Source organism: Moschus berezovskii, chromosome X, assembly GCF_049115385.1.
Source record: "Moschus berezovskii isolate FMDL1 chromosome X, NW_MosBer_1.0, whole genome shotgun sequence".
NCBI lineage: Eukaryota > Metazoa > Chordata > Mammalia > Artiodactyla > Moschidae > Moschus > Moschus berezovskii.
This window is the reverse complement of record NC_142488.1, coordinates 81,593,561-81,665,649: the sequence shown is the minus strand read 5'-3', so window position 1 is coordinate 81,665,649 and position 72,089 is coordinate 81,593,561.

Here is a 72,089-nt window from a genome sequence, read left to right as displayed (position 1 = left end):
AATATTAGTCTAATGATGAAGTGGTTTTGTAAACAAAATGTCTGCAAGAATTAGTGAAAGTAACCACAAAACAGAGGCAAAAATGACTTTTAAAGAACTCTCAGTTATCTGCCACAATAATCGCTGGAGTGCAAAAATGATGTCACTGTAAGGTGTTTCATGCCTCCTGCAGCCTATACAAAAAGGTGAAATCATGGTTAGCATTATTTTGGTTCTGTACACTCCTTTACAATCCCATTTTCTGAAAGTTAAATCCATGAAAGTTATACATGATACCATCTTATTGTCTAAAATCATACCCAAATATTCTTGATGATAGAGCATTAACCACTCATCCACTTCTTATTTATGTCAGATTTGACTGTTAATTGAACTGATATTTTACAAAGGCAGCAAAAACAATCTCCTCATATACTGGGAAATGTTTATACTCTTATTAGTAATCCACTTTTTGAAAAATATGTATTTGGTTGAGTTGAGAATATGAAAGTGGTTAGTTCTTCCTCAATTAATTGTCTTCAAAGCCCTGAATTCAATTTTTTCTTTCATTCAGTGCTTTCCTTGGAGCATTTGATTATTTCTTTTAGCTAAAATCTACCGAATTTAAATTGACTCAAAAATCTAGTACATGAATCTGTGTTTATTATTTTTTAAATGTATATGGAAAATACAGGTCTGGAAGTCATAAGAGGAAAAGTGTAGGCTATTTTTAAATTTATAAACGTTTCCATCTCCAAGAAAGATGTTAGAATTGGGGACAGAACAATATATAATATACTCAGATTAGGCAGCATAAATGAGTTTAAGGCTAAGATGAATATATACTCAGAATCAATACAGTTGGATATACTTGCTGAATAGCAAGATGCACCTGCTGCAGGACAACTAGATTGATACTGGCTCTTTCCAACAATAAATTCCATGTTTCAGAGTAATATTTCACAGCTGGCAATTGAAACAGCGGTGGCACAGTTGGATTGATTGACACTGAATGCAAGGTTTTATTTGTCAACAAATGTGTTTCATGGTTCATCATGGACTCACTGACTGATTGGATACTGACTGCAAAGGAAAAAAATTTATAAGTCTATCACAGAAGGTCTTTGGAAATACATCTACAGCACTGATTCATCAGCACAGGCACGTTCTGAAAAATGCAAGTTTTCCTGTAGTCATTGCTGTTCAGGACAGAGGCAAGAACTTAAGAAATAAATTCACATGCAATAAATGCAGGGTACAATCATCTCACTGAGGGTACATCACTTTGTTCTTGAAATGAAACTCTTTTCCACCTTCCTTGTCCCTTAACTTATTCAACCACTGATGAATACCAGAAGGCCACAGCTAATCTTTGCACCACTCATCAGCCATTTCCTGACTCATTTGGGGAGGTAAATGATCATTTCCTCAAACAAGTAGGTTACTGCTCATAAAAATTGGACAAATAGCTTGACTTCTTGGTCCTTCATCTTTCTATTTAAAAGTCAGTTGAATGATACATCTGTCAACAACTCAGTAATAAGAAAGTTGGAAAACCTTCTGATTTTTTAGAGTGGTCTATAGAAACAGATCTTCTATGAATATGTGCAAAATGCATGTTTGTTTAAGGTGCTGTCGTTTGAAAATTTATACAAAACCAAATCAAACCTGAGAGGCTGGTTGCAGAATATAGAAAACATTTGCATGTGATTGAATTGCATAAACCCAGAACCAAGGAGCAGTAATAGCCCAATGTGATACACAACTGTTCACTCAAAATTGTGGCAGATAGGCATCTTCTGGAGAAGGAAATGGCAACCCACTCCAGTGTTCTTGCTTGGAGAATCACAGGGATGGGGTAACCTGGTGGGCTGCCGTCTATGGGGTCGCACAGAGTTGGACATGACTGAAGCGACTTAACAGCAGCAGCAGCAGGCATCTTCTGTCTTTGAATTAAGGTATGGGGATGATTTTAGTTCATTCTTCCAGCACCCATCTACTCCTACTGTAAGGTGGAGGAACAAATCTTTTATTCTTTCTTGGATAATGCCTTAGGATTGAAAATTCAGTGGAGAAAACAACAAAGGGAAAAAGCTTTTATTTTTGTTGAACAATTCATTCTATATTCACAAAAAATCAGCATGTATTACTAGACATCATTATTCCAATTTCCTTGACCACTTTTTTCATCACCCCTAGATCAGTCAGCCTCTTTTGAGTTCTCACAAAAGAATAGGGTTGCTCTGCTGAGCTCACCCTAAGCCAACTTTATTCTCTGTCTCCTAGTGAATGCCTCCTGGTTTTGACCTCTGACTGCTCCCCACCTCTCTGTTTATTTGCCCATATATTTTCTTGTTCCTGACATGATAATCAAGTCCTAGATCACAGCCTTGAGGTTGACTTGAAAAATTATGAGATTATCAAGAGATTTCAGATGAATACACACACACACACACACACACACACACACACGGAATTAAAAGTAAAACTTCTGTGTACTTTGTGTATGAATCATTCAAAAATTTAATAACAAGTAGGATTTCTGATGGAGCTTTCCTCATAGCTCAGTCAGTAAATCATCTGCCTGCAATGCAGGAGACTCAGATTCAATTCCTGGGTCAGGAAGATCCCCTGGAGAAGGAAATGGCAACCCACTCCAGTATTCTTGCCTGAAGAATCCCCATGGACAGAGAAGCCTGGTGGGTCACAGTCCATGTGGTCGCAAGAGTCAGAAATGACTCAGCGACTAAAACCGATCAACCAACTAAGGGTTTCTGATAGGTCTTTCCAGGTGGCACTTGTGGTAAAGAACCCACCTACCAATGCAGGAGGCATAAGAGACACAGGATCAATCCTTGAGTTGGGAAGATTCCATGGAGGAGGGCATGACAACCCACTCCAGTATTCTTGCCTGGAGAATCCCCATGGATGGAGGAGCTTGGCAGGCTACAGTCCATGGGGTCGCAAAGAGTTGGACACGACAGAATCAACTCAGTAGCAGCAGAAGTGGGGTTTCAGATAAATTATTGAGTTAATTATCTAAACTCTCCCAAGTGTTGCCAACTCTCTGCTGGCATCCGTACTGGATGGGTATCAAATTACAATCCCAGTGTAACTGAAACACATTATAATAATAGGTTTCTATCTATTTCCATGTGTTAAAAGAATACGGATTCTAAAAATCCTGCAAACATCAGTTTCCTTGTAATTTGTCACTGAGAATTGTCTAAGCCACAGATTTTTCTACTCAGGTGGGTCCATATATCAGAATTACCTAGGGAAGCTTCTCAAATTGCACACTGCACAACACAACACCCTTCATGTCTCAACCCAAATTCTAACCTCCCTCTTTTAGGATATGCTTCACTCTCTAGTTGAGAATCTCTCCTCAACCCACTGCTGCTGATGGGAACTTGGAATATCCTTCTGGGGTGTTAAGGTGAAAATATTGAGAATCATTGAATTTGGATTTCCATTTGTCCATTTAACCAACATTTTATTGAGCTTATCTTTTAAAGAAAAGATGAAAAAAAAAATATAGAGACTAAATGTCTGCTACTCTCATATGATATTAGTAGATTTTCTTTTGTGTCCCTAATCTCCTATGTACACTCCCAACAAGTGAAGTCAAATTTCATGAGCTCATGAAGGCCAGTACTTAGGTAATTCTTCAGGCCAGAATACTGGAGTGGGTAGCCTTTCCTTTCTCCAGGGGATCTTCCCAATCCCAGGAATTGACCTCAGTTCTCCTGCATTGCAGGTGGATTCTTTACCAACTGAGCTATCAGGGAAGCCCAATTATAATGGGGTTTAAAATAAAAATATACTTCAGAAATTGAAACATTATTCCTTTTATTTACCATTCATCTTATCATAATATCATTATTTATATGCACAATTTGTATTTTATATACTTTTTCTATACAAATACATGAGATCAGTTTATGTTAAGACAACAAATAAATGCTATATTTGTTATTTCACACTTCACATACTACTTCAGATACTTTAATTATCTTGCAAATTATTTTAAGAAACACATCAAGTATAGGATTCTTTAATCCCAGGACTCAAGTACCAAATAAATCTTTTAGTTTCTCTAAGAATTTTTGCCTTGCATACAAGACCCAAGTAGGGATTCATTAATCAGCAACAGGCTAAATCTGACCATGCAGACATCTATCACAAACCATATAGGAAGTCAACATATATTGAGGCCACATATCAGTGACAATATATGTAACTAAAAGGGTGAACAACATAATCACCAAATAAAAAGTCAATTTTACTATATACTTGACTGCTTAATGGTTTTTCTTTTAATTGGGGTACTGGCATTTTCTAACTATTTTGTTTCCTCTGTCTTCAGTTGAACATTCTTTCTCTCCTATTACATACAACATAGCTTCCAGTGATAACTGGTCTTTCAAAAACTCAATTTTAACTAAAAACTAAACAATGTCCTTTAAATCCCATAGAACAGATAACCTTGAAATACCCTACTCTGTTTCTTTCTAATTTACACAGCAAGGAAATATATGTTCCCATTTCCCTCAGAGGTCAGGATGGGAGAATATTTTCAAGGGTTACAATATGACAGATAAGAACCAAGTAAGGGTGAGAGTGGGATGATTTGGGAGAATGGCACTGAAACATGTATATTATCATATGTGGAATGAGTCCCGGTTCGATGCATGATACAGGATGTTCGGGGCTGGAGCACTGGGATGAACCAGAGGGATGGGATGGGGAGGGAGGTGGGAGGGGGGTTCAAGATGGGGAACACATGTACACCCGGGGCCGATTCATGTTAATGTATGGCAAAACCAATACAATATTGTAACGTAAAAAAAAAAAAAAAGAAAACAAAAAGAAATACATAAATAAAAGAGATCAATGAAGGAAAAAAAAAAAGTACAAAGGAAAAAAGGAAGTATACCAAAAAGAGAGGGGAGTTCTGTGCAATGACTTAATTTTCACATTATTGCCAAAGGCTAGCTCTGATTCTACTGTGTAAAATGCAGATATTGCTCCTTCACAAGGTGACCAAAAGCACAGGGCCTTTTCTTGATAGGCCAGAGGAGGTACGACAACCTCAGCTCCAAATGCTTGACTCTGAGATTATAATTTTGGATTATATTAAGACCAAGATGTGAAAAATTAAAAGTCCATATCCCTTTTGTTTGAATCCAACCCTTGGCCCTCAACTTATTCTCAAATAATTATTAAAAGACATAAATGACTGTGTATGACTAGGCTGAGAATGATACTTAGCTATTCTCTCTTGGGTTAGTGCCTATAGTCAAAGGGCAATACTGAATGTTTCCTAGATTATCCTGTAGACTGTGGTAGTCATATTAAAAGAGAAGAAGGTTTTGTAAAGGTATCCAGGATATAAAAAGCAGCTAGTTGGTAGTGTTGAGTGGTGAAATGACTAAATTGCAGCTTGGGAATCACAGAATCTTTTATTAGCTGCACCTGTAAAAATCATGCAATATTGTGTCAGACAGGATTTCTGGGAGTACAAAAGAACATGTATGTGATACATTTTCAAACTGTAAATTAATAGAACCTCTTAGGTTTTGTTTTTTTCTTTTTAATAAAAAATAACACTGTGTCATGTTTGCCAAGGTTTGATTATCTATGCTCTTGTTCTGACACACTCTCTCCCACACCTAAGTCAAGCTCCTTCCCTCGTCTTGGAAATCCTATCCATTCCTATGAATATGCACCCCGAATATTGATGGAAAACTCCACCTCACTCCTGGGTATTAGCTTTATTATGGACATTTCCCCTAAGATGTCCTGCCTGCACTATTGACTGGGCTCATCCTCTCCCCTTCCAAATCACTTTTTTCTTTTGATTTTCCTGTTTCTGTTAATGGTCAATCAGGTTTAAAATCTAGGAGACATTTTTGGTTTCAACTTCTCCATCACCCCTTTGGGCAGACACTTGACAAGTAATGATAGTTCTTGACCTCTGCCACATCTGGCAACCCTATCACTTCTCTTCTATTCCCACTGTCCCTGATTACCTCATGCTTGTGCTACTCTGATAGCTTCAGAACTGATTTATCCACTGTCTGCCTTTCTACCAGGTCTATTGTATTTTCTTCACTTAAGATTCCTAAAATGAAGTGGGACCTGGTTGTGTAGTCCACCAGCTTAAGTACCATCTATTTCATGACAGTTCTCTGGATCCTCCATTTCCATGTAAACTTCTTTGCCTTCAAAACCTTCCAGTACTAATTGCACTTATCTTATAGCACTTCTTATTACATATTGGTTTGTATCAGAAGTTCTTCTACTTGCAGCATTGTATCATCTGACTTTACTATTTTCTACCTCTAGAAACCCAAACTTCACATTATGAAACAAGAGAAACAGAGAAATTATCATGCCCACAGGCAACAGAGACTGTGGGAAGGACTGAAAATGCAGGAGACCAGGGTTCTAATTCTAGATTTTCCCCCAATTTAAATGGTAATCCTAAGCGAGTCACTTGAGCTATCTGGAGTGTAACTGAGCAGGACCCTATGGGGCCTTCCTGGGATAAAGCCCTCCTCCATAAGCCCTTTGCCTTAGCTCCTCTTTGAGGTACCTAAATAACTGTATCTGATGCACATTTCCTGACTTATTTTATCCATCCTAAACCTCCACCACGGAGAAGGCAATGGCACCCCACTCTGATACTCTTTCTTTGAAAATCCTATTTATGGAGGAGCCTGGTAGGCTGCAGTCCATGGGGTTGCTAAGAGTCGGGCACGACTGAGGGACTTCACTTTCACTTTTCACTTTCATGAATTGGAGAAGGAAATGGCAACCCACTCCAGTATTCTTGCCTGGAGAATCCCAGGGACGGAGGAGCCTGGTGGGCTGCCGTCTATGGGGTCGCGCAGACTCAGACATGACTGAAGCGACTTAACAGCAGCAAACCTCCACCAAATTGAGGATGTTAACTACTTGATGACTGGGAGCACTTAGCTCCAGACCTACTGGAGACTGAGTATTAATGACATTAACCCCTGTGACACAGCCATGTCACCTCTCCATCAACTAATTAAAGAACTGTGCAGTAGCTAATCACATACCCTGTGACCCACTCCCTCTCTCACCTGGTCATTAAAAATATTTTGCTGAAACTCATCAGGGAGTTCAGGTGTTTTGAACACTAGTTGCCCTGAACTATTTGTTTGGTGCTGTGCAATAAACACTGCACTTTCCTTTACCAAAACACACTGCATGTGGGCCAGTGGACCCACACTTGGTTTAGTAACAGGAGTACATCAGTTATATTATATATATATCAGGAGTACATCTCTGCTATATAAGTTATTTGTAAGTTACTAAGTGCTTCTAATAGTATAAAGCAATATTTGGCAACTCCTCCAATTGCTGTATGGCCTTGGTATAGTTACTTAGACTCTCAAGATCTCAATTTCCATATATGAAAATAACAGTTCTTATTTATATGACTGCTTTGAAGATTAAATGAATTAATATATTTAAACTTATCAGACTAATGTCTGGCACATTTAGGCCTCAATAAATGTTAATTGTTATCATTCTGTGAAGCCTGGGGCAATTTTTTGGTCTAATACATTACTGAATCGGGTCTTGAAGAGTACAGGTATTCTGTAAATTAACCACAGTCATTCAACATTGTGTTTATACTCAATAACCAGTGTAGAGTGAACCACTTCTACAGCTCCAATTGCAAAGGCCCAATTTATGTGTTATGAATGAATTGTAGGATCATCTTAGTCAATACCTCTTCATCACCTCTACCATCCCTCTAATAAATACATATACTCACACATACTTTCCCCTGTAGTGCATGAGATCATATAACGCAGCCAATCTTGTGTTAACCACTTCTCTTTCTTAGAAGACTTTCTATTAAAATGTAAATACTCCCCCAAATTAAAACATTTAGTGATTCACACTTTGATGTGACCAAACTTGTCAATTTTTATTCTCTCAAACAGAGAAATGTCCTGCTGAATGAGGCTCCTGGATAGCTAGATCACCTTTTAACAATAAACTCTGCTGCTTCACAGCTTTGCCAAGGGCTGACTGGCCCTAACACATCATCTGAAAAAAATACCCTGGCAAAAATGTTGTTTTCTAAGTTTGTTTTTTTTTTTTTTTTTTTTACAGATTCACAGAAGATGAAAAAATAGATTTGTAAATCCACACTTGGTGCTGTTGGAAAGTTTGAACAAAACTGATGGAAAACTGTGTTGGGAATAGTTCATCCTTATATGAAGATTAACCTTACTCCATTTTCAAAAAGTCGCCCACTTTATTTTCTGCAAAGAAAGTGCTCAGAGGTATTTTTAACTTGCATAGTACTTTCCAGCTTTAATTTTGAATTGACATTTGCTCTTTAATTGCAATAAATCTCTTCAAAAACCAATTTACTTTGAACATTTCCTGGTTATGCAACCTGTCATTCTTTAAGTAAGGTTGTTTTGCTCTTGCCTCAGCACAAACTCACTGAAACTGCAATAGCATTCTTCCATAGCACAAAAATTATCTTCTGAAAAGACATTATCAGGGATGGCCAAGGGGAAGAAGAAGGTGAATGTATAAAGCCCTAGGACAAGAGCTACTTTGTGCCTCACCATCTCTCCTGATCCTGGCCAACAGTGTTAGAAAGATGAAGTCAGGTCACTCTGAATGTTAAGAACAACCTAAAGCAGATAGGAAGCCATTCCTGGGGGAAGAGAAGAAAGGAAAAAGAAAAGAAGAAATGGAGAAATGGGAGGAATCATAGCTTTTATACCTCTCATTGCATCCTCCTGGAAGGAGCAAAAACTTTGCTCTACTGAAGTCACTGCAGAAATTTAAGTTTATTCACTACTGCCATATCCAATTCAGACACTGGAGAGAAATGACTCCATTTCTGACACTTTGAGAACAGCTCTGGACAAAGTTATGCTACTCCCTTTTCTCTGTGTCCAGTATTTCAGGATCCACCTAAAGTGTAAACTGTTCCTTAATCTCTTTGTAAGTCAGCTTCATAACCTTGGGCAAGTCATTAACCATCTTTGCATTTATTCACTTATAAAATATGGCCTAATTTTCTCCATTATTTCCCGGACTTCAGTCATGTAAATACCATCCTTATAGTTTCTACTATATCTCTACACTACCTCATTACACTTTTACATATCATGCCATATCTCTTACATTATAGTATTATTTTCTTAATGCTTTTTCTTTAATAGGATTAACTTTTAAAAAAACATTTATTTATTTGCCTGCACCAGGTCTTAGTTGCAGCCTGCGGGATAGTTAGTTGAGGAATGTGAAGCCTTAGTTGTGGCTTGTGGGATTTAGGCCCCCTGCACTGGAGTCTTAGCCACTGAACCACCAGGGAAGTCCCAAGAAGACTAACTTTCAAAATTTCATACTTAGCCTCGTAGATGATATCAGCACAATATCAGGTGTGACATACTAGTGATGGACTAAAACAAATAGACAGCCAGCTATTACTTTAGTGAAAAATAGGTTTATTTGAGATCAGCAGAGAATTGCAATTGAGGGTCTGCAAATATGGTGAGCTTTGTGCAATTCCTTACAGGGCAAGGGAAGGAGAAAGCTTTTACAGAAGGGAAAAGGAAGTTGGGAGGGCTACAGTAAACAAAGAGTTCATGGATTTTCATTGGCTGAATCCTAGCCAAGAAAGGAGCCTTTCTTCTTCCTGCATATTGTTACAAGGCATGAGAACTCTCCCTTCAGGTCTCCCAACTGTATTTAATTGAGGTTTTTGTTTACCAACTTTACACTAGCTATATCTTCCCAACATATTTTAAAATAATTACGTAAATTTTACACATGAAAAGATGCTTAACATCACTCATAATCAGAGAAATGCAAATCAAAACCACAAGGAGGTATCATTTCACACCAGTTAGTATGGCTGCTATCCAAAAGTCTACAAGCAATAAATGCTGGAGAGGGTGTGGAGAAAAGGGAACCCTCTTACACTGTTGGTGGAAATGCAAACTAGTACAGCCACTATGGAGAACAGTGTGGAGATTCCTCAAAAAACTGGAAATAGAACTGCCGTATGATCCAGCAATCGCACTCCTGGGCACACACACCGAGGAAACCAGAATTGAAAGAGACACATGTACTCCAATGTTCATCGTAGCACTGTTTAAAATAGCGAGGACATGGAAGCAACCTAGATGTCCATCTGCAGACGAATGGATAAGAAAGCTTTGGTACATATACACAATGGAGTATTACTCAGCCATGAAAAAGAATACATTTGAATCTGTTTTAATGAGGTGGATGAAACTGGAGCCTATTATACAGAGTGAAGTCAGCCAGAAAGAAAAACACCAATACAGTATACTAATGCATATATATGGAATTTAGAAAGATGGTAACTATAACCCTATATACGAGACAGCAAAAGAGACACAAATGTATAGAAGTCTTTTGGACTCTGTGGGAGAGGAGGAGGGTGGGATGATTTGGGAGAATGGTATTGAAACATGTATATTATCATATGTGAAACAAATCGCCAGTCCCGGTTTGATGCATGGTACAGGATGTTCGGGGCTGGTGCACTGAGATGAACCAGAGGGATAGGATGGGGAGGGAGTTGGGAGGGCGGTTCAAGATGGGGAACACATGTACACCAGGGGCAGATTCATGTCAATATATGGAAAAACCAATACAATAATGTAAATTAATTATCCTCCAATTAAAATAAATAAATTAAAATAAACACACACACACATAAAAAAAATAAAGTAAAAAGTTTTCCATTGATTACCTAAACTCAGATATTGCAACCCTTTGTGAAACTCTCGTATGGTCAAAGCACTACCAAGATTTGAAATCAGGCACATCTTATTTAGAAAACTGGCTTGGTGTACTAATATGTGATCCTGGCAAGTCACCAATGCCTACCACATAAATTGTTAAGAGGATTAATTGATAAATTGTATATTTAGAGGCACTCAATTAATGTTTTTTTCTGTACCTCAGTTTTCATATCAGTGAAATACATTCTAGTAAAAATGGAAGGAACTGGGGCTTGGGAGTCTAGCTCACTGGATTAAATTTCCATGTATAGTTACTTAACCATTTTAAGCCTCAGTTACGTCTTTTGTAACTGGATATGACAATAGCTAAAGTGCAAAGTTGTTGTCAGGATCAAAGATAATACATGTAGAGTGCTTAAAACATGAAGCACTGTAAAAATGGCAACAATCAGTATTATCAATAATGTCACCCTTAATGCCTTATCTATATCACAGGTAAAATGGAAGTAGGTATTATTTAAAAGAGAAAACAGCTCTATTATTTTCTATATCATATTCTCCTTCTCTTCCTTTCCTGCCTCGTAATTTCCTTGTTTAAACAATCAAGGATCTAACATGGAAGCTATTGCTGGAACCAGAACGTGTCAATACCAGAATGAGAAGGAGATGCAAAATCAAGCAGTGTCCTTCAAATAAGGCATTAGAGTTAATATTTGTATAGTGCTGAGAGTAGAGCCTGGAAGGGTAAGCACTCTGTGTAAAGTAAACTAACTAAAAATAATACTAACTGTGGAATTACAAGGAAGGTAAAAAGAAAAGAGTATTGCAATTATTGAATGATCAGGACATCCATGACCTCAAATGAAAAGGTTTATGCAACACTAGGAGAGAAGTGGGGTCAATGGAGGGGAGGGAGTAGGGTCAGAAGGAAACAGGAGTCCTTGGTATTAGAGCTTAGAAGATAAACTCATATGGTCACACTGGCCTGGAGGGCTCTTTGGATGTTTTTTAATCAAAAACAAATAAAAATGAAGTGGGGCATCAAAAAGGACGAACTCTTCCCACTTACAGGCTGGAGTGCAGAAACTCAGAGGACTATAACAGATGTAGTAATAAGCAACATCATCCATTAATTGCTCAATCTTAATAGCAGACATTGATGGAAAAAATCATCCTATTTTTTCCCCTCAATCAGATATCTTCTTATTAAACATTCCTTTATTTTTGATCCAATGTAAGGTCAGTAGGCTCACTGTACAAAACTGATGAAAGCAAGTCTAGCAAACTAAAGAGGGATTTCAAATCAAATTCAAAAGTAGCAAAGTATTTTCCTGATTAATAAACTGATTCACTAAGTATAAAATATAAAACAGCTTGATATAAGCCTATTTTTAGGGAAAAATAAAAATTCCAAAATTCATAAAAATATCTGTTTTAAAGTAAAAAGTACTTAAAAGCCCTTTTGATTCAAGTGAACAAATGTAAATGTTACAAAGTCATTAGTAAAAAAAAAAAAATACTAACTAAAATGCAGTTCATGAAGAGAATGAATAAGTAGGTTGAAAATAGTTCACAGTAGTCTTCCAAAGCCCCAAATTAGATTGCATCTGAGAAACAACTTATATGAAATCAGTCATCACTAATCACCACACACAAGGGGATATTTTGTACTGAAAATGCACTGTTTAAGAAAAATCACTTCAAATATAACTTGGTAATAATGCCCTACCTAAATAGTGATGTTAAAATGTTTGGTTGATATTTTTTGTTTCATGTCTTCCTTTTCCTGTTATTTTTATTTTATTTTTTGCTCTTATTGACTTCTTACTGAGCCTCTTGTTAGCTTTCTTTTAATTTTCCTCATCTTTTAACCACCACATATGCTTGTTTATTGATTTATCACTGCACCTGCACTGCCTCTACTTGTGCTTATACTCCCTACTCCTTCATTTAATGCAAGAGCAGTACAAAAAAGAAGGTGGAAAATGAAGTTCAAAAGTCCAGTTAGTTCAATTTTCTATAATGTGCCCTGCAAGATAATCTTTATGCACAGAGCTTAATGACAAACCCTGGCAAACTGGTCAATATTTCAAAGTTCCAGTTTTCCCATGGTCACATCAATATACATTTAGCATATAAACTTCACAAGCTAGAGCTTGTGACATCAAATAACACAGGGATATTTTTTTTAAATTATTGTAGTAATACCAGACAGAAAGTCCATCACTAACTCCTCCTTTTGACTGAGATTCTTTCCAAAGTCACTCTACCTAAGATTACTTATTAAATTAATATTATTTGATGGCTTCAAACATTCACATTAAAAAGAGAACTAGCAAACAAAATTTTGTTCATTTGTCTCATTACCTTTTGTCTTTAATAAGGATGAAAATGAGTACTTTGTATGCATTATGTTATAAAACTTCATTAAGCACTGGTCCATCAATTTCTTTTGATAAGGTGAGAGAAAACTGTTAGTTAAGCATTATCAATAAAAATTCAACTTTTCTCCTAGAGGAAATAAAAGCCATGTAAAGACACACTAGAAATAAGTGTGATTTTCCTCTTCAATAGAGAAATTGAGAACAAGATATCTTGTTTCAATAACTTCAGTCATGAAATGTATATTTATCATTACAGTATCAATACAGAACCACACTTGTGAAATATACTGATAATACTTAGTGTTTATATGTTGTGTGAAACATTTTTGTACCAGTAAATTTTGACCGCCAAAATGTTTGGGTGTCAAATATTCAAATATCTGAAAGATTTCAAGGAATTTAAGGCACCATACCACTACATCTATGCTACATTTGAAGATGATTTATACTGAAGAAAACTAAGAAGAAAATAATGGGAAAATAATAATCTGTTACAATGGTAAAGTTATACCTTATTTCAATCTAAAATAAGATCTTCACAACTACATAGTCATTTGACTCCTTGAAGTTTTTTGAAATGCTGTAGGCTAACAGAAAATTGGCCAGTGATTCACTCTAAACCTATTTGACCATCTTAACTGCACCATGGGGCACGTGACTTTTGCTACAATGAAAACTCACTTGTTCCCCAAAGCAAAGTAAACACTCACTTTAAAAATCACTTTCTGAACACAAATAGTACAAATCTGAAGTTTGTATATTGAAGGAAAGTGACAGTTGCTCAGTCATGACTGACTCTTTGAGACCTCATGGACTGTGGTCCACTGAATTCTCCAGGCCAGAATACTGAAGTGGGTAGCCATTTCCATCTCCAGTGGGTTTTCCCACCCCAGGAATCAAACCAGGGTCTCCTGTATTGCAGGCAGATTCTTTACAGATGAGCACCCAGGGAAGCCCAAAGTTTGTATATATTATAACAAATGTTTTATATAGAAAATGTCTTTACTTGTTATACAACCCATACTTTTGTGCTTGAATATTTCATTCACCCTAAAAGAATATACTTTATAATATCTCTATTACCTAAACTAAATTGACTAGGATTTATAAGGACAAGTACTATACAAAATATATAGATAGATAGATAGATAGATAGATCCACTGTCTTTTACAAACATTAAGTATGCTTAGCGATCAAGAATTGTTGATGAAAACAACAATGATATAGCATTACACACTCATCAAACAGGGAAAATAAAGTCTGAAAATACCAAACGTTGATGAGAAAGTGAACAATGAAACTCATGTACACTTTGGGTGAATGGGAACCCTCATTCACTGAAATTGGGAGTGTAAATGGATGCAAACAGGGAAGCAGTTTGCAAGTTAAAGACATACACAGACCATCTCCTTATTCCCCTCTTATGTATATGTATTTGTGAATCAAAGGACAAAAGAAACATTCATAAGAACATCATTAATAATAACCCCCACCTGAAAACCAGCCCAATTTTCAATTGGCAATGAAATGGGTAAAAGAAAAATGTGTATATATTAATACAATGGAACACTGTACAGTAATAAAATAACAAACTATAGCCATTTGTGATGAATTTCACAAACACAAAAGAGGCAAATCAAGAAAAAGATGGAGGAGGAGGAGAAAAAAAAACGAATGCATATTAAATATTTTTCCATTTAGCTAATGTACGAAAATAAGTTATCTTGTTTAGAAATACATGGGTGGCAAAGCTTTAATGAGAAGCCACTTACCATAAGTGTCTGGAAGGGAGTGATGAATTATCATCTAGGAGGGGCAGACAGAGATTTCTGGGGGTGTCATGTATGTTCTTGACCTGGGCAGAGATTATGCATACCTAAGCTTTAAAATTCCTCTTTAAGCCAGAGATCAGCAAACTATGACTTACGGGCCAAATCTAGCCAACAGACTATTTTTATAAATAGTTGTGCAGTTACAAACACACATATACATACACACACAGTTATTTGTTCATAAGAAATGGAGGAACAAAAGAGATAAAAGCAAACATTTCTAGAGGACAGCACGGTTTAAAGAAGCCAGTGAGGTAGATACTGTTTTGAAATCTTTCATCTTATTTTCCAAGGATGAGGTTAAATAACTTGTCAAGATCACATAGATAGCCAGAAGCTGGACTTCAACTTATATGCATATTTTCTGGATTCTGTTTTGCTCTTGAAGATATACAAGATATACTTGTAAAGTTTTCCAAGACAGACTGTTTTAGTTAGGGTAAATTATATAGTACAGGATATACTGTACTTCAGGTCAGTTCTGTCGCTCAGTCATGTCCAACTTTTAGTGACCCCATGAACCGCAGAACACCAGGGCTCCCTGTCCATCACCAACTCCCGGAGTCCACCCAAAACCACGTCCATTGAGTCAGTGATGCCATCCAACCATTTCATCCTCTGTCATCCCCTTCTCCTCCTGCCCTCAATCTTTCCCAGCATAAGGGGTTTTTCAAATGAGTCAGCTCTTCGCATCAGGTAGCCAAAGTACTGGAGTTTCAGCTTCAACATCAGTCCTTCCAATTAATATTCAGGACTGGTCTCCTTTAGGATGGACTGCCTGGATCTCCTTGAAATCCAAGGGATTCTCAAGAGTCTTCTCCAACACCACAGTTCAAAAGCATCAATTCTTCAGTGATCAGCTTTCTTCACAGTCCAACTCTCACATCCATACATGATCACTGGAAAAACCATAGCTTTGACTAGACAGAACGTTTTTGACAAAGTAATGTCTCTGCTTTTTAATATGCTGTATGGATTGATCATAACTTTCCTTCCAAGGACTAAGCGTATTTTAATTTCATGGCTGCAATCACTATCTGTAGTGACTTTGGAGCCCCCAAAAATAAAGTCAGCCACTGTTTCCACTGTTTCGCCATCTATTTTCCTTGAAGTGATGGGACTGGAGGCCATGATCTTAGTTTTCTGAATGTTGAGCTTTAAGTCAACTTTTCCACTCTCCTCTTTCATTTTAATCAAGAGGATCTTTAGTTCTTCTTCACTTTCTGCCATAAGGGTGGTGTCATCTGCATATGTAAGGTCACTGATATTTCTCCCGGCAATCTTGATTCCAGCTTGTACTTCCTCCAGCCCAGCGTTTCTCGTGGTGTACTCTGCATATAAGTTAAATAAGAAAGGTGACAATATACAGCCTTGACGTACTCCTTTTCCTATTTGGTACCAGTCTGTTGTTCCATGTCCAGTTCTAACTTTTGCTTCCTGACCTCCATACATGTTCAGATTAAGCTAAAATTTATGGAACACCTAATCCATGAAAAACACAGTCTAAAAATTCTAAATTACTTCAGAATTTTTTTACTTCAGTAATTCCATTACTTCTCATGGACTTCACTAGCTCATTTAATCAGAGACAATGGGAAAGCCTTAATTAAGAAAACGGAACTTGAAATGGATCTGGAGGCTTTTCACAATTTGCGTGGGGATTTTTAATTTCCATTTAAATTCAGATACAGTGACAAAAATTGAAGAAAGAAAAAGAAACCCTGTGTCCCTGGATGGGAATACTCAATTTTATAAAAAGAAACTTCTTAGATATATGTATACATTTAATGCAACTTCATTCAAAATCCTAATTAGATATTTTTGGGAATTTACGCATGGCTTAAAATATATTTGGAAATGTAAACAGGCTATATTATCCAGGTAACTATTAGAAAGAATAGCACTAAAGGTACACTTGCTTTACAAGAAATAAAATAAAGTGTGTATAGGCAAAGAGCAGGGAGAGAAATTGAAGAGTAAAGAAAAATTAAGAAAAGACACATCTTTATTATTCAGTTCAGTCGCTCAGTCATGCCCGACTCTTTGCAACCCCATAGACTGCAGCATGCCAGGCTTCCATGTCAATCACCAACTCCCAGAGCTTACTCAAACTCATGTCCACTGAGTCGGTGATGCCATCCAACCATCTCATCCTCTGTCATCCCATTCTCCTCCTGGCTTCAATCTTTCCCAGCATCAGGGTCTTTTCATATGAGTCAACTCTTTGCATCAGGTGGTCAAAGTATTGGAGTTTCAGCTTCAACATCAGTGGCAACCCACTCCAGTATTCTTGCCTGGAGAATCCCATGGAGGGAGGAGCCTGGTAGGCTACAGTCCACGGGGTCACAAAGAGTCGGACATAACTGAGCTACTTCACTTCTTAGAGTCCTCCCAATGAATATTCAGGACTGATTTCCTGTAGGACGGACTTATTTGATCTCTTTGCAGTCCAAGATACCCTCAAGAGTCTTCTCCAACACCACAGTTAAAAAGCATCAATTCTTCAGTGCTCAGCTTTCTTTGTTATCCAACTCTCACATCCATACATGACTACTGGAAAAACTATAGCTTTGACTAGACAGAACGTTGTTGGCAAAGTAATGTCTCTGCTTTTTAATATTCTGTCTAGGTTGATCATAAGTTTTCTTCCAAGAAGCATGTGTCTTTTAATTTCATGCCTGCAGTCACCATCTGTAGTGATGTTGGAGCCCCCAAATAGGCTCTCACTGCTTCCATTGTTTCCCTAAATATTTGCCATGAAGTGATGGGACCAAATGCTATGATCTTAGTTTTCTGAATATTGAGCTTTAAGCCAACTTTTTCACTCTCCTCTTTCACTTTCATCAAGAGGCTCTTTCATTCTTCACTTTCTGAAATAAACATGCTTCCATTTGCATATCTGAGGTTATTGATATTTAACCTGGCAATCTTGATTTCAGCTTGTGTTTCATCCAGTCCAGCATTGCACATGATGTATTCTGCATATACATTAAATAAGCAGGGCGACAATATATAGCTTTGAGGTATTCCTTTCCTGATTTGGTACCAGTCTTTTGTTCCATGTCCAGTTCTAACTGTTGTTTCTTGACCTGCATACAGATTTCTCAGGAAGCAGATCAGGTGCTCTGGTATTCCCATCTCTTTAAGAATTTTCCAGAGATGAGAGAACAAGATGGCGGAGGAATAGGATGGAGAGACCACTTTCTCCCCCACAAATACATCAAAGGAACATTTGAACACTGAGTAAATTCCACAAAACAACTTCTGAATGCCGTCAGAAGACATCAGGCGCCCAGAAAAGCAGCCCATTGTCTTTGAAAGGAGGTAGGAAAAAACATAAAAGATAAATAGAAAGACAAAAGAGGTAGGGACGGAGCTCCATCCCAGGAAGGGAGGCTTAAAAATGAGAGAAGTCTCCAAACACCAGGAAACACTCTCACTGGTGAATTATGGCGAGCCTTTGGACCTCAGAGGGCCACATAACTGGGAGGAAAAAGAAATAAATAATTAAAACCCACAGATTACGGTGACTCCCAGCGGAGAAGCAGCTCAGACACCCTCATCCGCCATCAGCAAGTGGGAGCTGGGCAGGGAGGCACAGGCTACATTGCTTAGAGAGAGGACTGGGCCTGAATGCCCCGAGAGCAATCTGAGAGAGCTAACTGGAGATAGCAAAGCAGACTGTGGGATAGCTAACCCGTGAAAAGGCGAAAAGCCCTAACCTAAGACACTGCCAGAACCACTCATGGAACAAAGGACTGAGCACAGCTAGCCGGCTGCGGACAGCCCATACCCCATGGAGACAGGCAGGGGAGGGCAGCCAGAGCTGGAAGGGGGCAATCGTGGCCCCAGAAAGGCATTTGATACCAAACTGCAAACAGGCTTCGTTGCTAACCAAGATATCTTGGGTTTCTGGCAGTTCGACATCCGCCTGAGAAGTTGTGCCGGTTGTACACCCAGAACACCTAGCGGCAGGAGACAAGTCACAGTGACCGCCCTCGCCAAACACTTGGTCACCTGAGCTGCTCAGACAAGGGAAGGGCACAAAACGCAGGCCCAACCAAGTCTGTGCCTTTGTGGAGAAACTGAGTACCTGAACCTGAGTGGCTTAGACCTGGGATGTGCATGCAACCAAGCACCGGCCCCAGACAGATCCCAGCAGAGCAACCTAGAGCCTGTGCTGTGCAGACTGGGACAGCACATGCACTGTGAGCGGGGGCAAACCCAGTGTGGATGAGACACAGCGAACACTCCCCACAGACGCCAGAGATACTTGTCTGCAGCTCTCCTCCCTTCCCACAGCCCGAATGAACAAGTGAGCTTTAAAAAGTGTCCATCACCACCCCCTAGTGTCAGGGCGGAAATTAGACACTGAAGAGACCAGCAAACAGAAGACGCTAAAACAGAGGGAACCACCTTGGAAGTGACAGATGGAGAAGTCTTGAGGCTACTGCAAGAATAAAACTGAAAACCAGAGGCAGGAGACTTAAGTCCATATCCTGAGAACACCAGAGAACTCCTGACTCCAGGGAACATTAATCAATAGGAGCTCATCAAAAGTCTCCATACCTACACTGAAACCAAACACCACCAAAGGGCCAACAGATTCCAGAGCAAGACATACCAGGCAAATTGTCCAGCAACACAGGACAATAGCCGTGAGCTTCAATATACAGGCTGCCCAAAGTCACTCCAAACACATTGACATCTCATAATTCATTACTGGACACTTCATTGCACTCCAGAGAGAAGAAATCCAGCTCCACCCACCAGAACACTGACACAAACTTCCCTAACCAGGGAACCTTGAAGGAACAGGATAAATGCCCACCAATCCAAACACAAGAGGAAGAGATAGGGAACCCACCTGATAAAGAATTCCGAATAATGATAGTGAAAATGAGCCAAAATCTTGAAAACAAATTGGAGTTACAGAAAAATAACCTGGAGACAAGGATTGAAAAGATGGAAGAAAGGTTTAACAAGGATCTAGAAGAAATAAAAAAGAGTAATATGCAATGAATAATGCAATATATGAGATAAAAAACACTCTGGAGGGAACCAACAGTAGAATACGGAGGCAGAAGATAGAATAAGTGAGTTAGAAGATAAAATGTTAGAAATAAGTGAAACAGAGAGGAAAAAAGAAAAACGAATTAAAAGAAATGAGGACAAACTCAGAGACTTCTGGGACAATGATAAAGGCCCCAACATCCGAATCATAGGAGTCCCAGAAGAAGAAGACAAGAAGAAAGACCCTGAGAAAATACTTGAGGAGATAATAGCTGAAAATTTCCCTAAAATGGGGAAGGAAATAATCACCCAAGTCCAAGAATCCCAGAGAGTCCCAAACAGGATAAACCCAAAGCGAAATATCCTAAGACACATATCAATCAACTTAACAAAGATTAAACACAAAGAACAAATATTAAAAGCAGCAAGGGAAAAGCAACAAATAACACACAAGGGGATTCCCATAAGGATAATAGCTGATCTTTCAATAGAAACGCTTCAGGCCAGGAGGGAATGGCAGGGCATACTTAAAGTGTTGAAAGAAAATAACCTACAGCCCAGATTACTGTATGCAGCAAGGATCTCATTCAGATATGAAGGAGAAATCAAAAGCTTTACAGACAAGCAAAAGAAGAGAGAATTTAGCATCACTAAACTAGCTATCCAACAAATGTGAAAGGAGCTTCTCTAGACAGGAAACACAGAAAGGGTGTATAAACTCGAACCCAAAGCAGTAAAGTAAATGGCAACAGGATCATACTTACAAATAATTACCTTAAATGTAAATGGGTTGAATGCCCCAACCAAAAGACAAAGACTGGCTGAATGGATACAATAACAAGACCCCTATATTTGTTGTCTACAAGAGACCCACCTCGAAACGAGGGACACATACAGACTGAAATTGAAGGGCTGGAAAAAGATATTCCACGCAAATAGAGACCAAAAGAAAGCAGGAGTAGCAACACTCATATCAGATAAAACAGACTTTAAAACAAAGGCTGTAAAAAGAGACAAAGAAGGACACTACTTAATGATCAAAGGATCAATCCAAGAAGAAGATATAACAATTATAAATGTATATGCACCCAACATAGGAGCACCACAATATATAAGACAAATGCTAACAAATATGAAAGGGGAAATTAACAATAAGACAATAATAGAGGGAGACTTTAATACCCCATTCACACCTATGGATAGATCAACTAAACAGAAAATTAACAAGGAAACCAAACGTTAAATGATACAATAAACCAGTTAGACCTGATTGATGTCTATAGGACATTTCACCACAGAACAATGAATTGCACCTTTTTCTCAAGTGCACACGGAACCTTCTCCAGCATAGATCACATCCTGGGCCATAAATCTAGCCTTCCATTCCGTTCCGTTCCGTCACTCAGTCGTGTCCGACTCTTTGCGACCCTGTGGACTGGAGCCTACCAGGCTTCTATGTCCATGGGATTCTCCAGGCAAGAATACTGGAGTGGGTTACCGTTTCCTTCTCCAGGGGATCTTCCCGACCCAGGGATCGAACCCAGGTCTCCCGCATTGGAGGCAGATGCTTTAACCTCTGAGCCACCAGGGAAGAACTTAGTAAATTAAAAAAAAAAAAAAAAAACTGAAATAAGTCCAAGCATCTTTTCTGACCACAATGCTGTAAGACTAGATCTCAATTACAGGAGAAAAATTATTAAAAATTCCAACATATAGAGGCTGAACAACACGCTGCTGAATAACGAACAAATCCCAGAATAAATCAAAAAAGATATCTAAATATGCATAAAAACGAATGAAAATGAAAATACACCAACCCAAAACCTGTGGGACACTGTAAAACCAGTGCAAAGGGGAAGGTTCATAACAATAGAGGCATACCCCAAGAAAAAAGAAAAAAGTCAACCAAATAACCTAACTCTACACCTAAAGCAACTAGAAAAGGAAGAAATGGAGAACCCCAGAGTTAGTAGAATGCCTTAAAATTTAGGGCAGAAATAAATGCAAAAGAAACAAAAGAGACCATAGCAAAAATCAACAAAGCCATAAGCTGGTTCCTTGAGAGGGTAAATAAAATTGACAAACCACTAGCCAGACTCATCAAGAAACAAGGGGAGAAGAACCAAATCAACAAAATTAAAAATGAAAATGGAGAGATCATAGCAGAAACACAGAAATACAAAGGATTATAAGAGACTACTATCAGGAATTATACGCCAATAAAATGGACAACTTGGAAGAAATGGACAATCTCTGAGAAAAATACAACTAACCAAAACTGAACCAGGAAGAAGTAGAAAATCTTAACAGACCCATCACAAGCAGGGAAATTGAAACTGTAGTCAGAAATCTTCTAGCAAACAAAAGCCTAGGTCCAGATGACTTCTCAGCTGAATTCTACCAAAAATTTAGAGAAGAGCTAACACCTATCTGACTCAAACTCTTCCAGAAAATTGCAGAGGAAGGTCAACTTCCAAACTCATTCTGAGGCCACCATCACCCTAAAACCAAAACCTGACAAAGCTGTCACAAAAAAGAGAACTACAGGCCAATATCACTGATGAACACAGATGCAAAAATCCTTAACAAAATTCTAGCAATCAGAACCCAAAAACACATTAGAAAGATCATACATCATGACCAAGTGGGCTTTATCCCAGGGATGCAAGCATTCCTCAATATCCACAAATCAATCAATGTAATACATCACATTAAAAAATGAAAAATAAAGACAATATAATTATCTCAATAGATGCAGAGAAAGCCTTTCACAAAATTCAACATCAGTTTATGATTAAAAAAAAAAAAAACATCCTTCTGGCAGGAGTAGAAGGAACATTCCTCAACATAATAAAAGGTATATATGAGAAACCCACAGCAAACATTATCCTCAATGGTGAAAAATTGAAAGCTTTTCCCCTAAAGACAGGAGCAAGACAAGGGTACCCACTCTCACGACTACTATTCAACATAGTTTAGGAAATTTTTGCCACAGCAATCAGAGCAGAAAAAGACATAAAAAGAATCCAAATTGGAAAAGAAGAACTAAAACTCTCACTGTTTGCAGATGACATGATCCTCTACACAGAAAACCCTAAAGACTCCACCAGAAAATTACTAGCGCTAATCAATGAATATAGTAAATTTGCAGGAAATAAAATCAGCACACAGAAATCCCTTGCATTCCTATACACTAATAATGAGAAAATAGAGAAATTAAGGAAACAATTCCATTCACCGTTGCAACGAAAAAAATAAAATACTTAGGCAAATATCTGCCTAAAGAAACAAAATACCTATATATAGAAAACTATAAATCACTGGTGGAAGAAATCAGAGAAGACACTAATAGATGGAGAAATATACCATGTTTGTGGATTGGAGAATAAATATAGTGAAAATGAGTGTATTACCCAAAGTAATTTACAGGTTCAATGCAATCCCTATCAAGGTACCAACGGTATTTTTCACAGAGCTAGAACAAATATTCTCACAATTTGTATGGAAATACAAAAAAAAAACAAAACAACCTCGAATAGCCAAAGCAATCTTGAGAAAGAAGAATGGAACTGGGGGAATCATCCTGCCTGACTTCATGCACTACTACAAAGCCACAGTCATCAAGACAGTATGGTACTGGCATAAAGAAAGAAATATAGATCAATGGAACAAAATAGAAAGCCCAGAAATAAATCCACGCACCTATGGACACCTTATCTTTGACATAGGAGGCAAGAATATTCAATGGAGAAAAGACAATCTCTTTAAAAGTGGTGCTGAGAAAACTGGTCAACAACTTGTAAAAGAATGAAAAAGATCACTCCCTAACACCATACACATAAATAAATTCAAAATGGATTAAATATCTAAATGTAAGACCAGAAACTATAAAACTCCTAGAGGAGAACATAGGCAAAACACCCTCCGACATAAATCACAGCAGGATCCTCCATGAACCACCTCCTTAATATTGGAAATAAAAGCAAAAATAAACAAATGGGACCTAATTAAAAGTAAAAGCTTCTGTACATCAAAGGAAACTATAAGCAAGGTGAAAACACAGCCTTCAGAATGGGAGAAAATAATAGCAAATGAAGCAACTGACAAAGGATTAATCTCAAAAATATACAAGCAATTCCTGCAGTTCAATTCCAGAAAAATAAATGACCCAATCAAAAAATAGGCCAAAGAACTAAACAGACATTTATCCATAGAAGACATATAGATGGCTAACAAACACATGAAAAGATGCTCAATATCACTCATAATGAGAAAAATGCAAATCAAAACCACAAAGAGGTACCACTTCACTCCAGTCAGAATGGCTACTATCCAAAAGTCTACAAGCAATAAATGCTGGAGAGGGTGTGGAGAAAAGGGACCCCTCTTACACTGTTGGTGGGAATGCAAACTAGTACAGCTACTGTGGAGAACAGTGTGGAGATTCCTTTAAAAACTGGAAATAGAACTGCCATATGACTCAGCAATCGCACTCCTGGGCATACACACCGAGGAAACCAGAATTGAAAGAGACACATGTACTCCAATATTCATCACAGCACTGTTTATAATAGTCAGGACATGGAAGCAACCTAGATGTCCATCTGCAGACGAATGGATAAGAAAGTTGTGATACATATACACAATAGAGTATTACTCAGCAATTAAAAAGAATAAATTTGAATCAGTTCTAATGAGGTGAATGACACTGGAGCCCATTATACAGAGTGAAGTCAGCCAGAAAGAAAAACACCAATACAGTATACTAACACATATATATGGAATTTAGAAAGATGATAACGATAACCCTGTATATGAGACAGCAAAAGAGACACAGATGTATAGAACAGTCTTTTGGACTCTGTGGGAGAGGACGTGGGTGGGATGATTTGGGAGAATAGCATTGAAACATGTATATTATCATATGCGAAACGAATTGCCAGTCCAGGTTCAATTCATGATACAGGATGCTCGAGGCTGGTGTACTGGGATTAACCAGAGGGATGGAATGGGGAGGGATGTGGGAGGGGTGTTCAAGATTGGGAAAACATGTACACCTGGGGCAGATTCATGTCAATATGGCCAAACTAATACAATGATGTAAAGTAATTAGCTTCCAATTAAAATAAATAAATTTAAAAATATTGAAGTGAAATGGAGAGAAAGAAAAAGAATTTTCTACAATTTGTTGTGATCCACACAGTCAAAGGCTTTGCCATAGTCAACAAAGCAGTAGAAATATTTCAGGAATTCTCTTTTTTTTTTTTTTAATTTATCCAATGGATGTTGGCAATTTGATTTCTCTGTTTCCTCTGCCTTTTCTTAATCCAGCTTGAACATCTGGAATTTCATGGTTGAAGCTTGGCTTGGAAAATTTTGAGCATTACTTTGCCAGCATGTGAAATGAGTGCAATTGTGCGGTAGTTTGAACATTCTTTCCATTGCCTTTCTTTGGGATTGGAATGACATCTGACATTTTCCAATCCTGTGGCCACCAATGAGTTTTCCAAATTTGCTGGCATATTGAGTGCAGCACTTTAAGAGCATCATTTTCAGGATTTTAAATAGCTCAACTGAAATTTCGTCACCTCCAAAAGCTTTGTTCATAGTGATGCTTCCTAAGGCCCATTTGATTTCACATTCCTGGATGTATGGCTCTAGGTGAGTGATCACACCATCGAGCTTATCTCAGTCATAAATATCTTTTTTGTATCATTCTTCTGTGTATTCTTACCACCTCTTCTTAATAGTTTCTGCTTCACTTAGATCCATACCATTTCTGTCCTTCATTGTGCCCATTTTTTCATGAAATGTTCCCATGGTATCTCTAATTTTCTTGACGAGATCTCTAGTCTTTACCATTCTATTGGTTTCCTCTATTTCTTTGCACTGATCACTCCAGAATGCTTTCTTATCTCTCCTTGCTATTCTTTGGAACTCTGCATTCAGATGAGTGTATCTTTCCTTTTCATCTTTACTTTCGCTTCTTTTCTTTTGTCATCTATTTGTACGACATTCTCAGACAACCATTTTGCCTTTTTGCATTTCATTTTCTTGGGGATGGTGTTGATCCCTGCCTCCTGTACAATGTCACAAATCTCCGTCCATAGTTCTCCAGGCACTCTGTCTATCAGATCAAATCCCTTGAATCTATTTGTCACTTCCACTGTATAATTGCAGGGGATTTGGTTTAGGTCATACGTGAATGATCTAGTGGTTTTCCCTACTTTCTTCAATTTAAGTCTGAATTTGGCAATAAGGGTTCATGATGTTAGCCACAGTCAACTCCAATTCTTGTTTTTGCTGACTGTATAGAGCTTCTCCATCTTTGACTGCAAAGAATATAATCAATCTAATTTTGGTATTGACCATCTGCTGATGTCCATGTGTAGTCTTCTGCTATGTTGCTTGAAGAGGGTGTTTGCTATGACCAGTGTGTTTTCTTTGCAAAACTGTTAGCCTTTCACCTGCCTCATTTTGTACTCCAAGGCCCAATTTGGATGTTATTCCAGGTATCTCTTTATGTACTAATTTTGCATTCTAGTCCCCTCTAATATAAAGGACATTTTTTTTTAACGTTAATTCTAGAAGGTCATGTAGGTCTTCATAGAACCATTCACCTATAGCTTCTTCAGCATTACTTTTAGGGGCATAGACTTGGATTACCACGATATTGAATGATTTGCCTTGGAAAAGAACAGAGATCATTTTGTCATTTTAGAGATTGCATCCAAGTACTGCATTTAGGACTCCTTTGATGACTATGATGGCTACTCCATTTCTTCTAAGGGAGTTTTGCACACAGTAGTAAATATAATGGTCTTCTGAATTAAATTCACCCATTCTAGTCTACATTAATTCTCTGATTCCTAAAATGTCATTAACTCTTGCCATTTCCTGTTTGACCACTTCCAATTTACCTTGATTCATGTACCTAACATTTCAGGTTCCTATGCAATATTGCTTTTTACAGCATCGGACTTTACTTCCATCACCAGTCATATCACAATTGTGTGCTATTATCACAAATTCATATATAATAAAATTGGCATCTCAAATCTGTGAGACAAGAATCAATTATTCAATAAATAATATTAAGAAAACTAACTTTCCATTGGAAAATAAAACATGCAATTAACCTCTCTAATCATAAATATTAATGAGTTAAAATTTTATATGTTAAAAATTAAACTGTGAAATAAATATAAGGAAATATAAGAATATATATATGAATGCTAATATATTATATATATAAAGATATAAAATCTTGTAATAGAAAAGGCAGCCCTAAGCAGAGCATCAATGCAAATACATAAAGGAAATGCATTAGCTATGTTTACATCATTTTAAAATATTTCTACTTATGCCAAAGAATTATAAACCAAAATAAAAGGCAGTTACAAACCAAGAAAAAAACTGCAGCATATATGGCAACGTTTTAACAATTTAAATATATAAACAACTCCTACAAGTCAGTAACATGAAAAGTATAAAAAGAAAATGAAAGGTGATGCATTAAAAAAAAAAAATACACATGAAATAACAAGAACCAATGTCTATTTATGAGCATAATATTTGGTCTCTATACCAAATATTACGTTCAGAACTTTATAAGAATTGACCCATTTAGTCTTCACAACAATCTTATGAAAAATGAATTGTAATTATCTATATTTCTCGTATGAAGAATATGCTATAGTCGTATATATATGACATATGAATCAATGGAATCTCAGAAAGAGTAATTCATTTGCCTGGATCACAGATGCTGTTACTTGAGTCCAGGTCTCCTACTGCTGAACTGTAGCTTTTAATCATTATGGTATATTGTATTCCAACATGGATTTGATCCCTGAGTTAGGAATATCCCCTGGAGTAGTAAATGGCAATCTGCTCCAGTATTCTTGCCAGGAAAATCCCATGGACAAAGGAGCTTGAAGGGCTCCAGTCCATGGGGTCACAAAGAGTTGGACACGACTGAGTGACTAAACACACCCACAGGCGGCACTAGTGGTTAAGAACCCACCTGCCAATGCAGGAGACATAAGAAATGCCAGTTCGATCCCTGGGTCAGGAAGATCTCCTGGAAGAGAACATGGCACTCACTCCAGTATGCTTGCCTAGAGAATCCTATGGAAAGAGGAGCCTGGAGGGCTACAGTCCAGAGGGTCGCAAAGAGGCAGACAGGACTGAAGCAACTTAGCATGCACACACCTAGCCATATATATGGTATACTATTCAGCAAAAAAAAAAAAAAAAAAAGCAGGATGAGCTACGAATACATGCAACAGTATGGATAAAGCTCAAAAAACACTATGCTGAGTGAAAGAAGCTAGATGCCAGAGCACACACTCTATGATTCCCACTTGTATTGTGATCTCAAAGAGGCAAAATTAATGTAAAATGTTACAAGGTAAATATGTTGTTGCCTGGGGCAGGAGATGGGGGATTGACTACAAGGGATCTTGAGGGAAGGCTTAGAGGTGATGGAAATGTTCTCTATTAAGACTGGGATGGTATTGACATGGGAGAATACATTTGTCAAAATACACTAAGCTATAAAATATGTGCCATTTTATTGTATGTAAATTATACCTGATCAAAGTTGATAAAGTAATAGATATAAATAGCCGACATCTTTTCTTGGGATTATGAAATCTAATTATTGAATCTTGGGAGATGGGGTTATTATTCAGTTCCTTGTTTCTAGTGGAGAGTAATAGTCTCCTGGGAATCCACAACTATTATGCAGTAACAGTCATTAAAATTAGAAACAAAGGAAGAACTATTTTAGAGGGAAAAATGGTAGATTTTGTTACTGGCACAGTCCTTTGGTACAACAGCAAATAGGTCAAAAATCCTTGGCTGAAGCCGCTACCTCTGGAAAAGAGGAAACAAAGGAAGGAGCAATCTACTAACGAAAAGAGGTCTCTCCCCTGTTCTTTGCCAACTGAGATCCTGCACTGACATGGCTACATGCCCATTTATTAATCCTACAACTCAATAAGGAATCTGCAGTCCCAGCACCATGGGTACAAAGGGACATCTGAGTCATTTTCTGGCAGAAAGCACAAGACTGTTGATTTTTACATTTAGATTTTTCACATCAGATTCTATACACCTTATTTTGGTAAAATCTCATTATTTAAGACATTCTTGCATGATTTTCTCATTAAAACTGAATGAAAAACAATTTTCAACGTTGGAATTTGCCCATGGGCATCATTTGAAAAATCTGATCGATCATGTTAATCTCTATGGTACTTATATTAAAGATAAGATCCTGAAAAATTTTAGGTTGTGAACATTAAATTCGACCTGACTAGAAATAAGACTAAAATAAAGGAACTCAAGGGAAGGTCGACTTGGTTATTATTCCCATGCAAGTGTTGCATTGTTCAATAGCCTGGATCTGTTTCAAAAGGACTCTCTGCAGCTGACAATTCAAAGAAGCAACAACAGAAAAACTAACACCAACAAAAAGACTGAAACTAGTTACTAATGACGTTTGTTGGCCCTTGCACACCTCTAGTTTTAGTTATCAGATTTGATAAGCATATAACTACATTATAAGCTTTATCTAATTTCATTTCCTGAACATTCAATTTTATTTTTCATTTTCACAGAGTAGGCTAAACATACCACAATATTTTTTACACTGAAAACTTTTAAATAAACTGAAAGGAACAGAGAGTTACAATGAAATAAAAAGAATAAAATTTCAGTTACGGGGAAGGAGGGGTAAAGACTGCCTCACATTCATAAGGGTGAAAAAAAGAATCCTTATCTTTAGGATGTCAAATGGTGCAATGCAGGCTGTATCAAAATAAAAGCTCTCACAGCAATATTCATTATCTGATCCATTTATCCACCCAAAACCCAGCAAATAAAAACAAAAGGAAAAAAGACAATTGCTGAAACAGGAGCTATCATATTAATAAAATAGCTTACATGAAATCAATTTCAAATTTAAATCAAGAAAAAATATTTTCTTTCTTTGTTTTCCCCTTCCAGAAGAAAAAAATAATGAGTTAAAAAGTCAAAATCATGATTTCAGCTCATACTAAAAAATTAAGAGAAATCAAATGAATCATTTTGTTGGCTTGCCTGTTCCCCATCCTATCCTCTTCTAATCCCAGCAGGAAGGTTTATTTTTCTTCCAAAAACAACTCAGTCTTACTTGAGCTGCTAGTTCCAAAGATCTTTGACTCAGCTCCAGGTCACTCTGCTGACTTCGTCTATCCCTGGTGCTTGACTCTCAGTCCTTTGTGCCTCTGCCTTTCAAGGGCTGCATTTCTGTGCATCAGGACTGGATTTTTACCCTCTGAAGCTCAGCCTCTCAATGGTTGACCACAAATCTCAATGGACTCAAATTCTAATTGACCTTCAGGATTCTTGGGGTAATTTCTAACATTCCTTTTTTCTCCCTGGCAGCGTTAAATAATTTTGGAGCTCAATAAGATAAAATCTGCCACTGTTTCACTCCTCTATGCCATCTCACTATTCGCTTGGATCTTGCCTTACCACTGACTCTGTATCTTCTATATAAAACTTCTGGATTCAAACTTGGCATGCTGGCATAGTTGGATTTTGTCAATACGTAGTTACTGGAATAAAAGCATTAGATAAGATAGCATGAGGTGGGATGGCAGATCTTGCCAAAATGCAGATTTCGGGAAGGTCCCACAGTTCAGTTCAGTTCAGTTCAGTCACTCAGTCGTGTCCGACTCTCTGTGACCCCATGAATCACAGCATGCCAGGCCTCCCTGTCCATCACCAACTCCCGGAGTTCACTCAAACTCATGTCCATAGTGTCGGTGATGCCATCCAGCCATCTCATTCTCTGTCGTTCCCTTCTCCTCTCGCCTCCAACCTTTCCCAGCATCAGAGTCTTTTCCAGTGAGTCAACTCGTCGCATGAGGTGGCCAAAGTATTGCAGTTTCAGCTTTATCATCAGTCCTTCCAATGAACACCCAGGATTGATCTCCTTTATAATGGACTGGTTGGATCTCCTTGCAGTCCAAGGGACTCTCAAGAGTCTTCTCCAGCACCACAGTTCGAAAGCATCAATTCTTCGGTGGTCAGCTTTCTTCGCAGTCCAACTGTCAACATCCATACATGACCACGGGAAAAACCATAGCCTTGACTAGACGGACCTTGGTTGGCAAAGTAATGTCTCTGCTTTTTAATATACTATCAAGGTTGGTCATAACTTTCCTTCCAAGGAGTAAGCGTCTTTTAATTTCATGGCTGCAATCAGCATCTGCAGTGATTTTGGAGCCCCCCAAAATAAAGTCTGACACTGTTTTCACTGTTTTTCCATCTATTTCCCATGAAGTAATGGGACCAGATGCCATTTCCTTAGTTTTCTGAATGTTGAGCTTCAAGCCAACCTTTTCACTCTCCTCTTTCACCTTCATCAAGAGGCTTTTTAGTTCTCTAGTAAATCTCAGTCTCCAGATAAGGCTCAATAATTTTCACGTTAAACACCACAGATAACTATTATGCACATTATGTTGAAGGACTACTAGCTTAGTCTTTCATGGATTAGCAGAATGAGATCATATAGCAGAAAGACCTGAGAACCAGCCCCCTTCTGTTATAAGGTTAGTTGCTTTTCTATTTTCTTGGCTGAACAATTGATGATAATAATACCATGTAATTCACGAGACAGTTGATGGCCATTTTAATCTGGAATGTTTCAACAGATTCAGCCCATCCATTGAAACCCCAGTTTCAAAATTATAAATACTGAAATGCCCCTCTCTTATTACAAATACTGGTCACACCTCTTCCATTTTCAAGAACGAATTGGTTTCCAGACTCACAGTAACCTAGTAATTGACTCCTCCTACTTTCCCACAATCATTCCAATTCACAATCATATGATTTTGATGACATAGGTCACCTAAAATCAATTTTTACTTCTAATTATGCTGCCAACACTAGCAAGGTAATGCTTAAAATTCTTCAAGCTGGTCTTCAGCAGTATGTGGACTGAGAATTTCCAGATGTACAAGCTGGGTTTAGAAAAGGCAGAGGAACAAGAGATCAAATTGCCAACATCTACTGGATCATTAAAAAAGCAAGAGAGTTCCAGAAAAACATCTACTCTTCTTAATTGACTATGCTAAAGCCTTTGACTGTGTGGATCACAACAAATCGTGGAAAATTCTTAAAGAGATGGGAGTACCAGAACACCTTACCTGTTTCTCTTAAGAAACCTGCATGCAGGTCCAGAAGCAACAGTTAGAATCTTACATTAAACAACTGGTTCAAAACTTGGAAAGAATTATGACAAGGTTGTATGTTATCACCCTGTTTATCTAACTTACATGCAGAATACATCATGCAAAGTGCCAGGCTGGATGAATCTTAAGCTTGAATCTAGACTGCAGGGAGAAATATCAACGTCAGGTATGCAGATGATACCACTCTAATGGCAGAAAATGAAGAGGAACTAAAGAGTCTCCTGATGAAAAGTGAAAGAGAGTGAAAAAGCTGGCTTAAACTCAACATTGGAAAAACTAAGATCATGGCAGCTGGTTCCAACACTTCTTGGCAAATAGATGGGGAAAAAGTGGAAACAGTGACAGATTTTATTTTCTTGAGCTTCAAAATCATTGTCGACAGTGACTGCAGCCATGAAAATAAAAGATATTTGCTCCTTGGAAGAAAAGCTATGACCAACCTAGACAACATATTAAAAAGCAGAGACGTCACTTTGCTGACAAAGGTCTGTATGATCAAAGTTATGGTTTTTTCCATAGTTATGTATGGATATAAGAGTTGGACAATAAAGAAGGCTGAGCGCCAAAGAGTTCTTCGAATTCTGGTGCTGGAGAAGACTCGTTAGAGTCACTTGGACAGCAAGATCAAACCAATCCCAAAGGGAATCAACCCTGAATATTCATTGAAAAGACTGATGCTGAAGCTGAAGCTCCAATACTTTGGCCTCCTGATGTGAATAGGTGACTCATTAGAAAAGACCCTGATGTTGGGAAAGATTGAAGGCAGGAGGAGAAGGGGACAATGGAGGATGAGATGTTTAGATAGCAAAACCAACTCAGTGAACATGAATCTGGGCAAACTCAGTGAGAGAGTGAAGGACAGGGAAGACTGGCATACTGCAGTCCGTGGGAGTCACAAAAAGTTGGACACGACTTAGCAAGTTACTGACTGAACAACAACAATGCTGTTCCAGTCATCTACTGGATGGAAATTCCTTAAAGTGACTTATATGTAAAAAGGAAAAAAAAAATTTAAAGTCTTTGGCCAAAATCTTCATAAAACTTTTTCATTAAGAAATAAGCTAAAGTTTCTCTAGCTTCTCTTGATTTTTGTTTAATATTCCATATACCAAATCCTTGGCCACTTTTGTGTTTCTCTGTGGTTTCTATTCTGAAAGGGAACCAGGTTCCAACATTGCTGTGTTGGTTATAAAATAGACTTTTGAAGCCAATTGCAGCACTTCAAAAAGTCAGTATATCTTCATTTCTGGAAATGTACATTAGTCCAAAAAAGTCTCAGTGGATGAACTTACTTCTTGTATCAAAGTGTAAGATGGTGAGGTTTTTGCTCATCTTAATTAATATGTTATTAGACATATTATTTTAAAAGGTGAATCCTAAAGTCCTCTATGTAAAGTTAAGAAAAACATATACATGCTCTGACTGAACTTAACTGCCTTTTAACGCTCTTCCATTCAGTTCAGGCCTGATATGTCTTGTCTTAATACTTAAGTGTTTTGATAATCATCTTCTGGGATTCACAAAATGAAATGATTCAGATCTACCTACAGATTCTGTTATCCCCAAATCTATCTAGTCTACTCTGACTGTTTGATATCTGGGAAGAATGTATGACTAAGTAATAATTTCTGTGATTCACATATCACATGTTTTATAACTTTGTTTAAAAATGTTATTTCCACTTAAGTGTCAGGGCCTAAAGTGAAACTATGCTATATTCATTACTTTTTAATGTATAAGCCTGTCAGATTCATATCTGGCCTTATGGACAAATGTTCTAGGTACTGAAGATAACCCATTCAAGTACTAAACCCTATATTCATTTAAAAATCTTTTAGTAAGTATTTCTGTAGTTATCTATCCATATAACATTATAACATAATTGTTCATGTTCTTGCATTCTTATATAAAAGTTATTAAGCTATATACAACTTTTTTTAAGCCAACTCAGGGTTATCATAAATATTCAATATTTTATTCTACTATAGCACACAACCATATTCTGCATCTACTTGTTCATTATACTATTTCACTGTTGCTGCTGCTGCTGCTGCTAAGTCACTCCAGTTGTGTCCAACTCTATGCGACCCCATAGACAGCAGCCCACCAGGCTACCCCGTCCCTGGGATTCTTTAGGCAAGAACACTGGAGTGGGTTCCCACTTCCTTCTCCAGTGCATGAAAGTGAAAAGTGAAAGTGAACTCTCTCAGTCGTGTCCAATTCTTAGCGACCCCATGGACTGCAGCCCACCAGGATCCTCCATCAATGAAATTTGCCAGGCAAGAGTACTGGAGTGGGGTGCCATTGCCTTCTCTGATAATATTTCACTATGAGCTGTTAAATCTCACTGCTCTTATGTTGTTTGCCTCCAACATTCCTCTATAGATTCTAAATTGGTTACTTCTAATCTAGTGGGATGCTGATTGCAGCCATGAAATTAAAAGACGCTTACTCCTTGGGAGGAAAGTTATGACCAACCTAGATAACATATTAAAAAGCAGAGACATTACTTTGCCAACCAAGGTCCGTCTAGTCAAGACTATGGTTTTCCCAGTGGTCATGTATGGAAGTGAGAGTTGGACTGTGAATAAAGCTGATCGCCAAAGAATTGATGCTTCTGAACTGTGGTGTTAGAGAAGACTCTTGAGAGTCCCTTGGACTGCAAGGAAATCCAACCAGTCCATTCTAAAGGAGATCAGTCCTGGGTGTTCATTGGAAGGACTGATGCTAAAGATGCAACTCCAAAACTTTGGCCACCTCATGCGACGAGTTGACTCACTGGAAAAGACTCTGATGCTGGGAGGGATTGGGGGCAGGAGGGGAAGGGGATGACAGAGGATAAGATGGTTGGATAGCATCACCGACTCAATGGACATGAGTTTGACCAAGTTCTGGGAGATGGTGATGGACAGGGAAGCCTGTCATTCTGCAGTCAGTGGGGTCACAAAGAGTGTGATACAACTAAGCAACTGAGCTGAACTGAGTGTTAAGAGAGATTGAAAAATTGGCCTAAATTGTGACTTCAGCTTCGTTCACTTACATGTTAGACTCTAATGTAATAAATACTTTGAAATGAGACTTTGACATTCCTGATAATATATCATACATAGAAGAATTATTGAATTTTAGTAGAGCTGAAGATATGTTAGGATAAATTATATGAATTTCATTCTTAGTAATTGAAACGAACTATAAAGAGGTCAGATTCTTACAGAGTAAGGACATTTTCAAAGCTACTTTTGTTGAGAATTAGTGCAATGTATCTTTTGCTCTAATGAGAACTGTGAAGTTTGATTCTCCCATTTCAAGAGTGTGTATGTGATGAAGGCCACAGGCCTATGGAGACAAAAAAAAATGTTATTTACACTAAAATGTAGTGACTTGCAGGTGCTATATCACCAAGCCTCAGGCAGTTCTATGTTGATAAAATTTTACACCTATCAGAATAAGGAGAAAAGCAGCATACTCTCCATGACACATTTTAGTTTCAAACTGATAAACCCAGTAGAACCAAAGAATTGTCATAAAGCATTTTGATGACTTTTCTTCACAAAACATTTTAACCATTTGGGAATAAGGAGGTGGTTTTTGAGTAGGTGTAATAATTTATTTCTGAGAGAAGGCAGGATTATTTAAATGCCTCTATTTTTGGTATTCAGAGATGAACAGCTAAGCCAAAGAATAAAGATTGTCAAACAACCTCATTTTTTATAAAAGGGAATATATCTGAATGTGTTCTGAAATTCTAAATATTTCATGATTCCTGTGTGAAGACTTTGTAGTAATGTAACAGAACTTCCATGTTGTATAGAAAGTATAACAAGAAAATACTTATTTCAAAATATACACACACTGCTACAAATATATATTCATACCTCCATCAGTAGGAATGTTAGTGGTGGTGGTTTAGTCTTTAAGTCGTGTCTGACTCTTGCACCCCCATGGACTATAACCTGCCAAGCTCCACTGTCTATGGGATTATCCTGGCAAGAATATCGGAGTGGGTTGTCCTTTCTTCCTCCAAGGGAATATTACTGACTCAGGTATTGAACTCGTGGCTCCTGCAGCTCCTGCATTGGCAGGTAGATTCTTTACCACTGAGCCCCCTTAGAAGCCCCTTCAGTAAATGGTACTTGTTCTTATTCAGATTATATGTAGTTTTTATAATAGCTTTGTGTTTTATTTGTTCTTTAGTTTTTTTTTTTTTTGTAAACAGAATTAGCTATGTCTCTAGGTAGATACCCATTAAATCATTGCAATAAATAAGATGGAGCTTTAACTGAAATCAAATAATAAATTCATAGAATCTTTCCTTTGATTTTAACTTGTTCTAGAATCATTATCAACACATCCTTAACATAGTAAGTGTTAGAACATGTGGTAGAAGATAAGCTAAATGATCTAATATGGTTGAAAAACACGTGATATAGTGCCTCAACTTGTGTTCCCAAGGGAGATTCTAATTTAATCACCTCAACTAAAATCACTATTCAGAACTAGCTTAGTTGCCAGTTGTTCAAAGGAAATAAACTTTTTGAAACAAAAATGCAAACCTTTCAACATGCTGAAGAGGTTCAATTTAGTAGTTATTTCTAAGCTACAAATTGTGGACACCTAAGGATATAGCCGAGGGATGGTAAAGTACTTGCTACAAAAGAGAAATGTTAAGTTTGCAAATAAGTAGTCCAGCTCGTTTGTCTTTTCACAGGGAATAACTGCATCTTCACTGAAAACATTCTGAGTTATTAACTGTCAAATTCACATGTTACAATATCTGTTTCATTTGTAAAACTGTTCTTTTAAGTGTGTGTTGACATGGTAGACAGTCTCGACATTTGGAAGAGAGGATGAAAAGAGAAGTGTGAGCGTTAACTAGAGTTTAATTTTTTTCTAATATCTTGTTGAATGCTATGCTAGACATATTACATGCTTTGTTTCATTAAATCCTCATAGGAACCTTTGAAAGACTGGGTTCTGAGCCTCAGAGAGTTTAATTGAGTTTCAGGAAAATCATACAGCTAGCTATATGTAGAGTTGGGACAAGAAAACAAGTATACTCAGGGTGTCTAGTAAATAGTGGGTCTAGTATCAAACCCAGATCTGTTCCTTTTAAGAAACTCATCAAGTCCAAAAAGGGCTTCCCTCATAGCTCAGTCGGTTAAGAAACTGCCTGCAATGCACGAGACCCAGGTTCGATTCCTGGGTAGGGCATATCCCCTGGCACAACACACTCCAGTATTCTTGCCTGGAGAAACCCATGGACAGAGGAGCCTGGTGGGCTACAGTCCATGGGGTCGCAATAGTGAGACATGACTTAGCAACTCAACCACCACCACCAAGTCCAAAAGGCAGAGATTTTGGACACTTTTAGAGGAGGAATTTCCAAATAACTTGTTAATGGCAAAACCAATTTTAGAACCCTTAGATGTGTACTTGTTATCCTGCTGCTGCTGTTGTTAAGTCGCTTCAGTCGTGTCCGACTCTGTGCAACCCCATAGACGACAGCCGACCAGGCTCTGCCGTCCCTGGGATTCTCCAGGCAAGAACACTGGAGTGGGTTGCCATTTCCTTCTCCAATGTGTGAAAGTGAAAAATGAAAGTGAAGTCGCTCAGTCGTGTCCGATACTAGTAGCGACCCCATGGACTGCAGCCCACCAGGCTTCTCTGTCCATGTGATTTTCTAGGTAAGAGTACTGGAGTGGCTTGCCATTGCCTTCTCCGACTTGTTATCATAGATGGTAACAAATACAAATTTAGTTAAGGAAAATAAGAGATTCTAGATATAATGTAGGTATTCATCTTAAAGTTTACACCGGATGGTCAGTAACCTTGGCTTACAGCCTCAACTTGACTACTTACTAGCTCTCCTAACTTGAGAAAGTAACTTAATTGGTCCAAATTTCAGTACCATGTTTTTAAAAATGAAGATAGTAACTAATCAGTACACATTCTTAAACAAGTTGCTTAAAAGATCATCTTAGAAAAATGAAAACTGTTGGAAAACTATCAGCTCCAGTAAGATTTATCCATTAATTTTATTGGAGTATAATTGCTTTACAATGTTCCAATAGTTTATGCTGTATAGCAACGTGAATCAGCTATATGTATGCATATATCCTCTCTTTTTTGGATTTCCTTCCCATTTAGGTCACCACAGAAGAGTAAATAGAGTTCCCTGTGCTATACAGTAGGTTCTCATTAGTTATCTATTTTAGTTCCAGTAAAGTTTAACATAGATATCATATAACTCAGCAATTCTAGTCCTAGTGATACACCCAAAGGATGTGAAAACATAGGTTTACACAAAAGTGTGTACATGGATATTAATAGCAGCCTTATTAATAATAGCCAAAAAGTAAAAACAACACAAATGTCCATCAAATAATCAATGGATAAACTTTGGTTTATCCAAATAATGGAGTATTGATCAATAATAAAAAGGAATGAAGTATTGATACATGTGATAATACGAGTGAACTTTGAAAACATTATGTGAAGTGAAAGAAGCCAATCACAAAAGGTCACATAGTGTATGATTCCATTAATATAAAATGTCCAGAATAGGCAAATCCACAGAGACAGAAAGTAAAGTAGTATTTGCCAAACAATGGTGAGAATGAGGACTGGGAGGTATAGGCTTTGTTTTGAGGATCATGGAAATATTCTGGAAGTAGATAGTGGTGATAGTTGCACAACTCTGTGAATATAATTAAAAAATACTGAACTGTAAACTTTAAAAGTTTACAAAGAACGTTCAAACTACTGCACAATTGCACTCACCTCACACACTGGTAAAGTAATGCTCAAAATTCTCCAAGCCAGACTTCAACAATACGTGAACTGTGAACTTCCAGATGTTCAAGCTGGTTTTAGAAAAGTCAGAGGAACCAGAGATCAAATTGCCAACACCCACTGGATCATCGAAAATGCGAGAGAGTTCCAGAAAAATATATATTTCTGTTTTATTGACTATGATATAGCCTTTGACAGTGTGGATCACAACAAACTGGAAAATTCTAAAGAGACGGGAATACGAGGCCGCCTGACTTGTGTCCTGAGAAATCTGTATGCAGGTAAGGAAGCAACAGTTAGAACTGGACATGGAACAACAGATTGGTTTCAAATAGGAAAAGGAGTATGTTAAGGCTGTATATTGTCACCCTGTTTATTTACCTTGTATGCAGGGTACAAAATGAGAAATGCTGGGCTGGAGGAAGCACAAGCTGGAATCAAGATTGCTGGAAGAAATATCAATAACGTCAGATATGCAGATGACACCACCATTATGGCAGAAAGTGAAGAACAGAAGAAAATGAAAGACAACAGTGAAAAAGTTGGCTTAAAGCTCAACATTCAGAAAACTAATAACATGGCATCCAGTCCCATCAGTTCAGTTCAGTTCAGTCACTCAGAGGTGTCCAACTTTTTGCAACCCCACGAACCACAGTATGCCAGGCCCCTCTGTCCATCACCAACTGCCGGAGTACACCCAAACCCATGTCCATTGAGTAAATGATGCCTTCCAATCATCTCATTCTCCATCGTCCCCTTCTCCTCCTGACCCCAATCTTTCCCAGCATCAGGGTCTTTGCAAATGAGTCGGTTCTTCGCATCAGGGAGCCAAAGTATTGGAGTTTCAGCTTCAACATCAGTCCTACCAATGAACACTCAGAACTCATCTCCTTTAGGATGAACCGGTTGGATCTCCTTGCAGTCCAAGAGACTCTCAAGAGTCTTCTCCAACACCACAGTTCAAAACTCATCAATTCTTCGGTGCTCAGCTTTTATAGTCCAAATCTCACATCCATACATAACTAGTGGAAAAACCATAGCCTTGACTAGAAGGACGTTTGCTGGCAAAGTAATGTCTCTGCTTTTCAATATGCTGTCTAGGTTGGGCCTAACTTTCCTTCCAAGGAGTAAACATCATTTAATTTCATGGCTTCAATCTCCATCTGCAGTTATTTTGGAGCCCAGAAAAATAAAATCAGCCACTGTTTCCACTGTTTCCCCATCTATTTGCCATAAAGTGGTAGGACCAGATGCCATGATCTTAGTTTTCTGAATGTTGAGCTTTAAGCCAAATTTTTCACTCTCCTCTTTCACTTTCATCAAGAGGCTTTTTAGTTCTTCTTCACTTTCTGCCATAAGGGTGGTGTCATCTGCATATCTGACGTTATTGATATTTCTCCTGTCAATCTTGATTCCAGCTTGTGCTTCTTCCAGGCCGGCGTTTCTCATGATGTACTCTGCATATAAGTTAAATAAGCTAGGTGACAATACACATCCTTGATGTACTCCTTTTCCTATTTGGAACCCGTCTGTTGTTCCATGTCCAGTTCTAACTGTTGCTTCCAGACCTGCATACAAGTTTCTCCAGAGGCAAGTCAGGTGGTCCGGTAATCCCATCTCTTTCAGAATTTTCCACAGTTTATTGTGATCCACACAATCAAAGGCTTTGGCATAGTCAATAAAGCAGAAATTGATGTTTTTCTGGAACTCTCTTGTATCATCTCATGGCGAATAGATGGGGAAACAGTGGAAATAGTGGCAGACTTTATTTTGGGGGCTACCAAATCACTGCAGATGGTGACTGCAGCCATGAAATTAAAACATGTTTACTCCTTGGAAGGAAAGCTATGACCAACCTAGACAGCATATTAAAAAGCAGACACATTACTTTGCCAACAAACGTCCGTCTAGTCAAAGCTATGTTTTTTTGAGTAGTTATGTATGGATGCGAGAGTTGGAGTGGGGAAAGCTAAACACTGAAGAATTAGTGCTTTTTAACTGTGGTGTTGGAGAAGACTCTTGAGAGTCCCTTGGACTGCAAGGAGATCCAACCAGTCCATTTGAAAGGAGATCAGTCCTGGGTGTTCATTGGAAGGACTGATGTTGAAGCTGAAACTCCAATACTTTGGCCCCCTGATGCGAAGAACTGACTTGTTTGAAAAGACCCTGATGATGGGAAAGATTGAAGGTGGACAGAGAAGGGGACGACAAAAGATGAGATTTTTGGATGGGATCACCAACTCAATGGACATGAGTTTGGGTAAACTCCGGGAGTTGGTGATAGACAGGGAGGCCTAGCTGCAGTCCACAGGGTCACAAAAATTTGGACACGACTGAGCTACTGAACTGAACAGAAACTTTAAAAGGATATAGTATATTGTGTGTGAATTATATCTCAATAAGGTTTTAAAAAAAGAAAAGTAGAAAGATTCTATGGACTAGAAATACCTGTAAATTTCAACTATCATTATGACTATGAGTGCAATGATAGACAGGAAAGTAGATGTTTTATAACGTCAAACTATCTCTGCTCATCTAATGGCACCTGGGCTTTAACCTGCCTAATAAATGCACTGCTAAGGCTAGCAATGGAAACCTAGCCTCCCTAAATACATTTTGTTTGCTGAAGCTCATCCTGCACATCACTGCTCAGAACATATTTCTTATTTCCTTCTGCTCAGTAATGAAACATTGCAACAAAACACACGGATGACCTGTAGGCATTACTCCACTACTAAGAAGGCAAATGATTAGTAGTGAATCAAAGTGGTCATGTATCTAAGCAAAATCGACACATTTCAATAGATATTCAAGCACATCAATTCGATAAGATGAAAAGTTGAAAGTTATAATCAGCCTCTTCAAAATCAAGGGAAATCAGGTTGAGTTTAATTCTAGCAGTGTTTCCAGAATGTTGATTAGAGTTTGACCATTTGTGTGGAGAAGAAACTTTAAAGTCCATTCACTTAGCCAAGCCAAAATATTCAGGGTTAGGTGAGTTGTTTCTAGTGCTTTCAGTTCAAAGGACAAGAAACAGCTAGTTCACAGGTTGGGCTACAGCCTCTCAGGGCTAGCAAACCATACATGCATAATAGGACATTAACAGCAGTGCTAATCTGTTCCTCTGGGCTGAACATAATAAAGTTCATTTTTGTAAAGCAGTTAATCAAAAAGTATTAGAGAAATAATCAAGGGCTGGTATGCTTTTAATTGACCAGACAGTTTCTCAGCAGCAACATATTTCCTCTTTACCAAATTATAATTTTCTGAATCTTCATGTGGTCATTCTTTGCTGATTTTATTGATATTATTCCCTCATACCAAATTCACTAGCCCTTCTGCTCTCAATATAAAAAGATTTCATCTTGGAGATAAACATAAATGACCCCCAGTTGCAGTTGATCGTAACAGAGTCATAGTTTCTCTATTTAAGGAGGAAAAAAAAAAACACTTAATTGAATATGAATGTTAATATTCAGGTAGTAATTGAGGCAGTGTGTTCAGTTAACATAACCAAAATATATTATGCATTCAGGCCCTTTTATTTCCAAAGGCAGAGTAGAATTTAAAAGGGAAATTAACACCATGGTCTTCTAAAAGAATATCAAATAGCTGAAAAATTCAACTTTCTATGACAAATAGGGAAATACAAACTAAAAATGGTCAAAATAAATGCATTTTCTAAGGTCAGAGTGATGATAATAAGAAAGTGATACAGAAATATTTAGCTATTTCTAAGAGATGGGGTCACACAGAGTCGGACACGACTGAAGTGACTTTGCAGCAGCAGCAGCAGCAGCAAGCATCTCTGTGTTATATGAAGAGTTAAGAAACAAAGATCATAAATCCACAAAGCCCCTCAAAAAAAAAAAAAGAACTGTTACAAAGTTTGGTAGCCCAATCATATTGTTTCTTACACAAACTTAAAAAGACTATATTTTACTAAATTAAAATAACATTATAATAGTTACAAGGCTTACTACATGCCAAGCATTATTTTAAATATCTTAGATGAATTAATATAATCTTTATATTATAAAGATAAGGTAAACAGCAGTTTAAAAATGAGGAAATTGATGCACAGAGAGGTTAAGTAACATACCAAGGTCACACAACCAGAGCACCATAATTCAAATCTGGACAACCTGGCTCCAGAGTCTTTATACTTGACTATTATGTTATACTACCACTATATAGCTAGATAGCTATCTGACAGATGCTGTTTTCTATGTCTACTGCATTAGTGAGTTATGTCTGAAATTTAAAAATGTTCCAGCACTATATGGCAATTTTTGATTCTATATGGATATTAGTCAAGAATGGAGCCTGTACCATCAATGATTGCTGGTTAAGCTATAAATGCGATGTTTAGGTGACATATGAGACAATTCCCTAAGCCCAGCTTGCCATGATTTGGTTGACTTTATTTTCTTCTTCTTAATGGAATGTTACACCATTCATATTCCATTTATATGTCACATAGGTACAATAGGCTTCACTGGAAAATATAATGAGACTATGGGTCACACACCTATTGCCAACCAGGCTTTTCTTAGATTCAATAAATCATGTGCTATCTCAAAAATGCTAGAATAATTCTTTTTCTTTTCAATATGGCCATCAGTATGGATTTTAAAAAGCCATGCTCACTAGAATATCAGCACGTATAAGTTTATTATGCTGGCACTAAAATCAGAGTCCAGGCAAGTTTGTTATAATAGTGATTGAGTTGATTCTTATTTACTTTTTAACTCTATCTAAATTCTGGCTGATATCAATAATATAGTAGGGGCTCAGCAGATATTAATACTTGTTGGTGATATGATGCCGGGAGCCAGCGAGGGAAATCCTACCTGTGGCAAAGGTCAATAGGGGAAGAGGCCTGAAGGGCAAAGGCTAATCAGGACTCGAGGAACCCCCTGGACTTACCTGAGCATCTACCCCAAAGAAAACCGGAGTCTGACTGCTTTACTATCTTACGACTCTTACCAAGTCCTCTAATACTTATGGGGGCTTCCCCCCAACCACCTTTCTCTGAAAACATTAATTCAGAGCTGTAGTTAAAAAGTTCTCCTCGGCTTAATAGGAGTGTTCCAATCCAAGCCCCTCTGATAGATTTCTAACTTTCATGACAAGTTTGTCTGGGCTCTTACAACTATGAATGTGACTGTTTACAGCCTCCCAGCCATGCAAGGACAGAAAGCCTAATATTCTAAAATACAGGAATTTGTTGAAGAAGTTAAAATCATTAGAATAGTACTAAAAAAGATTTCATGGTTGAATCAATGCTTGTTGCAAAGTTTCCTCTATCTATTGTATCCTTGGAAATATATTAATCACATATATAGAAAATAAGTAGTAGCCTTTGATTCAACCACATCAGATCTTAAGTTAATAAATTCCTTTCTTGTAGCTCACTACACCCTTGCCTTATAGGAATGTAACTTTGTCATGTGTCTTTGGAGAATAGCACCTGACTTTAGGAAAATCACCTGAAAAGAATATAAGCCTTTTTCTAGCTAACTAACCTTTGTTAGGAGAGAGGGCCATAAACTGTTAGCAGGCCTCCTGGCCAGAAGATGATGTAAACCACCCAAAACTTTTGTATATCACGAGACATACAAAAATAAGCCCTGATCCTGATAAGGGTCAAGACTGCTGACCCTGCGTGATTTTGGCATGACTCTATACCTCCCTTTCTCTATTTTTGGTGTGCACAACTTAGGGTATAAATGCAGCACTGGAAAATAAAGTTTTGGGCCTTGCTCACTGAAGCTTGGTCTCCCCGTGTCGTTCTTTCTCTTTTTCCGTCCTTTTCTCTATTCTCCTTTTTCTGGTTGAGATCCTTGGAGCGCTGGGCCCTCTGCGTTTACTTATCTGCCTGGGCTTCTAAGACCCACTCAAGGGGGTGCCCTGGTGGGGTACCTCCAGTGATTCGAGAGGGCGCCTGCAGCCTATGTAAACATAGCAAACCCCGTGCTGGGGTTTTATTGGTTTCCTGCATAAACCAAGGAATCATCAGCCCCTGTCTCTCTCTTTCTCTCTCTCTTTCTCGCTGACGCTGACGCCGTTCATCCCAAGGATACCCTGGGCCATATCGAGGCTGGTCCCTGATAATATGAGATTTGAAATATTTTATTACAATACTTTACTCTGCATGGGCTTCTCAGGTGGTGCTAGTGGTGAAGAATCCACCAGTCAGTGCAGGAGACATGAAAAGCAGGGTTTGATTCTTCGGTCTGGAAGATTCCCTGGAGGAGGAAATGGCAACTTGTTCCAGTATTTTTGCTTGGGAAATCCCATGGACAGTAGAGCCTGCTGGGCTACAGTCTACAGGGCCGCAAAGAATCAGACAAGACTGACCAACTGAGCAGGCACACACACTCTGTATAGTTTGAAACAAATAATACTGAATTGGAAAGTACAGTTGGCTAATACAATCAAAAGCATTAGTATGTTTCTCAGACAACATATGAAAATCATTGAGGCCAGGTATATTCTATTATAATTCGATGTGTCTTCCCCTCTGCTTCATCATACATATAAACAACAGCATAGTGCACTGTATAAGGGCATAGCTTATGGTATCAGCCTATCCAACTTCATATTCTGACTCTGCTACTTAACACCTCTGTGAATTGAACAAGTCACTTTACCTATTTGTATCTCCATTTCTTAAAATCTAATGACATATTATATGTCTCATTCCTGTGGTCATTGTGAGCATTAAACAATATCTCAAAAATTAACAGTATCTGGCACATGGTAAGGGTTCAATTAATATTAGCTACTATTATTACTATGATGTGTGATCAAGGATGGTTTATAAGAACATGCACAAGAGTGACCTAAACTTCCTACCCATGTTAACCCATCAGGAAAAATATATCATTAAGGTCCTCAAAGATATGCCATACATGATACACTCAGGGAGATATACAGCACCAAATGTAGACATTGGTGATTAGAAATGAGGGAATACACGGAGATGCTGGTTGCTGCATTCTTGACCATCCCTAAAAAAGAGAGCATAATGCAGTGGAAAATAGCATGAGTAGACTGGTGTTAAAATCCAAGGTCTGAAACTCACAGAGCAGTATGATCAAATTGCAAATTAGTTAAGCCTCAGTTAGTGAAAAAATGCCAAGTACCATGCTCAGAATTCAGCAGCATTCATGAAATGTTTGATCACTTTCCGTCATTTCATGGATAGCTCTGGTCTGACTACAGAGATGTTTTTCTCCAGCTGGCTTTAGAAGCTAATCTTATTGATTTCATAAGAAGTATGCCTTCTCTTCTCACCTCCTTATCAACATATCCTATCCCCCTGAACTAAAATATCCTTGAAGTAGAAACTGGAAGCTCACTGAGTAATTTCCTTACCCATCTAAGAAGTGAGAAAAGCATAACTCTAGTACATCACTAGGGCTGCCCAACTGTAACTCCAGAGCTATTTATGAATTAAAGACGTTTCTTAATCTCCTGCTGCTATCAATTCCCAATCTTGGTATGCCTTCCACTCAGAGGCTAAGAAAACAGAAGGATAAAAAGAAAACCTTTTTTTTTTTTTTCCTTTTGACCAGCAAATAAAAGGGCAGCAGCCTAAAAGAAATAAATTGTTCTTTCACTCTATGAAAAAATGGACCAAAATGTCAAATAAGATGAAACCAAACTGTAGCGTTAAACCCAAAAGGAAACTTTTCTTCTAAATTACTGCATTTCCCTCTAGCTATCAGAGACTTTTTCCATGGCCATTGCTAATGATCTGAATCAAAAGAAAGCACTTTGAAAGCACATTGGAAAGAAGTATATGTGTGGGTGCATGTGTGTGTGTGTGTGTTTGAAATCCTGGTACATCTTAGGCATTAGGTTCTAGGGGGAGAAAAGGTTTCATGTAATACAAAGTAAATCTTTAAAAAATGTGGAAAGAGAAACGTTGCCTTTATGGTAGAGAAGGTTACCTTTTCATCTCAAGATAGTCAAAGAAAAATTTTTGTCCTTTTTAAGTGATATTTAGACACTTTCATCCTTTTGAAAAAAGAGCTTCCGAACTCCTGGAATTTAAAGTTAAAGTTAAGGTACAGGCTTAATGTAAACCGTTTGCGTGACATGGTTTGGAGTTGATATCACCATATCACGCTATGCAGGCAGCTGTGTCTGATAGCCTAGAAAAAAAGTGTTCACAGAGTTCTTTCATGAAGATTTATTTCTGGTGTTCTCCAAAATTATATGGAATCACTGACATTAAAATTTTAGAACCAAAGAATAATGTAGCTTTTAAACTACTTGTCCCTGGGTATACCCTCCCTTCCTCCAATTTTTTGGATTCTCTCTGCTTTCAGGAAATAATCGTAAAAATAAAAAACATTCACCATAGTGAGCTTAGATATCCTAGAAGACTACAGAAATAAACATCCCATTCACAGGGAATACTATACTAGGTTCACCAACATGGAAGGTGGTGAGGAAGTAGGTTCCTAGAAGAAAGTAGGTCAAGTTTCTAGTGGCACCACATCTACAGCCTAACTCCACAAGGATTTGGAAGGGCATTTTCACTGAAATACAACAGGTTGCTGAGGGCAAGTAGTTTCCATATAACAATTTCCTCCCCAATTATCCCTTCTTTAAAATCATGTGATGGCTTATTGCACTTGAAACCCATCCCTATGTGATCTTCCCACTGCCTCCTTTTCCAACCTTATATCATTTCATTCTCCCTCTTGCCCATTACACCCGAGTCACAATGATCTGTTTCATGAACACATAAAGCTGATTTATGCCTCAGAGCCTTTGTGCTTACTGCTCCATCTATCTAGAATCCTCTCCCTGCTTTTCATCATCCAGAACTCAGGTCAAATATCACCTTTCCCAAGAGACTGTCTAAAAGCTAATCTATCTAAAATATCCCCCAGGTCCTATCCCTACCCATAGCATTCTCTGCTGCATTACCTTATTTTGTTTCCTTCCTAACAGATTTTCAACAAATATTTGTGTAATAATAATTATTATAATAATTCTTCACTTTAAGTTAACTCATATAATAATTCTTCACTTCTAGGTAACTCTGCGGAGGTCTCAGACTAGTGTAGAATTGATACCAGGATAAGAAGATCCAAGAAAAGGCAGTAATTGTTATGTTCCCAAATATCAGTATATATAGTATCAAAAAGAAAAATATCCAGGTCACACGTTGAATGTTTCTTTGCTTTCATCCAATAGATATGGCAGCAAAAACTCTATCAGCATCCTTACCAAGAACTGTCTTCCTTTGCTAGTAAGGGAGGAAATGAAATCAAGCATCTTCCCTTGAGGAACACCTTACCTGTGAGATCTCGCATCTTGCTTGGCACTTACACATTGAATTACACAGAATGGACAGAGGTAATAGGTTCTGCCACTAAAGAGCTGGGTGAACTTGAAAAATCACTTTAATGTTTTTATCTGTTCCATGGGAGAGAGAGTTTCTGTCAAGTCTAACTAACAATCCTGTTATGAACTTCAGATTAAATAATGCTTATGAAAGCACTTTCTGTTGTCAAGTACCATGGAAATATAAAGTAAGGTTTTACAAAAGTTTTATATTTCCTCAAAATGAAAACCAGGATATTTTTGCAAAATAATCAAGTATTTCTGGAAAGGAATTAATTGGTTGGTTGGTTATTAATATTCAAACCTAGCTGAGATCCCACCTTCCCATATTTTTAATACCTTCTGTAGATCTATACAGACTTATAAAAGAATTATTCTGCAGTAGTAAGAACAAACAGGAACTGCTTTCCATGTGTACAGTAGACCATAAATCCCCCTGCTAAGATTGTGCTGGATTCACAAGCTCAAAGACAGGACTAGCAATGAAAGACTAAGTAGTTGAAAAGATCCATTCATAACAGGGTCTACATAATATTACTGAGGAAGCAATGCTTACCACTACCAGAAGATCACATTGCTTAAATTTCTACTATTAGAAAAAAAATTATTTTCATGAATCTGAATACATTTTAATTTGGTCAAGTCATTCATTATCTTCTTTGAATGGGACAACCCACCAGCTCATTAACACTGTAGCAGGGACTAATTTATCTGATTAATCCACTCCTATCCCCTGCCATTCATTGAAAAATTCAAATGGAGTCTATGAGGAAACCAGAAGTAGAGAATTAGGTAAGTTTTGCTTGGGAAAGTGCTGCCCTCAATATGCCAGCAAATTTGGAAAACAGCAGTGGCCACAGGACTGGAATAGGTCAGTCTTTATTCCAATCCCAAAGAAAGGCAATGCCAAAGAATGCTCAAACTACCGCACAATTGCACTCATCTCACATGCTAGTAAAGTCATGCTCAAAATTCTCCAAGCCAGGCTTCAGCAATATGTGAACCGCAAACTCCCAGATATTCAAGCAGGTTTTAGAAAAGGCAGAGGCACCAGAGATCAAATTGCCAACATCCGCTGGATCATGGAGAAAGCAAGAGAGTTCCAGAAAATACATCTATTTCTGCTTCATTGACTATGCCAAAGCCTTTGACTGTGTGGATCACAATAAACTGTGGAACATTCTGAAAGAGATGGGAATACCAGACCACCTGACCTGCCTCTTGAGAAACCTGTATACAGGTCAGGAAGCAGCAGTTAGAACTGGACATGGAACAACAGACTGGTTCTAATTAGGAAAAGGAGTACATCAAGGTTGTATCTTGTCACCCTGCTTATTTAACTTCTATGCAGAGTACATAATGAGGAACGCTGGGCTGGAAGAAGGACAAGCTGGAATCAAGATTGCTGGGAGAAATATCAATAACCTCAGATATGCAGATGACACTACCCTTATGCAAAAAGTGAAGAGGAACTAAAAACCCTCTTGATGAAAGTGAAAGAGGAGAGTGAAAAGCTTGGCTTGAAGCTCAACATTCAGAAAACAAAGATCATGGCATCTGGTCCCATCACTTCATGTTAAATAGATGGGGAAACAGTGGAAACAGTGTCAGACTTTATTTTTTTGGGCTCCAAAATCTCTGCAGATGCTGATTGCAGACAGGAAATTAAAAGACGCTTACTCCTTGGAAGGAAAGTTATGACCAACCTAGATGCTGCTGCTAAGTCACTTCAGTCGTGTCCGACTCTGTGCGACCCCATAGACGGCAGCCCATCAGGTTCCCCCATCCCTGGGATTCTTCAGGCAAGAACACTGGAGTGGGTTGCCATTACCTTCTCCTTGGAAGGAAAGTTATGACCAACCTAGGTAGCATATTCAAAAGCAGAGACATTACTTTGTCAACCAAGGTCCGTCTAGTCAAGGCTATGGTTTTTCCCGTGGTCATGTATGGATGTGAGAGTTGGACTGTGAAGAAAGCAGATCGCCGAAGAAATGATGCTTTTGAACTGTGGTGCTGGAGAAGACTCTTGAGAGTCCCTTGAAATGTAAGGAGATCCAACCAGTCCATTCTAAAGGAGATCAATCCTGGGTGTTCATTGGAAGGACTTATGTTAAAGCTGAAACTGCAATACTTCGGCCACCTCATGCGACGAGTTGACTCACTGGAAAAGACTGTGATGCTGGGAAAGGTTGGGGGCGGGAGGAGAAGGGGACGACGGAGAATGAGATGGCTGGATGGCATCACCGACTCTGTGGACATGAGTTTGAGTGTACTCCGGGAGTTGGTGATGGACAGGGTGGCCTGGCGTGCTGTGATTCATGGGGTTGCAAAGAGTTGGACACGACTGAGTGACTGAACTGAATTGAACTGAACTGAAAGAGACCAGAGGCATGCTGTTCTGATCTGAACATTTGAGGCTTTCAAATGGGCCCCAATCAGCCAAGAGACAAGAGGTAGGGTATCTGAATAAGACAGGAAAAGTCAATTAGTCTAAGCAACTGACAGAAATTCAAAAATTTCAGTCACTCATCCCAAATTACCATGTAGTTGGTATTCAATTCAACTAAATCGAAAAAGCTTCTTAATACTCTTCTGCTTTATCAAGTTTCAGTCCTATTTACACATGGACCTTTAAAAAAAAAAATCTTAACTTGATATTTACCAAACCAAACCAAAACTTTGTCCTCAATTTAGCTTGACAGTTACAAGTATATCTTTGTTTTCTTCTAAAAAGATATTTTTGATAATGTTTACTTCATTGAATTATGGATAATTACAATTTAATAAAGAAGAAAAGTTACAGTATAAGTTCAATTAATTCAAATACCTCTTAAGCCATTAAAAAAATGAGCCAAATATGACTCCTTCATAAAAAAAAAATCTGACTCTAATTTCATCCCAGTTACTGTTTTATCAAAAAAAAAAAATCTTATTGACCATTTTTTGTCTGTGTTTTAAAAGAAAAATTTTTTCACATAAACTAACTTCTAGATGGCCTACTTATTACTAAAAAATAAATCTTCAGGGTCTAACGAGGCTATAATTCCCCCAAACTTTATGATCTTTTGGCAAGAATATTACAAAGGGCATAGGTCTTACTCGGCATCTAATATAAAAAACTGGTGCAACACTATGGAGCTTCCGTCGGTGACTATAATTTGCTTATTATTCATCAATATTTCAAATATTTTCTGCCATAAACCATCGCTACTGTTTCATTGTTGGCTTACTTGTTATAGTAATAAATATGGATGATATTTACGAATGAGCCAAGGTAGTCGTTGTGTGTGCTGTGCTCAGTTCCTCAGTCATGTCTGACTCTTTGTGACCCTATCGACTATAACCAATCAGGCTCCTGTGTCCATGGGATTTTCCAGGGAGTGGGGATTTTATAGTCCACGGGATCTCAAAGAGTTAGGCCCAACTGAGGGACTTTCACTAGTCATGGCTGATTCACATTGTTGTACTGCAGAAACCAACACAACATTGTAAAGCAGTTATCTTCCAAAAAAAAAAATAAATAAATAAGAAAAGGAAATGACCTTGATCCTTCTCATTATCTCACCCTAAGGCCCAAGTCTTCTATCCCTTTCCTCCCAAAGCTGACTAGGCCAACAAGCTTTGTGGCTCAACTTGAGGTTGTCTTAGGGTCCTTATCTTGGTTCTCCCACTGTTGGTTTTAAGGTCTGGGACCCATCTAGTGACACCCCTCACAATGGGAGATTATGGAAAAAAGTGATCTCACTTTGCAGAGTTCAACATCAACCCCACCTCACTGCATCTTGCAGAAACTGGGGGTGGAGTGTTGGGGTTCAGTGGGAGACATGGGGTGCAGTTTCTGCAGAAATGATGTTTTGCCTTTCAGGAAGTTTTTATAGGACTTAAGTGGACCCATGGGTGGAGTTGCTCTAAAAATGTGAGAAGTTTCCAGCTGTGGGCTCTTAGAGTCAATTATGGGAAAAAAGGAAGATACCCCTGTCATGACATATTATTAAAATAAAATGAAGCAGGTGCTATGCCAGGAACGCTTACAGAAGGAAGCAGGCAGGGCCACCTGTCCTTGGCAGGGATGGGAGTGGGATTGGGGCTGAGGTTGGGCTGGTACTTGAAGAAGGAAAGTTCTTGCTGGAGAGAGAGGTGGAGCTTCCCAATTGGGAAGGAATATTAGTGAGACTCTGGCCTGAAAGTCAGGGTCTGTTTAGGAAAGAGTTAGGAGTGCCTGCCTGTCTGGCCTGTGGGCTGGGGTTAGGGAGGGAGATGACTCTGGAATGTGGGTTGCAGTCAGCTTTGAAGGCATGAGTGCCTAGGTAAGAAGCATGGGCTTCTGTTGGCATAATGGGACGCTATGAGAGTCTTTAAGTACGAGAGTAACATCACAGGATGTGTTTAACTTTTTCATATATTGTCTCATTATGACCAAAACTGTTACAATGAGTTACGCACTTTTAAAGCTTCCATTTCTAACATGTTTTTAAAGTCATAGGGTGCTCATCAACATCACTGATCAAAAATTCTCAAGGGGCTTTATTTATGTAACCAAATAATTAAAAATAGATCCATTTATGGGTAGCTATTTCAACATATCAACACAGTTTATATTTTCTTGAATTATAAGCCTTATGAAATAATTGTGAAGTCTATCAAGTCTATAAAATAATGTTTGCTACTTTATTTTCATTTTCCCCTTTCCTTCTTTTCCATTTTCAGTTAAAACATCATCATGGAATTGTATACAAATGTATAATCATCATAGTAGTTATACACTCATATTACCAAAATTAATCAAATTATGCATTTAAAATTAGTGAACTATATAAGAACTTCATAAACCATAAAAGATAAAAACTCAGAAGTTAGAGGTAGCTTCCCAAATTCTTGCCCCTAGTGGAGGTGAAGGAAGCAAAGGTAATCAATGTTCTAGTCCTTTTTCCCCCCTAGCATCAAAATCTTCTGGTGAAGTTTTATGTTATTATTTGCCTAAAAGAGCTTCCCAGGTGGTACTAGTGGCAAAGAATCTGCCTGCCCGTTCAGGAGACTCAAGAGATGTGGTTCAATCCCTGGGTCAGGAAGATCACCTGGAGTAGGAAATGGCACCCCATTTTAGTATTCTTGCCTGGAAAATTCCATGGGCAGAGGAGTCTGGCAGTCTACAGTCCATGGTCCCGGAAAGAGTCTGACACCACACACACACACACACACAATTTTTTAAAAGGATAATTCTTCTAAATATATGACCTTCTCTGAGTTTGCAGCATATAGGCTTGTTTCACTAAATGGAAAAAAAAAAAAAAAAAACAGAAAGGAAAAACTTTTCAATTTGTGGAAAATTGAATAAGCCAACCTGGTGGTTCACTACAAAACTGGAGGAATTCCGAGGATATTTCAGCTAGCAGTAAGATTAACATTTTGGTTTATATGGCCTGACAGGGAAAATCAAAGTCACTTGATGTTAACTCTGTAAGAACAATCTCCTGACTATTGACAAAATATAAGGATGCAGATCAAAGGGGATTATTTCTAGATGTAGTCCATCAAAATAATCTTCACACATTTATGGAATGATATCAATGGCATATTTTATCATTGGAATTGTTCAAGATAGCTAAAATATCACAGAAAGAAACCAAAAACTGCATAAGCAAGTTCCTTAAAAAGCAGCAAGTTTGGATAATGAAAGATTCTTGGTAACTTAATGAGAGTATTCTCAGAGGTTACAAAAGAAATGCCTGGAACAATCTATTGTTTGAAAGTCACAGCATCAACACCAGTGAGGGCTATTAAAAATTCATATCTGCTTCAGATATGAACAAAGGTTGTTCAAAAGAGTGATGTATCATCAAATCTTAGTAGTAAGACAGAACCTCTCCTCCTGGAAAATACTGAAAAAGCAACAGAGAGAAACAGTAGGGTCTGAAATATACTGAAGAAAATACTTCAGGCCTTAGTAGTTCTCATTCTTTTCTGACAGCAGAACCAGAAAGGAAACTCTTTTCTGAAAATTCTAACCTAGGTATAACTGGTATTTCTAGCCAGATCGCCTCTGCTCACTCTTCCACAAATATGGTTAGGGTTTCACTTTCAGCCAGGTCCTTTACATGTTTATAAGGACTTCCCTGGTGGCTCAGACGGTAAAGCGTCTGTCTACAATGAGGGAGATCTGGGTTCAATCCCTGGGTCGGGAAAATACCCTGGAGAAGGAAATGGCAACCCACTCCAGTACTATTGCCTTTAAAATCACATGGACGGAGGAGCCTGATAGACTACAGTCCATGGGGTCGCAATGAGTTGGACACAACTGAGCGACTTCACTTTTACTTTCCATGTTTATAAACAAAACCACGCAAAAGTATAAAAGTGATTCACATAGAGTGGAATAAGCCAGGGGGACCCTTTCCACTCACCTACAGCAATAATTTCAAGACTAGCTTTGGAAATGTCAGCCTTATGGATGCTGTTTTAGTCTCTGTTTTCATTTTAGTCATGTTCTAATGATTTACCTAAGCAAGACATTCAGTGGAAGAAAATCCCACTCAATGCCCTTATCAGACTTTGGCACTCTTGTTTATTAAGAAGGGTGTCTGTAGCTCTAAAAGTAAGAAAGGTTTACTTCAGAAGCTTAAGTATATGGCTTCAATTGCTGCCAGAGATTTTCTAGTTATATGCAGAATAATGCTTAAGAATTTTAAAATTTTTATTATGGAAATTTTCAAATACACATAGAAATAGAGTCACAATTACAATGAATCAGTTCACATCCAACACCCAGATTCAACATTTATCAACTCCTGTCCAATCTTGTTACATTTATCCTTTCCTTTTCAGGGGAAATTATTTAAAGTCAATCCTAGACATTGCGTCATTTATAAATACCTTGATACTCATGAGTTTTTTCTTTTTTTCCAGTTTTTAGAACAACTTAAGACAAAAAAAATAAAATAAAATTTGAAAGGTTAAATCCATAAGTGGTAGAAAATTTATGAGATATTTCTGGTATCTGAGAATATTGATATCACTAATTTGGAATTTGAGGTTCAGTGCATGAGTTTGAGTGAGCTCCGGGAGTTGGTGATGGACAGGGAGGCCTGGCGTGCTGTGATTCATGGGGTCGTGGAGAGTCGGACACGACTGAGCGACTGAACTGAACTGAACAGAACTGAACTGAGTATATCATATGTAAAGCAAGTGGAGTGACCATTTCCTAAGTAGAACAATTTAATGAATTCTTCCCTAACATTCCCCATTGTTTCCTCAGTAAATGTAAAGTCTTCTGAATCTTTTCTTTTGGGCAAAGCAACTAGAATTTCCCTAAAAGAAATGGATTGATAAGTGCTTTACCATTCACTAATTTAACCGACTTTGAAGCGTTCTTACTCTTCATCTAAAAAGTTACAGCTTAAATGTTTCTCTCTCTCACTTCACAGAGATGGCCAGAAAGTCATAATTCCAAGATATTGTACCCTAACATTTCACTTCATTGAAAATATAAAGCTTCATTTCATCATTGGAAGTACACATACTTCAAGTTCTTAATCTCTGAAAGTCTCTCATACAGTGAATACTTTCACTATTGCCCTTGTACATGGTCAAGGAAATCTAACTTCAAATCCCAGAGTTGCATTACCTTATGGATTGATCCAAAGAGTAAGAATGAGTGTCCTTTAACCAGAGTCTATGTAAAATGTCAAACAGTACAGCAGCAGAAAAACTTTCAGAAAAGATTTTAATATGATCAATAGAGTCTGACAAATTCACATTAGAAAACTCACTATTGATGGAAATGAGCAAGTATGAACATGCAACAGCTGTTTTAGAGATGAGGGACCAGTCCCGCTGTTTGGGCTGCAATGACAATGATGAACCTGTTAGTGACCCAAATACAGGATTTGCAGAGGCTTATTTTCAAGTAATGCAACTTATGGAACTGAGGAACCCTAAGAAGTCACTAAGCTAAACAGACATTTCTCCAAAGAAGACATACTGATGGCTAGCAAACACATGAAAAGATGATCAATATCACTCCTAATCAGAGAAATACAAATCAAAACCACAATGAGGTACCATTTCACGCCAGTCAGAATGGCTGCTATCCAAAAGTCTACAAGCAATAAATGCTGGAGAGGGTGTGGAGAAAAGGAAACCCTCTTACACTGTTGGTGGGAATGCAAACTAGTACAACAGCTATGGAGAACAGTGTGGAGATTCCTTAAAAAACTGGAAATAGAACTTCCATATGACCCAGAAATCCCACTCCTGGGCATACACACCGAGGAAACCAGAATTGAAAGAGACACATGTACTCCAATGTTCATTGCAGCACTGTTTATAATAGCCAGGACATGGAAGCAACCTAGATGTCCATCTGCAGACGAATGGATAAGAAAGTTGTGATACATATACACAATGGAGTATTACTCATCAATTAAAAAGAATACATTTGAATCAGTTCTAATGAGATGGATGAAACTGGAACCTATTATACAGAGTGAAGTAAGCCAGAAAGAAAAATACCAATTCAGTATACTAACGCATATATATGGAACTTAGAAAGATGGTAATGATAGCCCTGTATACAGCAAAAGAGACCCAGATGTATAGAACAGTATTTTGGACTCTGTGGGAGAGGGTGAGGGTGGGATGATTTGGGAGAATTGCATTGAAACAAGTGTATTATCACATGTGAAACGAATTGCCAGTTCAGGTTCGATGCATGATACCGGATGCTCGGGGCTGATGCACTGGGATGACCCAGAGGGATGGTATGGGGAGGGAGGTGGGAGGGGGTTTCAAGATGGAGAACACATGTACACCCGGGGTGGATTCATGTCAATGTATGGCAAAACCAATGCAATATTGTAAAATAATTAGCCTCCAATTAAAATGCATGTTATAGGATGCTTGGGGCTGGCGTGCGGGGATGACCCAGAGGGAGGATGGGGGTAGGAGGGAGGTGAGAGGGGGGTTCGGGAGGGGGAACTTATGTAAACCCGGGGCAAATTCATGTCAATGTATGGCAAAACCAACCAATATAATATTGTAAAATAATTTGCCTCCAATAAAAAATAAATTAATTACAAAAAAAATAAATTAAAAAAAAGAGAGAGACATCACTAAGCCAGATCCTGACAGTATGTATGAGATAAAAATTTGGATAAGGATAAAGTAAAAAATGGCATCAGGGAGAAGTTGACTAGCACAGGAGATAAATTAGAACAAGAGTAATAAGGGTAAGCCCTTTAGGAATCACCTGGCTCAAAGCTCTCAGGAGTAAGAAAGAAGATGATGACCTTAAAATTGGTACAGAATATGCCTACAAGTATGTTCAAGAACTCTTTTCTGAGTGCTTTGGTTTCTGATTTGAGCTCTGGATATTCATCATTAGATATAGTACACAAAGTCTGCAACTGAGGAACAGAAATACAGTCCGAAACTCAATGCTTTCCTTATTCCTATTGGCTTCTTGATGCAGTCAGCCATTGGTTCTTCTTCAGGTCATTACACCAGTGATGCATATAACATTTAGACACAGACATGGTTCAGTTATAATGATCTAGAAATATCTAACATTTGAGAAGGCTCAGTGAAGAGTAATTGAGATTGGAGTGGTTACGACTTCTTGTACATTCACAGGGAGATATTTGATATACTACTGGAAATAAAATCATTCATCACTTACAAAGTAAGTGGATAGATCTAATCATTAAGCCTTGTGACAAACAAAATATTGAGCTTGTGTGCACCCTGAAATCTCTCTTATTCTCCCCCTCTCAAGACACACACACACACATATTTCTTCTACCTCAGGAAAACTTTATTGTCTACCTGATATAGGAATCATCATTAAATCAAGTCCAAGCAAAAAAATAAAACAACCCTTATTTGGGCTCACACCAAAAGCTTTCCTCCTATGTGACAAGAATGGTACATTCTATAGTTCTGGAATTCTGTGGGTGTATATAAGTGTAGATGTGGGTGTAGAGAGATACAAAGATAGATAGATACATATAAGAAGAAAAGAGAAACATTATTGAGTATATGTGTGTGCATGCTAAGTCACTTCAGTCGTGTCCAGCTCTTTGCAACCCTTTGGACTGTAGACTGTCAGGCTCTTCCTTTCATGGGATTATCCCGGCAAGAATACTGGAGTGGATTTCCATGCCCTCCTCCAGGGTATCTTGCTGACCCAGGGATCAAAGCCTTATCTCTTAAATCTCCTGCGTTGGCAGGCAGGTTCTTTGCCACTAGAGCCACCTGGGAAGCCCATTATTAAGTATAAAGGAAAGTGAAGTCGCTCAGTCGTGTCCGACTCTTTGCGACTCCATGTACTGTAACCCACTAAGCTCCTCAGTCCATGGAATTCTCCAGGCAAGAGTAATGGAGTGGGTTGCCATTTCCTTCTCCAGGGGATCTTCCCGACCCAGGTGTTGAACCTGTATCTCCTGCATTGCAGGCAGACGCTTTACTGTCTAAGCCACAGGGAAGCATTATTAAGTATATGCATGCACAAAGAGGAGCTTCCCAGGTGGTTCCAGGGGTAAAGAACCCACCAGCCAATGCAGAAGACACAGGAGAAGCAGATTCAACCCCGGAGTGGGGAAGATCCCCTGGAGAAGAGCGTGTCAACCCACTTCAGTATTCTTGCCTGGAGGATCACAAGAATCCAATGGACAGAGGAACCTGGCGGGCTACAGCCCATGGGGTCTCAGAGTCAGACACGACTGTAGTGACTTCACATGCACGAATGCACAAAGACTAAAAGCACTACAGTATGGAGAGTAAAATAAATAAAATAAGGGAAGAGTAAGATAAAGACTATTCAAAAGAGAATATTTTTTGGTCACTTAAGGAGTTTAAATTATTTTTCCATGAGTTTTTAAATCTTTCTTTTCTTTTCTTATTATATATAATGGAAATGAATGTGTATGGCTAGTTTTTGAGGATGAGACGTAACAAAGGAAAATACATATGTGCTGATAGGAAAGTATCTCCACAATGATGAATAATATTACTAATTATAAAAGTAAGGTACATAACAGTAGGTTTGCCGTTATCCCATTCTCGTGAATAATGTATGCAAGTATTTGGGTGTATATACTGATATACATATATAATATTTTAAAATATGCTTAAAATATTAATGGCTATGTCTGCAGAGCAAGCCTAGATTGACTTCTAATTTTCATTTTCTGTCTTACTATACTGATTGAATTTTTAATCATGGGCAAAAATGACTTCTATTTTTTAACTAAAAGACCAAAACCATTTCAGAACAATATGAACAGGATGTTGTTTTTGTAAAACAAAACACTTGATTGCATTTCCATGAGAAATGTATGCAAAAATGTTCTCCGATATGCAGGCAGTAGTCATCTTGTGGTAGAGACTTTTTGTTTAACTTAATATTTTATTATTGCTTTTTTATTTCCTATAATTTTACAATGAATATATTATTTACTTGTGTAAAATAATTAGTGTAAAATATAGTTATAATTTTATTGATACTAGGACTACTAGATTATGCTCAAAGAACTCTCATTTTGATTTAAAATCCTAACTGTAATTCTAAATTAATATTGCTTTTATCAGGATTGCCTAAATATCAGTGAACATAAGCTACCATCTAGTTTACAGACTATCCCTCATTGTCCATAAACTTTTACCCATAGTATATAATGAGAAGTATGATGGGAGGACTTTGGATCTATCTTCTAAAGATCAACTGTTTTACTTTAGCTTTTATTTTAAAGAAAAATTATTGCAATATAGTTGATTTACAATGTTGGGTTAATAAAGATTATTTTTTTTAATAGAACATAATACAGATGAGATGGATAACTGACTAATACAAAATTAGAACATGAAAAAGACATTAATGTTAATTAATGGTTTATGATTTATAACATGTGTTACTATTGAACATTAGTAATGTCTTGGTATTAAACAGTCACAACTGCTTTTTCACTTCCCAAAATATATCTGTAATGACACCAATAATCTTCCGAATGTAAGATGAGGCAAAAGGAGCAGAAACCCACATGGGGAAACCTCTTAATGTGTTATCACATTGGCTGCATGACTGGCTAATTATCAACAATTAAATGATGACCTCTTTTGTACAATAATAAGCGCTATTTTCTTGCTTCACTTGCATTTTGCCCTGTTCAGTTCAGTTCAGTTCAGTCGCTCAGTCGTGTCTGACTCTCCGCGACCCCATGAACCACAGCACGCCAGGCCTCCCTGTCCATCACCAACTCCCGGAGTACACTCAAACTCATGTCCACAGAGTCGGTGATGCCATCCAGCCATCTCATTCTCCGTCGTCCCCTTCTCCTCCCGCCCCCAACCTTTCCCAGCATCAGAGTCTTTTCCAGTGAGTCAACTCGTCGCATGAGGTGGCCAAAGTATTGCAGTTTCAGCTTTAGCATCAGTCCCTCCAATGAACATCCAGGATTGATCTCCTTTAGAATGGACTCGTTGGATCTCCTTGCAGTATAAGGGACTCTCAAGAGTCTTCTCCAACACCACAGTTCAAAAGCATCAATTCTTCGGCGATCAGCTTTCTTCACAGTCCAACTCTCACATCCATACATGACCACGGGAAAAACCATTGCCTTGACTAGACGGACCTTGGTTGGCAAAGTAACGTCTCTGCTTTTTAATATACTATCAAGGTTGGTCATAACTTTCCTTCCAAGGAGCAAGCGTCTTTTAATTTCATGGCTGCAATCAGCATCTGCAGTGATTTTGGAGCCCAAAAAAACAGAGTCTGACACTGTTTCCACTGTTTTTCCATCTATTTCCCATGAAGTGATTTTGCCCTGTAAACTACTCTAAAATGATGAGCCAAGGTGAAGAAAAGAAGTAAAATGAGATGTCAGTTTCTTTTTACTGCCTATGATAATTTTGCTGAATATATAAGTTGAAAGTAGTATTTAAAAATAAGAGTTTGAATAAGTGGTGCTGGGAAAACTGGTCAACCATTTGTAAAAGAATGAAACTAGATCACTTTCTAACACCATACACAAAAATAAACTCAAAATGGATTAAAGACCTAAACGTAAGACCAGAAAGTATAAAATTCCTAGAGGAAAACATAGGCAAAACACTCTCTGACATAAATCACAGCAGGATCCTCTATGACCCACCTCCCAGAGTAATGGAAATAAAAGCAAAAATAAACAAATGGGACCTAATTAAACTTAAAAGATTTTGCACAACTAAGGAAACTATAAGCAAAGTGAAAAGACAGCCTTCAGAATGGGAGAAAATAAAAACAAATGAAGCAAGTGATAAATAATTAATCTCAAAAATATACAAGCAACTCCTGCAGCTCAATTCCAGAAAAATAAATGACCCAATCAAAAAATGGGCTAAAGAACCAAACAGACATTTCTCCAAAGAACACATACAGATTGCTAACAAACATACGAAAAGATGCTCAACATCACTCATTATCAGAGAAATACAATTCAAAACCACTATGAGGTGCCATCTCAAGCCGATCAGAATGGCTGCTATCCAAAAATCTACAAATAATACATGCTGGACAGGGTGTGGAGAAAAGGGAACCCTCTTACACTGTTGGTGGAAATGTAAACTATTACAGCCACTATGGAGAACAGTGTGGAGATTCCTTAAAAAACTGGAAATAGAACTGACATACGACCCAGCAATACCACTTCTGGGCATACACGCCGAGAAAACCAGAATTGAAAGAGACACATGTACCCCAATGTTCACTGCAGCACTGTTTATAATAGCCAGGACATGGAAGCAACCTAGATGTCCATCTGTAGACGAATGGATAAGATAGCTGTGGTACATATACACAGTGGAATATCACTCAGTCATTAAAAATAATGCATTTGAATCAGCTCTAATGAGGTGGATGAAAGTGGAACCTATTATACAGAGTGAAGTAAGCCAGAAGAAAAACACTAATACAGTATTCCAACATATATATATGGAATTTATAAAGATGGTAACCATAACCCTATACGCAAGGTGGCAAAAGAGACACAGATGTACAAAGCAGTCTTTTGGACTCTGTGGGAGAAGGCGAGGGTGGGATGATCTGAGAGAATAGCACTGAAACAAGTATATTATCATACGTGAAACAGATCGCCAGTTCAGGTTCAATGCATGAGACAGGGTGCTTAGGGCTGGTGCACTGGGATGACCCTGAGCGATGGGATGGGGAGGGAGGTGGGAAGGGGGTTCAGGATGGGAAACACATGTAAACCCATGGCTGATTCATGTCAATGTATGGCAAAATCCACTACAATATTGTAAAGTAATTAGCCTCCAATTAAAATAAATAAATTTTAAAAATAAAAATAAAGAAAATAAGAATTTGAATTAACCATCCATGGATTTCACTCCTGCATGTTCTCTTTTTCCAAAATATTAAACTTTGAGAAATTAAATTAGAGTCTCAAAATGTTAATCTATTTTGTGCTTTGTATGTTTTTTGGAATTTTCTGAGAGCACTTATATTAGAAAACTGATCATGGAAGAAGTAATTAGGCGTCTCTTCTATGAAATGAAAACTAAATGGCCATTTAATCTCAGATTTGCCCATATTTGATATTAATTACAATTGTTCTCAGTGTTGCAGAGCAACCAACATGAAAGATTTACTTTGTCTTTTCGTGTGAATGAGTGATTGTGAGTGTGGTGAGGGCAGTGGGAAGAAGACAGTGAGAGGAATCCAAAAATGGATCATATGTCTGAGGTTTACTTAATGAAATACTGATTATTATCTGGGAATGTTCCATTTAGTCTCTAGCAATCTTTAGCCTGTAATATGTTATCCTTGGGGCATTCCCAGGTCTGGGTCATTTCTTCCTTTCTCTTCCTCAAAATAGTACTCACAGGTCCTTTGAGAAATTAGTGATTTAATGCAAATAAATATACAAAATGAGTGTGAAACATCATATTGACAAAAAAGCAAGGAAAACGAGAAGGACTCCTGCTGCTGCTGCTAAGTCACTTCAGTCGTGTCCGACTCTGTGCAACCCCAAAGACGGCAGCCCACCAGGTTCCCCCGTCCCTAGGATTCTCCAGGCAAGAACACTGGAGTGGGTTGCCATTTCCTTCTCTAATGCGTGAAAGTGAAAAGTGAAAGTGAGGTCTCTCAGTCGTGTCCGACTGAGTGACCCCATGTACTCAGCCTACCAGGCTCCTCCATCCATGGGATTTTCTAGGCAAGAGTACTGGAGTGGCTTGCCAGTGCCTTCTCCGAAGGACTCCTAGAGTCATTCAAAAGTAAATTTGAAGGGGTTCTCATTAACCAAAATGGTACAAGTTGACCATTAACAGTATCATCTTAAATGAATACACATCAAGTATGTTTAAATCCATGATTTCATAGTTATAAACTTTTCATTAAACAGACTTTATACACTAACAAATATTAAGGAATGGATTTATCCTCCTACCTGAAATAACGCTGAGCTGGAGGAAGCACAAGCTGGAATCAAGATTGCTGGGAGAAATACCAATAAACTCAAAGATGCGGATGACACCACCCTTATGGCAGAAATTAAAGAAGAACTAAAGAGCCTCTTGATGAAAGTGAAAGAGGAGGGTGAAAATGTTGGCTTAAAGCTCAACATTTAGAAAACTAAGACCATGGCATCGGGTCCCATCACTTCATGGGAAATAGGTGGGGAAACAGGGGAAACAGTGGCTGACTTCATTTTTCTGGGCTCCAAAATTACTGCAGATGGTGACTGCAGCCATGAAATAAAAAGATACTTACTCCTTGTAAGGAAAGTCATGACCAACCTAGAAAGCATATTGAAAAGCAGAGACATTACTTTGTCAACAAATTTCGGTCTAGTCAAGGCTATGGTTTTTCCAGTGGTCAGGTATGGATGTGAGAGATGGACTATAAAGAAAGCTGAGCGCTGAAGCATTGATGCTTTTTTTTTTTTAAGTAATTAATTTATTTTTTATTGGAGGCAAATTATTTTACAATATTATATTGGTTGGCTTTTGAACTGTGGTGTTGGAGAAGACTCTAGATAGTCCCTTGGACTGCAAGGAGATCCAGCCAGTCCACCCTAAAGGAGATCAGTCTTGGGTGTTCATTGGAAGGACTGATGTCGAAGCTGAAGCTCCAATATTTGGCCACCTGATGTGAAGAGCTGACTCATTTGAGAAGACCCTGATGCTGGGAAAGATTGAGGTCAGGAGGAGAAGGGGACAACAGAGGATGAGATGGTTCGATGGCATTGCCGATTCAATGGACATGGATTTGGGTGGACTCTGGGATTTGGTGATGCACAGGCAGACCTGGCGTGCTGCGCTTCATGGGGTCTGAAGGAGTTGGACACGACTGAGTGACTGAACGGAACTGAAATAACAAAAAGATAACAAAAGGCTGAATATCAGGGAATGGTAGTGATTACTGGAAGACAGAAAACAAAGTGATCCTTACAAATGTCCAAGCTTACTGCCTTCAGTGAGTTTCCAGATCATGTGCAGTGAAGTAAAACTCGAGCAGATCGCAGTGGCCTCCTGAGACTGGGACACTAGGGTGGATAATTTTCACCAAAATGTCTAAATTCTAGAGAATAAAATACAGGAGAAGGGACAGCTTCATAAAGAAAGAACTACCTACATATGTAGAGGCCCCCTCTCTTGAGTATCTAGATTTATACTGATGATGTATGCCCAAGAAATTACCAAAGTCCAGGGAAGTACCACCTGATTAGAAGAAACACTGACCAACTTTCTAACATGATGGGAAATAGTTGCTGTTTTTATTAGTTCAATTGATTTCAGTTGCTCAGTTGTGTCCGACTCTTTGTGACCCTGTAACTCCAGCATGCCAGGCTTCCCTGTCCATCACCAACTCCTGGAGCTTACTCAAACGCATTTCCATTGAGTTGGTGATGTCATCTAACAGGCTTATCTTATGTTGTCCCCTTCTCCTGCCTTCATTCTCCCAGCATCAGAGTCTTTTCCAGTGAGTCAGTTCTTTGCATCAGGTGGCCAAAGTATTGGAGCTTCCGCTTCAGTATCAGTCCTTTCAATGAATGTTTAGGACTGATTTCCTTTGGGATTGACTGGTTTGATCTACTTATAGTCCAAGGAAATCTCAAGAGTCTTCTCCAACACCACAGTTCGAAAGCATCAGTTCCTATTAGCTAGATTGCAAAAGCCTCAAGATTTAAAGGTGTGGGGTAGAGTATTAGATGGGTCTAATAAGATGGCTGGATGGCATCACCGACTCGATGGACATGAGTTTGAGTGAACTCCGGGAGTTGGTGATGGACAGTGAGGCCTGGCGTGCTGTGATTCTTTGGGTCGCAAAGAGTCGGACACAACTGAGTGACTGAACTGACTGAACTGACTGACTGAAACACTACTCTGCGTTTCCCAGGTGGCACTAGTGGTAAAAAACCTGCCTGTCATTATAGGAGAAGTAAGAGACTCGGGTTCGATCCTTAGATTGGGAAGATCTCTTGGAGGAAGTTTTGGTAACCCACTCCAGTATTCTTACCTGGAGAATCCCATGGATAGAGGGGCATTGTGGGCTATAGTCCATAGCGTTGCAAAGAGTTGGACATGACTGAAATGACAGAGCATGCATGCAAACACTACTTTGGCCTAATCTAACAAATTGTAAAAGCGAAACATGAGAGGATCAAACTATTTCCAAGTAAATTAACTGTGTTCCAGACAAAGCTGAAGAATACTTGTAAGAATAGTAATTAAATAAATTAAAATCAAGCAAGTATCAGAGTAAGCTTCAAAATGTTTGGCATTCAATCAAAGATTATCAACCAAACAAGAAGCAAAGTATATGACCCATAATGAGGATAAAACTGAAAGAATGCATTACTGGCAGACATACACTACAAGAAATGATAAAGGAAATCCTTCAGATAGAAGGCAAATAATACCAGAGGGAAACCACATCTACAAAGAGGAATGAAAAAAAAAAAAAAGGAAACGATAATCACGTAGGTAAAAATATGAGGTTTTAAAATAATTGCCTCTTAAAAACTAATTGAGCATTTTTCAATGATGAAAAAAAACTAATTCATTATTAAAAAGAATAGTGAATAAAGAGAAATCAAGCATTTACCCGAGCTTTGTTTGATAAATTTTATATCAAGCTCAGATATGCAGATGACACCACCTTTATGGCAGAAAGTGAAGAGGAACTAAAAAGCCTATTGATGAAAGTGAAAGAGGAGAGTGAAAAGGTTGGCTTTAAGCCCAACATTCAGAAAACTAAGATCATGGCATCTGGACCCATCACTTCATGGGAAATAGGATGGGGAAACAGTGGAAACAGTGTCAGACTTTATTTTTGGGGGGCTCAAAAATCACTTTGGATCCTGATTGCAGCCATGAAATTAAAAGACGCTTACTCCTTGGAAGGAAAATTATGACCAACCTAGACAGCATATTAAAAAGCAGAGACATTACTTTGCCAACCAAGGTCCGTCTACTCAAGGCTATGGTTTTTCCCGTGGTCATGTATGGATGTGAGAGTTGGACTGTAAAGAAAGCTGAGTGCCGATGCTTTTGAACTGTGGTGTTGGAGAAGACTCTTGAGAGTCCCTTGAACTGCAAGGAGATCCAGCCAGTCCATTCTAAAGGAGATCAGTCCTGGGTGTTCATTGGAAGGACAGATGCTAAAGCTGAAACTCCAATACTTTGGCCACCTCATGCGACGAGTTGACTCACTGGAAAAGACTCTGATGCTGGGAGGGATTGGGGGAGGGAGGAGAAGGGGTCGACAGAGAATGAGATGGCTGGATGGCATCACCGACTCGATGGACATGAGTTTAAGTGAAATCCGGGAGTTGGTGATGGACAGGGAGGCCTTGCATGCTGTGATTCATGTGGTCGCAGAGAGTCGGACACTACTGAGTGACTGAACTGAACTGAACTGAAACATAGAATTGATAGGAAAATTTCAAATGAAAAGAATTTCTCAAAACATTTTTTAAATAATCACAATTAATAAATAAAATCATTATAAACTCAGAATATTACCAGTTTGGTTTTCCTAATAATATAATGGAAAGTTGAGAGAAATCTTATAATTCAGTGATCAACAAGCAATGCTGCTGCTGCTTAGTCACTTCAGTCGTGTTCGACTCTGTGCGACCCCATACAGAAGCCCACCAGGCTCCCCCGTCCCTGGGATTCTCCCAGCACGAACACTGGAGTGGGTTGCCATTTCCTTCTCCAATGTGTGAAAGTGAAAAGTGGAAATGAACTCGCTCAGTTGTGTCTGACCCTTAGAGACCCTACGGACTGCAGCCTACCAGGCTCCTCCATCCATGGGATTTTCTAGGCAAGAGTATTGGAGTGGCTTGCCAGTGCCTTCTCCACAACAAGCAATACCTGACTTCAATGATGAATCCTAACATGACTAAAGCAGAGATAAGATATTATACATTTTCCAATGTGATTCAATGGAAAGTTTAAAATATCACCCATTAAGTTGCGTTAACAAACAAACAAAGCTAAATAATCCTGAATCTGATTCAGCTTCTAGATTAAACTCTTGATTTAGGCATTAGAGGGGATAAAGAGATATGCTTGTTTTGTTTTTCAAATACTGCTGCTGCTGCTAAGTCGCTTCAGTCATGTCTGACTCTGTCCATCCCCATAGACAGCAGCCCACCAGGCTCCTCCGTCCACAGGATTCTCCAGGCAAGAATACTGGAGTGGGTTGCCATTTCCTTCTACATTTCAAATACTAGAGAGCTGAGGTCAGTAAAATGCAGGATGTAAGGAGTTCTATGAAACTAAATAAATAAATAAACTGATTTCTTCAAAAATTAGACAACGGTGGGGTAAAATGGTGGAAAGGTAATTTTGCAGAAAAAAAGACATTTAAGTGTGTATGTGTGATCATTTGTGTCTGTTGTTCTACAACCCTACGGACTGCAGCATGCCAGGCTTCCCTGTCCATCACTATCTTATAAAGTCTGCTCAAACTCATGTACATTGAGTCAGTGATGCCATCCAACCATCTCATCCTCTGTCACCCTTTTCTCCTCCTGCCCTCACTCTTTCCCAGCATCAGGATCATTTTGAGTGAGTCAGCTCTTTGAAACAGTTGGCCAAAGCATTGGAACTTCAGCTTCAGCATCAGTCCTTCCAATGAATATTCAGGGTTGATTTCCTTTGAGATTGACTGGGTTGAAATCCTTGCTGTCCAAGAGACTCTCAAGAGTTTTCTCAGTACCAGAATTTGAAAGCATCAGTTCTTTGAGTCTCAGTCTGCTTTATGGTCCAACTCTCACATCTGTACATGACTACTGGAAAAACCATAGCTTTGACTATAAGGTCATAACTTTCCTTCCAAGGAGCAAGCGTCTTTTAATTTCCTGGCTGCAATCAGCATCTGCAGTGATTTTGGAGCCCCAAAAAATAAAGTCTGACACTGTTTCCACTGTTTTTCCATCTATTTCCCATGAAGTGATGGGACCAGATGCCATGATCTTTGTTTTCTGAATGTTGAGCTTCAAGCCAACCTTTTCACTCTCCTCTTTCACTTTCATCAAGAGGCTTTTGAGTTCCTCTTCACTTTCTGCCATAAGGATGGTGTCATCTGCATATCTGAGGTTATTGATATTTCTCGCAGCAATCTTGATTCTAGCTTGTGCTTCTTCCAGCCCAGCGTTCCTCATGATGTACTCTGCACATAAGTTAAATAAGCAAGGTGACAATATACAACCTTGACGTACACCTTTTCCTATTTGGAACCAGTCTGTTTTTCCATGTCCAGTTCTAACTGTTGCTTCCTGACCTGCATACAGGTTTCTCAAGAGGCAGGTCAGGTGGTCTGGGATTCCCATCTCTTTCAGAATGTTCCACAGTTTATTGTGATCTACACAGTCAAAGGCTTTGGCATAGTCAATGAAACAGAAACAGATGTTTTTCTGAAACTCTCTTTGGAAGGAAAGTTATGACCAACCTTGATAATATCTTAAAAAGCAGAGACATTACTTTGCCAACCAAGGCCCGTCTAGTCAAGGCAATGGTTTTTCCCGTGGTCGTGTATGGATGTGAGAGTTGGACTGTGAAGAAAGCTGATCGCCGAAGAATTGATGCTTTTGAACTGTGGTGTTGGAGAAGACTTTTTTTTTTATTGTATGATTCCATTTATAGAAAGTGTCCAGAGTAGGCGAATCCATAGAGACAGAAAGCAGATGAGTGTTTCTCAAGGACTAGAGGGGAGGGAGACATGGAGAATACTCTTGAGAGTCCCTTATACTGCAAGGAGATCCAACCAGTCCATTCTGAAGGAGATCAATCCTGGGTGTTCATTGGAGGGACCGATGCTAAAGCTGAAGCTGCAATACTTTGGCCACCTCATGCGACGAGTTGACTCACTGGAAAAGACTCTGATGCTGGGAAAGGTTGGAGGCGGGAGGAGAAGGGGACGACGGAGAATGAGATGGCTGGATGGCATCACCGACTCTGTGGACATGAGTTTGAGTGAACTCCGGGAGTTGGTGATGGACAGGGAGGCCTGGCGTGCTGTGATTCATGGGGTCGCGGAGAGTCGGAAACGACTGAGCGACTGAACTGAACTGACTGAACTGACTATAAGGACCTTTGTCAGCAAAGTGATGTCTCTGACTTTTAATAGGCTGTCTAGGTTTGTCATAGCTTTTCTTCCAAGAAGCAAACATCTTTTAATTTCATGACTGCACTCACCATCCACGGTGATTTTGGAGTCAGAGAAAATGAAATCTGTCACTGTTTCCACTTTTCCCCCATGTATAGGCCAAGAAATAATGGGACCGGATACCATAATCTTAGTTTTTTTTTTTTTTTAATTTGAGTTTTAACCCAGGTTTTTCACTCTCCTCTTTCACCCTCATCAATAGGTTCTTTAGTTTCTCTTCACTTTCTGCCATTAGGGTGATGTCATCTGCATATATGACATTATTGATATTTCTCCTGGTAATCTTGATTCCAACTTGTGATTAATCAAGCCTAGCATTTCATATGATGTACTCTGTATAATCAGGTAAATAAGCAGGTGACAATATACATCCTCGACAAACTTCTTTCCCAATTTTGAACCAGTCAGTCATTCCATGTCTTGTTCTAACTGTTGCTTCTTGTCGTGCATATAGGTTTCTAAGGTAAGGTGATCTGATACTCCTATCTCTAAGAATTTTCCAGTTTGCTGTCATCCACACAGCCAAAGGCTTCAGTGTAGTCAATGAAGCAGAAGTAGAATTTTTTTTTTTTATTCCCTTGCGTTCGATGATGCAATGAATCTTGGCAATTTGATCTCTGGTTCCTCAGCCTTTTCTAAATCTATCTTGTACATCTGGAATTTCTCAGTTCACATACTATTGAAGCCTAGCTTGAAGGATTGTGAACATTAATTTGCTAGCATGTGCAATGAGCACAATTGTACAGAAGTTTGAACATTCATTGACATTGCCTTTCTTTGGGATTTAAATGAAAACTAACCTTTTCCTGTCCTGTGGCCATTGCGAGTTTTCCAAATTTGCTGGCATATTGAGTGCAGCCCTTTAACAGTATCATCTTTTAGGATTTGAAATAATTCAGCTGTAATTTCATCATCTTCACTAGCTTTGTTCATAGAAATGTTTCCTAAGACCCACTTTACTTCACACTCCAGGGTATCTGGCTCTAGGGAAGTGACCACACTCTTGTGGTTATCTGGGTCATTAAGACCTTTTTTTTCTATAGTTCTTTTGTGTATTCTTGCCACCTATTCTTAATCTCTTCTGCTTCTGTTAGGTCCTTGCCATGTCTGACCTTTATTGTGCCCATATTTTCATGAAATATTCCCTTGATATCTCTAATTGAATTCGTGTCCACTTTCTCCTGTTAGAACACCCAAATCGCAACTAGTTGGTCAACACCCATCAACAGGATGATATTGGGACCCATCAGAAAAAGACACCCCATGTTCAAGGACAAAGGAGAAGCTGCAAGAAGACAGTAGGAGGGGCACAATCACGATAAAATCAAATCCCATACCCACTGCATATGTGACCCACAAACTGGAGGACAATAATACCAAATAAATTTTTACACTGTTGAGTAGGTTCTAGGCCCCACATCAGATTTCCAAACCTGGGAATACAGCAAAGGGACTGGGAATCCCCAGGAAATCTGACTTTGAAGGACAGTGGGATTTGAGTACAGAACCTCCATAGGACTGAGGGAAACAGATTCTTGGAGGGCATAAACAAAACCTTATACACATCAAGACCCAGTGAAAGGAGAATTTACCTCACAAAAGATGGAGCCCGACCTGCCTGAGTGTTTGAGGGTCTCTGGCAGAGGGGTGGGTTAGCAGTGGCCTGCTATATGGACAGGGACACTGGCAGCAGCAGTCCTAGGAGGCATGTGTTGAGATCAGTCCCTTTGAAAGTCACCAGTAGCCCTACCATAGAGCCTGTGGAAGCCCCTACACATCAGCAGAAAATTGGATTAAAAATTTGCTGAGCTTGACCCTCCCCACCAGAGCAGACCCAGTTTTCCCAGCAGCCAGTCCCTCCCTTCAGGAAGCTTACACAAGTCTCTTAACTTCATCCATCAGAGGGCATACAGAAGAAACAAGAACTAAATCTCATAGCTTCCAGAACAAAAACCAGAATTATAGAAAACTAACCAACCTTACCACATGGATCACATAGCTTTGTGTAACT